The sequence below is a fragment of the Nicotiana sylvestris genome, chromosome 2, assembly GCF_000393655.2.
Source record: "Nicotiana sylvestris chromosome 2, ASM39365v2, whole genome shotgun sequence".
Classification (NCBI taxonomy): Eukaryota; Viridiplantae; Streptophyta; class Magnoliopsida; order Solanales; family Solanaceae; genus Nicotiana; species Nicotiana sylvestris.
In genome coordinates, this window is record NC_091058.1 from 145114903 (window position 1) to 145186991 (window position 72089).

Here is a 72089-nt window from a genome sequence, read left to right on the forward strand (position 1 = left end):
AAAGGGTAAAATAGTTATGAGTTCAATAAGAGCTTCAAGCAATAAAAAAAATCAAGCAAGGATCACATAAGTTCTCAAGTCAATTTCCATCTTATTAGGTTGGGTAATCTTTAGTTCCATATGCCACAATCCACAGTACCACCATGTTCTTCCACGGATTCTGATCTCGACCCGATAGGCTAGGTCATCTCATTTGAGACATCAACCATATCCACAATTTCAATAAATCATTTCCAGCACATTTACCACAATGTGTGCGACATGACGTCTGATCATGGCTTGATCGGCTAGGCCGTCTCACTTGAGTCATCATCCTTTTCAATCAATCATCTCACTTCATATTTCTTTTCCATCTTTAAATACATTGGCATGCGTGGCCTCATTTATAAAGTCATTCTTGGCACTTGGCCGTATTTCACAATTTCAAGGTTCCCTCTTTACACATTCAATAACATTACCATCAGCAACAATAAGGCCTATCATGTAAGGCATTTGTATACATAAGGGAAAAACTTGAAAAATCCTAAGCACATAAAGGCTTTTCATGCAAATTGGAATAACAACCTTTATTCAATTTTTGACATGGGATATTAACCTTTCTTAACACATATTCCATATTTTTAAACACATTCTCAAAAGGGCAAGATGACATGATAAGCATTTAGAACAAATATTGAACATATATCATTCAACACAACACATTAGAGATAGTCAATTCTAGTAGGATCAATTGGGGGACTTACACAGACTGCACGAACACCAACGGGGTTCGATTCTAAGAAGAAGAGGGTTTAGCCATACATACCTCCATTGAGCTCCCTTAAACTTTAAGAAGTTTCAGAATATTAGCAACTTCAATATATTTTTATAATATAGCAACTCGAGACTATTAAGGTTTCATGGCCCTTTTTCTGAAAGACTACACCAACCCACACCCCATTTTTCTACATCTTTAACTCACAACCTCCCCACATACCTTAAGAATACATGCATGCAAGGTAAGTACTCCCATCCCCATAAATTACCTTACTAATGGCCCATTCTAGTTACATTTTGAAATTAGGATTTGGGTGATAGAACCATACCTCTTGTGAAGAAGACATAGGTGACTCTCTAGATAATTTTCAAGTCTTAAGCAAGAATTGAAGAGAAATTATTGAAGAAGAACACCTTCTCCCTCTAGGACTCTCTTTCTCACTCTAAATATATTATAAAATAAGCTCAAAATGGTCTAAGGTGGGTGTTTTAACAAAATAGGGTCGGGTTTTAAAACCCCAAAAATTAAGCTCCGGAACAGGTTCTGCGGTGGCATAATAATTATGCGGCCTGTGAAATGATCGTGAAAAGTGGCCTTGGGAGCTGGATTGGTCTGCTTCACTCTGCGACCGTTCTCCTCCCCCCTCACCTGTTATGCGGTCGCACAATGCACCGCAGAACCTCCCTCCGCAAAAATCCAAGGACGATTATGTGACCAAAGTACGACCCGTAAAATAGTTATGTGGTCGCATTATTTGCCGCGAAACCGACCTCAAAATTGGCAAAAATGAATGCTTCACTCTGCGGCCATTCTGTGGCCCGCAGAGTGATTATGCGGCCGCATAATGGGCCGCAAAAATGCCTACTTCTACAAAAATATTTCCTTCAACTCCCCAGTGTACTGTTCAATCCAAAAAGTATGAACCTTGGCTTGCAAACTTGTCGGGAAGAATTTCTACTATTATTAACCTCTACGCCTACTTTGGCATCACAGAATCTAGGTTTTTGGAAATTTTTTACGGGGCCTTACAATTTCAAACCACCTTCTTAAATCTATATCTTAGAAGCTCATGATATGTACTACCAGTCCTTGGGGAGTTTTATAAAAATTTAGTTTTCTCATCTTTGACTCACATCAGTATTATTATATCGTGTTTTATTATTAATTGGCTTACCTAGCGGGCCGGGTTAGGTGTGATCACGACAGTTAGGATTTTTGGTCTTGACAAGTTATTATAATAGCTCTAGGTTTATAGGTTCTACAAGTCATGAGGAAGTGTCTAGTAGATTATTGCGGATCGGTATGATGGCGTCCATACCTATCTTTGAGAGGCTACATGGCATTTGGATAAACTTCCAATCTTCCTTTCCTTATCGTGCGTCATTGATTCATCTTGAATCATAACTCTTTGAATTTCTTCCATGCATTCGCATGTGCATATGAGCGATCGATATCAGCTGTGCATCGATGGCTTATGATTCTTTGGATGATATGTGAGATGTGATTTTTGTGTGCTGATGATTGGCCGATCTGGAGGTCTTGAGTATGGGTTTTGACTGCAGTGTGAGCATTGTGATTTCGGTTAGGTGAGCACGTGATTCTGGACTTATAAGTCGGGTAGTGTCCCTATTAATGGAATTGGCGACTCAGGTAGTGGTTGGGTGGCTATATAATGTGTATGATGTGACTGTGAATGGGTTTTAAGAGATGTCAGTTTGAGGCTAAGTAGGTGGGTTATAACCTATGATGTAACCTATAGATGTGTGATTTTATGATGTTGTGTGGATGCTTTCTTTTCTACCAGTGGGTTATTTTTATGCTATTTGAGTTTGGAGTAGTTGTAAGTTATCAGATGTTTTATTCCATGGCTTTGAGCCAAGTGGGGGAGTCTGCTATCGATGATTTGATTGCATGGTTTTGTGTTGTATTGGTTTTGGTCTGAGGCATACTTGTGGATCAGTTATGACCTGTAGATGCTAGTTTTGAGGATGACTTAAGTAAGGGGATTTCTGGACGCTTGGTGTACTACCTATGATGGATATATAGTAATCTTAGAATGATTCGGATTTATGGTACGTGGTAGATGTGATGTTCCAAGGAAAAAGGGATTCATTCGGTTCTTAGATGTGTAGATTACTTCCTTGGGTTTTGTTGTACTAATTGGGCATAGATTGTTCGGCTTGTTCGGGTGGTGCAATTGAGTTTTGAGTAGGCTAGATGACTATTGAGAAGATTTTAATGGATTAAAGATTTATATGTAGGAATTGAGAACTTTGCGGATTGGTATATGGCTAGAATCTGAGATTTATATTGGATGGTGTCGAGACTCGTGGTATTTCTATAACATTATGGATTCTACATGTAAGTATCAAGAAGGTGAAGTGAACGACTTTAGATTCACAGAAGGTCTCTTTAGAGTAAGTGTCTCGATTGTGGTACCTTTGGGGTGCTTAAGAAGGGATACAACAGCTTATGGGCCTTAGACCAGTGTGGTTTTATGCTAGGGCTAGTGTGGTGAATTTTGGGTGAGGATCGTGGTATTATGGCAAGGAGAGTTATCAACTTGAGGGTAATTCAGAAGGAACTTGGTGAAACAGTATAACTTGGCTGTAGGTCCGATTAGTATGTGTATACGGTAAAAATCAATGGTTCGATTTTACGATCATCAAGGCGCCTTGTAGAGATTGCCCCTAGAAGGCTCGGGGCTCCGACCCCGAGGGTTCCCAGTGATAGACCTCAAGGGTTCTCGGTAATTGACTTCGAGGTAGCATAAGCAATGATCGGCCTTGAGGCAGTGTAAATCAACGACCATGGTGGATCGATGTGTGGTTCCCAAGGCACATGATTAGAGCTGACAAAGTATATTAGGCTAGTCCAAACCTGTATCATGGCATTAAATGGCTGTACCATCCCCATATCTTTGTAATAAATTCATTTGTACTATTTTGGGATTACCCCTCATATATAAAGGGGATCCTTGTCATTTTGTAGGGACATCTGATACACAATATTGAACACACAAGAATATTCTCTTTGCTTTCTAACACATTCTCTCTTGACCCCTTTGATTTACATTTATTGCATGCATTCATCGTGTTCTATTTATTGTTCTTGAGTTATTGTTCATTATTGGGCATAAATAGCCGCCATCAAATTTTTCGTAAGTATTAATCCTCCATCGACTGCCCTTAGTCGGGCATCCGACTCGACCTCGAGGCCCAGAATACGCAAGCCCGAGGCCCTGATTTGCAGTCATTCCGTTTGATTATTACATTGTTTTGAAGCTATTATCTTGTTTACAAGTCATTCACTTAGCATCCATTACCTAAAAACTAGCATAAAACAGTTCACGTATTTTTAGAACCACAAAATCAAATCTAATTGTTATTACCATTTTCGCGATAAATAGTTTGGTGCCCACCATGGGGCTAAAATAATAGTGATTGTTTTATTGCTTGTTTAACACATAAAACAAGTTATCTTTCACGCCTTTTCTTGTCCAAGAATCTTTGATTTCAGGTCAGAATGTCTAACTCAGTAAATGCACGCGAAAACAACGGTCTTGAGGACCATGAAGAAAATGGTGTAGCTGTTCCAAGCCTTGGCGCACCACCGCTGAACCCTGAAGGCGTGCCGGAACCAATCCCCACGGATGTGGTCTCATCCGATGCCCAACACATCGATATAAGCTCCCACACTAACAAGAGCGTATGCCAAGGAGACCAACAAGAAGCCTAGAAAACCCCAGCTAGGGAAGAACGAGAGGTTAGCCTTCACGTTATTTTTGAAATGTTACAGGCACAACAGCTGGCAATTGCTCAGCTACAAAGCCACCAGAAAACTCGCAGCACGATAGGGACCGGAAATGGCTCCCTAAGCCAGGAAGGCACCAGAAAGGTCAAGCAACAATGGGTCGGCAGCCGATCCTTCCATCATAAAGATGCTCGAGGACCTCATAAAGAGGATCGAGTCGGGCGAGAAGAAGATAGAAGCCAACGACAAGAAGGTAGAGATGAAGAAGTTTGTATAAAGACCATTACCACAGGAAGTGGCCCCCAAACCCATTCCAAAGAAGTTCAGAATGCCCGACCTTTCAAAGTACAACGGAACCTCGGACCCCAACGAACATGTCACTGCTTACACTTTTGCAGTGAAGGGCAACGACCTAAAGGACGACGAGATCGAATCTGTCCTACTAAAAAAGTTTGGAGAGACGCTTTCGAAAGGGGCGATGATGTGGTATCCCAACCAGGCCCCAAACTCGATAGATTCATTTTCCATGCTGGCAAATTCCTTCATAAAGGCACATGCTAGTGCCATCAAGGTAGCTACAAGGAAATCCGACGTCTTCAAAATCAGGCAAAGGGAGAACGAGATTCTGAGCGAGTGTGTATCTCGCTTTGAAATGGAACGAATGGAACTACCACCAGTCTCCGACGACTGGGCAGTGCAGGCCTTCACTCAAGGTTTGAACGAGCGAAGCTCGATAGCTTCGAAGCAGCTGAAGCAGAACTTAGTCGAATATCCCGATGTAACTTGGTCAGATGTCCACAATCGATACCAATCAAAGATTAGGGTCGAAGATGACCAACTAGGAGCCCCTTCGGGCTCGGTATATCCTAGCAGGATTCCGGCAAAGGAGCCAAAGCCAAAGAAAGAAAGATACCAACCATACGCAGAAGATAGAAGATACGCCCCGAGGCCCAACATACCCCGCAATGGCCAAAGGATGGATCAAGGGCAGAATCCTCGGGGACTCGTTAACAGAGGTGGGTTCGATAGGCACATAGGTCCAACGGAGGCACCCATTTTGACGGAATACAACTTCAACGTCGATATTTTATATATTGTGTTCGCCATTAGTAAAATCAGAGACTCCAGGTGGACAAGGCTTGTACAATCAGATCCCTCGCAAAGGAAATATAACTAAGTATGTGAATTTCACAGCACACACGTCACAAGACTGAGGAGTGATGACAACTCCGAGAAGAAGTAGCCCGACTACTTAGCAAAGGTCACCTTCGATAATTCCTTAGCGATCGAGCCAAAAATCAGTTCCGGGAAAGAGAGGCGACCAAGAAGGGTGAAACAGACGAGCCACAACATGTCATCCAGGTGATCTTAGAAGGAATTGATGATCCACAAGAACCCATGCCTAGGAGAATAAATATATCTATCACTAGGGAAAAGCGAACTCGAGGTTACATACCTGAGGAGGCTCTCACCTTCAGGGATGAAGACATCGAGACCTTGTCTCAGCCTCAAAACAACGCATTGGTAATCTCTTTCCTTGTAAATACATTTCAAATTAAACGTGTACTTGTGGATCCAGGTAGCTCGACCAATATTATCAGGTCAAGGGTGGTAGAGCAGCTCGAACTGCTTGACTAAATCGTGCCCGCCTCTCGAGTCCTTAACGTGTTCAACATGGCGAGGAAAACAACGAAAGGGGACATCACCATTCCGGTCAACGTGGTTGGCACTATCCAAAATGCCAAATTCCATGTCATAGAAGGAGACATGAGGTACAACGCATTGCTCGGAAGGCCATGGATACACTACATGAGAGCAGTACCATCCACCCTTCATCAAATGATGAAATTTCGGACAAAGGACAGAATAAAAACCATATATGGGGAACAACATGCAGCCAAAGAGATGTTTGCGGCGCACGATGTGGCACCGACATCAACACCTTCGACATCGAAGGAGTCAAAGGATAAGAAAATAGTAAAATAATGTTCACGAGGCACATCCTCGACTACACCCGAATACAACGAATAAAGGACCGTACCGCATCCCCTAAGCAAACTTTGGGAGAATATCGAGGCTCAAAGCACCTTCACCACTAAGGTATGGCCATTACTCTTTTTTGCTTACATGTTACACTAACCTTCATGGAGGTGTCCGACCAGGACAGTCGAAGTGCTATCCAGCTCGAAGACCTTAAGGTTTCAAAGCATACGTTGCACTCTTTTTCTCGATCGGGGTTTATCCCGAAAAGGTTTTTACTGGTAAGGTTTTTAACGAGGCAACATCTATATGCAGCGTAAGGAAGACTCAACAAGTATTCAAGGCTTCTCTTCAATCAACCTCGAATACTAGGGGCATCCCCATGAAATATTACCTTCTCGGATAAGCCAAGATGTGCTAAATAGGGGTTCGGTAGGAAAACGATGTACCTGGCCAAACGGTCGAACGAACCGTGTCCATATAGAATAACCGAGACTTTGATTGCAAAAATGTGTATACTTGTACCAAGTAATCAAATAATACTTTCCCCTCCATCAAAGCATTTCAAAGGAGTTCCGTCTTTTTTTACAAAAACGGCTCCAGAGCCAAAAACGTCCTGAACACTCGGGGACTAGCATCAAAAACTCAAAATCGTATGACCCCCAGGTCAGGAACTTCAAACCCGCAAGCACTAAATGAGGCATCATCAAGTCTATAAATATGGCTCCAGGGCCAACAAAACTTTCAATATCCCAGGGACTGTCGAGGCCATAAGACCCCATATGGGCAACCTCGACCCCGTAAGACCTTTATAAGGCAACACCAAAACTGTAAGACCTCAAGGAAGGCATGAACCATACTTGTACCAAGCAACCAAAACTATAAGACCTCAAAGGCATGTAAAAAAATATAAGGCCTTACGAAAAGGCATTATCTCGACCTTAAAGTTAAGGCTATATATTCGAACTTGTAAGACCCGTAAAAAGGCATACCCTTGATATAAACGCCAGAACTACTTCACTCGGGATGGAGAGGCTCTAGCCAAACACAATGACTACGGTCACAAGGCTGTACCAGCCAAACTAATATGACTCGGGGACGCCCGGTACCTTACTCAACCGAGTACCAACGTAACGTATCTTTTGTATTACGTCATCATATACACGTGACATACAGGCCTAATAGGGCAACATGATCTTTTATAAACTCAAAACATAGGCCGACAAGGTCGTACAATCTTTCACGTACTAGACATATGTCTACAAGCCTCTAAGAGTACATAAATGTCATAAAGGTCGGAATAGAGTCCTGCCATACCAAACAATACACGTCTAAATCATACTAACCAAATAAGCAACTCTGAAGCAAATGGAGCACACCAACATCTTTCGCTGAGCTGATAGCCTACTTGGAGGGCTCTCGAACTGTATATCGAGACTTGCGGGCATGAAACGCAGCGTCCCTGGGCAAAAGGGACGTCAGTACGAATAATGTACTGAGTATGTAAGACACATAAATAAGTACATAACAGGCATGGAAGAAATATAGAGTTATTGACACAACCTGTATGTCTGGATAACTCTGTAAATTATAAATTACTTTTAGCGTCATGCATATGCGTATGAATATCATGTCGTGCATAGGTACATGTTTTATAACATTATTAGCCTCTAAGGGCATCCCATCATATCATATCGGCCACTGTGGGCAAAATCATCATCGTATACCAAATGATCAGGTGGTGGTGCGTATATAACGCCATAACCTTTTCCCATATCCCATATACATATATTTACATATATACGTGTATATAACGCCATCTTGTCATGAGTCGATCAACATGTATAAATGAGTGAAATGCATGAAAAATACATAATAATCTCGATATTTCTCCTGGATAAACTTTTTCAACTGCATATTATTCTGAGACCCATGAACAGAAGATAATAATAATTCTCATGGGGAATCAAGAATATAGACATCCCTACTATTTCTATGAATAGAGTAACTTGTAGAAACTGTGTATTTGCTCATTTCTTTAGTATAATTTGGACCATGCCAAAAGAAAGAAGGGATAGCCTTAATATACCTGGAGTAGGGAAAACTCCATATAATATTTTTGGAGAAGATTGCACCGTACTCCTTTAGAATCACCAAATTTTACGTTGCTACGATCCTAACAATTCTCGTTGGTTTTGTTGAAATAATTTTGTTGGAATTGTTTTTGTTGGATTTTAGATTAACTTGAAACAATCAAAGGATCATGTGTCTGCTTCCACAAGGTGATGAGTATGAAGGGAGGTACTGCGGTGAAGCTTATGACATTGACAACTTTGATGCCAAAAGTTGGAAGCTGATGGCGTTGAATGTCCAGGATTTTACTACTTTTACTAGTAGTACCACTGCCTTTGTGAAAGGGGATGGTGAAGTTGTATGTTACTCAATTCTGACGGCCACTTGCTAATTTACAATATCCATGAGGATGGTTTTAAATTTCAAGTTCATCCCCACTTTAGTTTCCTAGTATCAAGATCCCCAAGCGGCAATTCTTTGCCTAATGGACTTGATGACGGTGACCTTGACAAACTTATTTATGTGGTCATCAATGTACAACCTATTTAAAATTAGAAGTAATATTCCTTCCAAGTCATGAGTCACTTAAAACATTGCCAAGGGCTGCCACGTTTTGTTTTGGAGATCATTATAAATTTTTATCCACTTATTAGTTAATCGGGTAATGTCTCGTTACCCGATAATTAACCAACTACCCGCATAATTTAAAAATTACCCCAAATTAAATTCTATTTATTACTAAAATACTTCATATATACTTTATATGTTGTACTACCGTGATCATATGGTACCTTGCATGGTACTAGTTCATAAATATTGAGTATTTTAGCTCGGGCCGTATTTTACCCCAAAATGCCAAATTTGGACAAAATTCATTTTCTTTGACTTGCTCCCCCTTTCACCTTCATGAATTTACTAATCACTTGTGAAATAGCATAATCCTTATATCCCCAAATAATCTTTTCCTTGGACTGATGTCAATTACCTTACGATAAATTCAACGTAAAATATTGTAGGGTGCAACCCTATCATAACTTAATACTGCAGGACGTAACATCAATCGTAATATATTGCCGCAGAGGGTAACATCATCGTAATATATTACTGCAGAGCATAACATCGACATAATACTGTGGGGCGTAACATTATTCCCCCTTTGGAACATTCGTCCTCGAATGTTGACTGATGCACTTATCATTTTCATAACTTATATCTTCCGAATACTTTAGAACTTCCCTTTCCATCTAGGCAACTGTTATGTGAATATGTCCAAAGTCCAGGGCATTCCCCCCTTAGGCCTCTTTCTCATACCACAACTTGTAGTCGGAATCCTTCCAGTCCCGCAATTGTTGCTACCTTTCATCATGCAGCCTATACGATTTTGACCTTGTAAGTGTGCCCAATCTCTAGGCTTCATATGTAGAGCTTGATAAGATGTTACTTTGGGCATCTATGAGTATACTGAAGTTTTTCGCTCGGTATTTTATTGAATTTACGAATATTGATCTACAATATACCACTGATAACTTGAAACTTCTTACTTAATACTTTGCCCCTAGGGCTTAGTCCTAAAGATTTATCCATTCTCATCACCTTTTTACTTGCCTTTCCTCATCCTTACTCATGCTTCCTTAAAACTTTGTCGCTCTGCCATACTTTAGCTTGCGACCTATACATATTCATTTATGAACTTTCCTTCAACTTGCTTGTATCATAGATTTTCTTATGTTATTCTGGAACGCCAAACGAGGCATCACATTGTCTCCAACTTTTCTCTATTCTCCTAACTAGATCTCTCAGTACTTAGAAACCATGGGCTAGAAGACATGCCGCTGATGATGCCGCTATCATTCCCGGTTATTGGATCCCCATGTTTATAGCCTTTTATCCGAAGTATGGACTATTCATGATCTTCTGCCTTTGAGTATCTTGTACGTTGTTCACTTTTACCTTACTTACCTTAAAATCTCGCATCGTATCTTCTATCTCTTTCGTGACCTCCCTACCACCTAGGTGTAATTCACGTCCATAACTTGAAGCTCTATTATAATATTCGCCACCTCTAGTACATACACAATCCGGTAGGAGCTTTGTACTGACTTCTTATGAGGCTGGTACTTCTTCTAACCGGGTTCCTTGTAGAGCCATTATAGATTATGGTTGTTGTGTTATTTCTCTTGAACATCTGATACTAAGAGTGATTTTGTCATGTTCTCAAGCACAACTTCTATAATATTTTTCTAGGTCCAATAATTAGACTCCTGATTTATTTAGGTGGTGTATTCTTTAGTTTCCTCTTCCTTCTGATCAGCCTTTACGTACGCTTAAGCTATCTTCTGATATGTAGCTCATGGTCTTAGTTATTACCTTAGACTTTCATGGGCGTTATGGAATATCCATGATACAATCTTCTAAAAATTCAATCCTTTATCTATGTCTTGGGCTCAATTCTTTCTTTTAACTTATATCAGAGTCTTCTATAGTTGTATGATTATCAACAAATACGCTGCCTGGATAATGCTCCAAATTCTTGAGTGCATCCATAATCTACTAACTCTGGATCATTGATCGAATAATTCCTTTCTTTACATCTCAGCTTTCTTTAAATGTGTGCATTTACTTTTTCTAGTCTTTCTGCCCCTTGTTGCGTCAATGCTTAGCTTATCTTAGTGCCCACACTTGCCAGAGTTTTCATACAACTGATATAATCTCGAATATTACTTTTAATTCTTACTTCCCGTTCATTAGCCACGGTAGGTGCCACTTTCCTTTGGAATGCTTATAATGTTGTTGCAAGATTGTTGTTACATGACCATTTCCTCTTTAGGTCATTGTGCTTAGGTTGAAGCCTTCTTTCTTATTTCCTTAGCTAGTCTTTCGTTGTAGTACTTAGAGAGAACCTTTGACTCTTGTAATGCTGTGAGCTTATTACAGATCTTTTTGATGTCCTTACTTGTCTGTAATCATCTGTAGTTGCTTACCTCCATGCCCTTGTGCTTGTATGGTTGCTTCTGAACTGATATTTTGACTGCCTTCCTAGTAGCACTTTCTTTTATCCCCGTAACATTCATACGGTACCTTTAACTACCTCGACTCTTGTTTGAATATATCTCAAGTATTATAATGCTATTCTTCGAGGCTGGACTCTCCATGTTGGGTTCTACTATGCTTATCTCACACGATCTGATGACTTGTCTGTAACCTCATATATAGCCATAACTGGGATCTTCCTGACCAATTACTAACTACTCGTTGGCCCATTCTCATATCATTATTCCTTGTAATCTTTCTTAGATTGTTTCCTTTGTCTTTACTTACGTCTCGCACTGGATCCTTAATTATCAGTAACATTTTGGGCAGGAACCCTTAGTTATTTTCCTTAACGTCGCATTTGCGTAACGTTCTGGAACCGTATCATATCTGTAGCATTTAGATAAGTGAAATCTCATCCCTTTCTCATTTTTATCGCATTCTTCCTTTTATCATTCCATATTCCCCCCTTTTAGGGTATACTAAGAGCTGAAACCATGAGGATTTACCTATAGATGTTTTACCTCTTCATCTTTGGTATCGTTTCTCAACGTCAAAGATACTTACTTGCCTTGCGGCAATCCTTCTGTATCAAGGATGACAAATCCCCTTACTCGCGAGGGTAACACTTAATGTAACTGGTACATACAGTCCCTTAAGCTTAACTTTGCTAACACTGCTTGCTTTAGGGAAGAGTCTTCCTAAATGACCATTCTCTGAATTTCTCATGAACCTTCTTCAGTTTTCCATCCTATTATTACCGGAATGCGATCTGAAATTCTCATGATGCTGACTATTACCAAATGACTCAGTCCCTAATTCATATCTAGTTTTCTTATTCACCAGCCCATACTGATTTCTATTACTCGGGGGTCTATCTTTTCCTCTTGGTAATCGCGCCAGAGTTGCAAACTTATTTCTCAAAATGAGGACATGACTGTATGGCCTATACTCTTTTGTTGTCCTAAGGCCTGTCACCCCTCGTCTCTTTCTTCTCTGGACTATAGATTTTGTAATATTGTCATTTTTTCTACCGTTATCATCATGTATCATATCTTACTCATAATGCTTCATTAACTCTCTTATTATTTTTTGCTAACATTTATGTCAATCACTTTATTCTGAAAACTCGACCAAGACATTCTTTTGCCTTTAGCTTCCCTTTGCTCCATCCAGTGGCTCTTCAAATTGCTTGACATTATCGCTTAACTAGGAACGCAAGCCACACTAAGGTAATATGTATCTCTTCAAGGCTTATAGTGCATGTCTTTGCAGTACTCATATCTGGCTGCACTATTTTAAAGTGTACCATATGGGTGTCTCACAAGGAGATCTATTAGCACATTTGCAATATCCTTCAGAAATGTCAACTGACACAAACAATTCATCCATCATAACTTCTTATACTAGTTCTATTAACCCCCATAGGGCATATCTGGAATGGGTGTGACCAATTGAATATACCTTTGTTACTATTGAATATAACTCAAAAAGCTTATGTTCCCCTGCCTCAATTATAAACGTTGTTAACCTTCATTAACTGGGCGCCTCGTACCCTTCTTCATCTTGCTCCTTTTATTTGCTGAAACTTGTACTTATCTTCTTAATCTCTCATTGTCCTTTACCATAAAGATGGATAGGCATTCCAGCCTTAAGGCTTCTTATCAGGAATCTTACACTTTTCAGTACACCCATGATCTGCTAAAGACCTCACATTTACTTATCGTAAGCATCATACAAAAAGCCAATTCCTCTAACTCAGCTTTTCCACAACAATCTCTCTTTCCAACCTTTTTTTCCAGATGTAGGAATCCTCTTATTGTGAATAAAATAGATTTTCAGAATTTGAATTCTTATAAGTGAGCTCTACCACACGATCTAGAGTTAGAAGAAAGAGTGACAATCCTAAATGCCCTATAGCCTCCTGCTTATAAGTGTGGTGCACGACACACCTATAAATAAGACTCTACTAAACACGACTTGTAGACTCCCTAGGACAGAACTGCTCTGATATCACTTTTGTCACGACCCAAACTGATTGGCCGCGACGGGCACCCGGTACCTTACTCAACCGAGTACCAACGTAACATATCTTTCTTATTATGTCATCATATACACATGACATACAGGTCTAATAGGGCAACATGATCTTTTATAAACTCAAAACATAGGCCGACAAGGCCGTACAATCTTTCACGTACCATCCATATGTCTACAAGCCTATAAGAGTACATAAATGTCATAAAGGTCGGGATAGAGTCCCGCCATACCAAACAATAGACGTCTAAATCATACTAACCAAATAAGCAACTCCGAAGCAAATAGAGCGCACCAACATCTTTCGCTGAGCTGATAGCCTACTTGGAGGGCTCTCGACCTATATATCGAGACCTGTAGACATGAAACTCAGCGTCCCTAGGCAACAGGGACATCAGTACGAATAATGTACTGAGTATGTAAGGCACATAAATTACTACATAACAGGCATGGAAGAAATATATAGTAATTGACACAACCTGTATCTCTGGATAACTCTGTAAATTATAAATTACTTTTAGCATCATGCATATGCGTATGAATATCATGTCGTGCATAGGTACATGTTTCATAACATTATCAACCTCTGAGGGCATCCCATCATATCATATCGTTACTGTGGGCAAAATTATCATCGTATACCAGCTGATCAAGTAGTGGTGCGTATATAATGCCATAACCTTTCCCATATCCCATATACATATATATACACATATATAAGCGTATATAATGCCGTTTGAATACATACATATATATATGCGTATAAATGTAACGCCCCGCAGTATTACGTCGATGTTATGCTCTACAACAATATATACGATGATGTTACCCTCTGCAGCAATATATTACGATTAATGTTACGTCTTGCAGTATTAAGTTACGATAGGGTTGCACCCTAAAGTATTTTGCGTTAAATTTATCGTAAGGTAATTGACATCAGTCCAAGGAAAAAGGTTATTTGGGGATATAAGGATTATGCTATTTCACAAGTGATTAGTAAATTCATGAAGGTGAAAGGGGGAGCAAGTCAAAGAAAATGAATTTTGTCCAAGTTTGGTATTTTGAGGTAAAATACGGCCCGAGCTAAAATACTCAGTATTTATGGACTAGTACCATGAAAGGTTCCATATGATCACGGTAGTATAACATATAAAGTATATATGAAGTATTTTAGTAATAAATAGAATTTAAATTATGCGGGTAGTTGGTTAAATACCGGGTAATGGGACATTACCCGGTTAACTAATAAGTGGATAAAAATTTATAATGATCTCCAAAACAAAACGTGGCAGTCCCATTACCCGGTTAACTAATAAGTGGATAAAAATTTATAATGATCTCCAAAACATAACGTGGCAGCCCTTGGTAATGTATTAAATGACTCATGACTTGGAAGGAATATTACTTCTAATTTTAGATAGGTTATACATTGATGACCACATAGATAAGTTTGTCAAGGTCACCATCATCAAGCCCATTAAGCAAAGAATTGCCGCTTGGGGATCTTGAAACTAGGAAACTAAAGTGGGGATGAACTTGAAATTTAAAAGCATCCTCATGGATATTGTAAATTAGCAAGTGGCCGTCAGAATTGAGTAACATACAACTTCACCTTCCCCTTTCACAAAGGCAGTAGTACTACTAGTAAAAGTTGTAAACTCCTGGACATTCAACGCCATCAGCTTCCAACTTTTGGCTTCAAGGCTGTTAATGTCGTAAGCTTCACCGCAGTACCTCCCTTCATACTCGTCACCTTCGTGGAAGCATACACATGATCCTTTGATTGCTTCAAGTTAATCTAAAATCCAACAGAAACAATTCCAACGAAATTGTTGCAACAAAACCAACAAGAATTGTTAGGATCGTAGCAACGTAAAATTTTGTGATTCTAAAGGAGTACGGTGCAATCTTCTCCAAGAATATTATACGGAGTTTTTCCTACTCCAGGTATGTTAAGGCTATCCCTTCTTTCTTTTAGCATGATCCAAATTATACTAAAGAAATGAGCAAATACACAGTTTATACAAGTTACTCTATTCATAGAAATAGTAGGGGTGTCTATATTCTTGATTCCCCATGAGAATTATTATTATCTTCTTTTCATGGGTCTCGGAATAATATGCAGTTGAAAAAGTTTATCCGGAAGAAATATCGAGATTATTATGTATTATTCATGCATTTCACTCATTTGTACATGTTGATTGACCCATGTTCAGATGACGTTATATAAGCGTATATATGTATATGGGATATGGGAAAAGGTTACGACGTTATATACGGACCACCACTTGATCAGCTGTTATATGATGATGATGTTGCCCACAGTGGCTGAAATATGATTCAAACGGCGTTATATACGCATATATATGTATGTATTCAAATGGAGTTATATACGCGTATATATGTATATATATATATATATATATATATATGTATGTATGTATATGGGATATGGGAAAGGTTATGGCGTTATATACGCACCACCACCTGATCAGCTGGTATACGATGATAATTTTGCCCACAGTGGCCGATATGATATGATGGGATGCCCTAAAAGGCTGATAATGTTATGAAACATGTACCTATGCACGAGATGATATTCATACGCATATGCATGATGCTAAAAGTAATTTATAATTTACAGAGTTATCCAGACATACAGGTTGTGTCAATTACTCTATATTTCTTCCATGCCAGTTATGTACTTATTTATGTGCCTTACATACTTAGTACATTATTCGTATTGATGTCCCTTTTTCCTAGGGACACTGCGTTTCATGCCCGCAGGTCTCGATATATAGGTCGAGAGCCCTCCAAGTAGGCTATTAGCTCAGCGAAAGATGTTGGTGCGCTCCATTTGCTACAGAGTTGCTTAATTGGTTAGTATGATTTAGACTTGTATTGTTTGGTATGGCAGGACTCTATCCCAACCTTTATGACATTTATGTACTCTTAGAGGCTTGTAGACATATGTCTGGTACGTGAAAGATTGTACGGCCTTGTCGGTCTATGTTTTGAGTTTATAAAAGATCATGTTGCCCTATTAGGCCTGTATGTCACGTTTATATGATGACGTAATAAGAACGATACGTTATATTGGTACTCGGTTGAGTAAGTTACCGGGTGCCCGTCGCGGCCCATCAGTTTGGATCGTGACAATAGGCTTTGAAACACTCACCCACCGAGAAAAACCTCTTGAGGTGCTCGTTCATTGCCGCATAATGACTCACAATCGAGGTTTTTATCAAACCGTCGAAGAGTCAGGCAAACCCAATTTCAAAAAAGTCCTTAACGAGGGAAAAATAAATCATATTTGAGGTCGTATCAACCCCTTGCGTAAGAGCCACTGCAGCCAGTCCATATAAAAGGTCGCATCGACCCCTTGTGTAAGATCCATCTGCCAACCCATATAAAAGGTCGCATTGACCTAATGCGTAAGAGCCTTTGCCGCCAGCCCATATAGAGGTTGTACCGACCTAATGCGTAAGAGCCTATGGGCCAGCTTTAAATTCAAAAACTTAAGGGTCAACTAGCTCAAGTCGAAACCCGACTCGGAGACTGAACCCCAAACAATTAACTAAATATGCCTAGGAACAAAAGCATAAGAGCTTAAATGCCGGCTTACACTAAAAGGTTGTACCGACCAAACACGTAAGAGCCTATGGGCCAGCCCAATGAGCCCTAGGGCCGTACTGTAAACCTATGGGTTACTTTAACTAGGAGACCAGTTCATCAGGCCAATGACTGACAAACATCAAAGCAAAGGAAAGTGCATGAAAAATGAAACCGCAAAGTTTCCTCTTATATGTATATGTGAGAAAATACAAAGCTCCATTTGCAATGCTCTTTAAAAGCACTATATACGAAATTAGAAAAGAAAAGCCTAATCTACGTCCCCCTCGGGGACTATGGCCCGTCAGTTTCTTTCTCTCTATTTTCGGCATTGGATAGAAGGAACTTTGCGTCATATTCATCCGCCTTTGCCTGCTTTATCTCTTCCGACAGATCGAAGCTCCTTGCATGGATCTTCTCGAGGGTTTCCCTTAGAGATTTACACCTAACATACTCCTTGCTCCTACTCTCCCGATCGAGAGCCCTTCTCAGCTTAGCTCAAGCGTCGGCAACGTCTTGCAAAATGTTGGCCACTTTTTTATCAGCCTTGGTCCGGATCTCTACGGATTCAGACCGAGCATCTACAACCTCATCCTTCTTCTTTAGAAGTTCAGAATCGAGACTCGCAATCATGCTCAACCACACCGAGATGTTTGCATGAGCATTCCAGAGCTGCACTTCGAGGGCGGAAGCCTTGGCTAAAACATCCTCCTGGCCGCAATTGGGACATCCATCTGGGCCCTTAGCTCATCACACTCATGCTTGGCCTAGCCAACCTCGCCCCAAAGGCATTTCAGATCTTCCTCCTTGCTCTACAACTGAAGTATCAAAATGTTAATCTCTAAGGAAAGAAGAAGAAATATGCATTCCCTCGGAGCGAAGGTTACCTGTTTCTCAAGGTGGCTTTCATAGTTCAGGCTTCGATTTGCCTCGTACCGAAGGTGCCTTAGTTCTTTCCCCCTTTTGTCACAAAGAAGTCTGAGGAATTTCTCCCCATCCAATGCTTTCCTCAATCGAGCTTTACAGCGAAGCAACTCGGACTTGAGATTATCAAAGGCCTATAAAAAAGAAGCTCAATGAGAAAATGAAAATGACAAGATCAAAAGATTTACGAAGTCAACCCAAACTCACCACCGAACAAAGACGTCGAGCCTCCTCAAAATTTGAGTGAGCATCCACCGGCCCGGTCTTACTGGCCCCAGTTGAACTGATCTCGGTAGGGATATGGCCACTTGAGACCCTGCTTGATTGAGGCGGTCCCTGATCTCGAACATCCCTCAAAGTACCTTCGATGGGGGGCGAGGATGATGGCTGAGCACTTGTATCCCCCAAAGTACCTTCGACGGGAATGAAAATGGCGGCAAGGGAGGAACCACCTCTCCAAAGAGAGAAGCCTCGGATACCGCAAGCTCAGCGGATCCAATTCCTTTAAGCCTTTGAGCAGGGCCTGCCTCGCTACAAGTACCCTCATTCTTCGAGGGCTGCTTCCGTTTGTTATCGATCCTCAACCCCAAGACCGACAATTTTTCCTCCTCCCCGAGGGGGCATGGCCTCATCTCGAAAAAATCTCCAATTCATGCGGTGACGAAGTTAGCACGTGTAAAAGAAAGTACCTTTCAAAGAAAGCAAGCCACACGCCACGTATCGTGATGTTTCGCCTCCTATCTACCCTTGGCCAGTTTTAGCAACTTACGCTCGTCGTAAGTCGAGCAAACTGCCAGTTTTCGAGACCAATCAGCTAGGTCGAAAACCTCGTGTGGCATCCACGGGACTGCTTTAAAAGAGAAAAAGAAAGCATCTTTACAGGGTCCACCTCCACCATGGACAGAAGTAGTAAGAACACGCGTATACCACTTACGTGTAAGGTTAAATTTCTTAAGAAATGGAAGAAACTCTGCAGGGATAATATCGCCAGTCTGCACTCGGACGAAACGGCTTATCCACCCATGGTCCCCATCTTTTTCATTGCTGGAAATAAAGGGCCAGGTGGATCGACGTCACAGAGCAATTAGGCCTCGATAATGCAGAGGTCGATACAACCTAATATGATGGTTGAGGGTGAACTTGAGTCCAGCCTTATCTACAAAATATCTTATCATCAGCACTATCCTCCAGAACGATGGGTGGATCTATGCCAAAGTAACCTAGTATCTTTTACAAAATTCAAGCACAACCTCGCCGAGAGGGACCAAAGTAAAGGGGACATATATACGTTCAAAAACCCCTCGACATGATCCATAACGCTCTCCTCCGGGGAAGGTACATGTAGTACCACTTCTTCTCCCCATCCGCAGTCCTTCCTAACCATCTCAATATGTTCCTCCCCTATTGAGGAGATAAATGTCGAAGCATGCTCCCGATGGCCTTAAACGCTGGGAGGTCTCTCCAGTGTAAAGTCTCTCCTCGAGACAAAGCACCTCGAGGTCAGCTCACTAGACAGCGGTGGTGTACCACTAACAAAGCGCGAAATAGAGTCAGAACTCTCCTCTCCTTGATGAATGGATTTTGACGCAGCAGCCATGGCTACAGTAAAATAGGAAGAGGAGGATAAAGACTTGGGCGAAGCCTTTGAGTTAAAATGATAAGAGAACTAGCACAAAGAATAAGAGTTCTATAAGAGAGATAGTTACTTAGAGTAGCAGAATCCTAGTTAAGAAATAAGCAAATGCATATATAGAGGCAAGCAGTGACTGTTCACCTGTCCTGAAGACCAATTAATTTTGACCATGTTAGTGCCTCTTTTTCACGATTGTTTTGCATAAATGATGCTATCACACAAAACTTGGGAGATGTTGAGGCCCCAAGGATTTCTTCTATGATAAGCATCGACTCTAAATATCTATCGACCTAATCTCGGGATGGTGTCTGATCTCGACGGTCCCGATTGCCCCAAATATGGACTCCTAAGTGTCGACATCAAAATTCAAAGGCTAAAATCTGCGTGATCATTGAAACATAAAGAATTCAAGACTGGAAGAAGAAAATTTTCTTACATTGCCAAAAATACGTTTATAGGGGGCATCTTTAAAAAACCTTTTTACCTGGAAAATACATACACAAAAAGAAAAAAGAGAAAGAAAGATGACGTAGGTCTACTCTTCACCACCACTGCTCTCTGAACCATCTCTGAGATCGTCATCCGAAGTGGCCGAGAATGCCAACTCTTCCTCCAAATCTCGGGCCTCCTCGATCTCAGCCGAGAGATCGACACCTTTAACACTAGCTTCCTCTAGGGCCTGCCTCCTTGCTTTTGCACGAGCGTAAGCGACGGTCCGAGCCAGCTTTTGCTCGACCTTCTCTGATATCTCTTGGGCTAGTTTATTCGCAGTAGTGGTGTCTTTCAAATATGTAGCGGCATTCTCTTCGGCCTCAGACTTGGCCGCAGATAATGCAGCAGCCTCTTCTCGACCATTTTGGAGAAGACCCCGGGCCGATGTCAACTCCGAGGTCACGAACTCATTTCTCCTCCTCAGCTCGAGGATCTCCGCATTCGTAGCAGCAATTTCTTCCCGAAGTCGCCCCACAAGAGCATCCTTCTACCTGATCTGCAAAGGAAAAAATAAGTCGGTAAGCATTGAATTATGAGGATGATAAACGAGTTTATGAATACTGAGTTACCTGCTCGGCAAGGCCCACCCTTTCTTGGAGCACTCCCTCCACTTTCACCCCAAGCCCCCTTAATTCCTCCTCATTTCGGGTAGAGGAGGCCTTAGACTCCTTCAGTCCCAAGGTAAGCTTCACGAGCTCCTTTCCACGGCATGAAAGCTTGTCTTGGATCCTAGATAAGGAATGATCATACATCTTCTTAGCCTACCATAAAACAGAAGAGTCAGAAAAACGACAAAAAATACTTGAGACATGAAAACTATAAGTAAAAATGTATCACCTACTGCAGGAGCTTCTCCTCTTCATCGATAGCATTGAGGGCGTCGAGATCAATGACTTCACCAACATCATCAAGGAAGTTCTCAAGCACTCTCCTCCATCGTGAGGGTCCCCCCACATTGGTGACACTTGGATCCTGCGCATCCTTGAATTCCTCAAGTGAAAATCTAGGACCCGAATTAAAGCCACCCTGAATTCCTCAAGGGAAAATCTTGTCCCCGAAAAGCTCCGGGCCCAGGCCCTTTGGAGTCATCAGCAACGAGTTCCTCGATAGGGACTATACCACGTCCGGTTGGGAACTCGGGGACCATATCCATACCCTCCTCGAGGTTCTCCATCGCATGAGCTTGAACCGAATCGCCCGTTTGTCACGCCCCCTTTTTCCTCGTAGAATCTGGTTTATGACATTTTTGATTGGGACAACTCTTTCCTTTTGGGAAAAGGGGTTTGCAATTTTGAAGAATCGCCACCTAACGATTTAAGGTGCGTTAGGGCACCTATATGGTTCCTTTATAACTACGTTTAGTAACCAGAGATAGGGTAAGAGCTTGAAATTATTCTAAGGGGAAGGTGTTAGGCACCCTTCAGGATCCACTGGTATGGTTCCCGGCCAAACAGTTTTTGTGAATTTGTAGAATTAGCAAATAAACAAGTATGGCTCAAATAGTAGGGGATTTAACTTTAAGAACACAGATGTTTGAAAAGCAATTAATGAAAAGCAATAGTTCAAAAGGATTATGATCTAAGCATATTTGCGAATGTAAAGGGGGGTGCCCTAGGTTTGTTTATAATATGGATCACATCAATGCAATACCCAGTATGACACTCATCAAAGAGGGGCTACACTTGGTATTAACGCAATGGTCATCATATCCATATCTACCCTTTCCCGCCCCATGAAGGTAATTAAAGCGAGGGTTGGTCTCGACCCCTATTGCATGATGTTACCCGTCCCTTCCTATCAGTCCCGGAGGAATTTAGGACTCCTATCCTGTAGGGGGGGTTCTAGGCAAATCCTCATGTTTGAAGGCAAAATACTAAGCGACAAATAAGAACATATAGGACTGCATTTAGGGGAAAAATACAGAAAACAGACAGAAGGCTCAGATATACCTCCACAAGTAATGCACATAGACATCACGACTCATACACAAATAAGGTCCACATTTGAACTCAGAATTCTAAAGCATGGTATCTAAGTGATAACAGCATAACCAAATTTATTACATGACTCAGAAAAGAAGTCCGAATCAAGCTTGCCTACTGATTTTAACATGCTGGCAGTTAAACACTAATCACAAAGACTGTTCTAATTTTATTTAAGTTTTCTACCTAAGGCTTGCCTAAGCATAACATAATATGTAGCAGTTACCAGGATTGTTGAAAATAGTTAAAAAGTTATTTTACCTAAAAGCATGATGTTCTAAATGTTGCAAAGACATGCAGGGATTGTGACTAGTTTCACTCAAACAGGATAATCAAACATGGGACTGTTTTATGCTTTTTTCATGCATCAGTAGTTTAGCTAGGTGTAACTGAGCGAGATCCTAAAACAGGGTATCTAACGTGCACATATGAAAAATGCAAAATGATTGCAGAATATGCAAAATTCCTAAAGTATGGTTTCTAAATACCCAAAGAGTTACATCATGATTTTAAGATGTGCAGGAGCAACATTTTATATTAATGTCGTTATTTAGCCTAAAGCAAGATTTCTAAATGGTAAAGTGATATCAAATGAGATGCTAAAATAGTAAACCTAAGAACATGGTATCAAATGCATGACATGCTTTGAATGAGTTGATAATGCACATATAGGAAATGCAAATCTAAGACATGGTTTCTACCCAATGATTTGATAACATGTATAACCCCCTCCCCATTTTCACTAGCCAGCCACAATACTTGTTTACAACAGGTTATTACAGACCAACATTGAAATGAATTACATAAGTAGAAATGAAAAATAAGAAATTACACTATAGAGAGCCTGATTAGGACTTCCTCCCTGAGTTATGTAATAAATCACCTCAAGTGCCAAGATTGTTTCATAACCCTTCTCATATCCGGGTGTGTCAGAGTTCCCTAAGGACCTCAAGGGATCCCGGTCAATGCTCACACCCAGATTTCATAGCCAAGACAGAGTAAGTGCAGCGTGGAAAGGCCAGCTTTCATGTGTCCAAGTTCAGAGGGAGCTCAAGGGTCCCAAGGCAAGGTTCACACAAAAGGGGAAGAACTTAATGGTGTAAGAGTAGAGTGAGAGTGCTTATCATAGTTTTGAAAAGGTTTAATTGGAAAACAATTTTGAAATAGCATGTTTGAAATAAGTTTGCAAAACAACAGAAGTGTTGCTTAGGGAAAAACAGTTTTGAAAGGAGAAAGGAATAGGAGCAACAACAACTTGGAACAAACCAGCACACACAGAACAAGTTCAAAGAATAGTATCATTTCAACATTCACAAGCAGGGAAGTAAAGGGTAGGGCACACAGAGAACCCAAATCATAAACACATAAACATGGATAAGAAGGGAAGCATATAGACCAGCAGGTACAAAGAACATGTAGCAACTGATTGGCCTCCAGAACCAAAAAACTACTACTTCAAAGTGTTAACAAGGGAATAATGCCCGAAATTAGAATAGTAATAAGATATAGGGACAGGGTATGGGAGTACTCCAACAAAGGACGGAATTAAAACCATTTACGGGGAACAACACGCGGCGAGGGAAATATTCGCATTACACGATGTGGTACCAGCGTTCGTGCCTCCGTCCTCGAATAAACCAAAGGGCGAATCGGGCCTCACCCTCGGTCGAACTTGACAAAACAAAGTGAAGAACCATACTGTGTCTTCACCTTAGGCAATTGAAATAGATCGGCCCTTACGATTGTAATGAATCAATCCTGAGGCATCGCCAACATATCTCACTTCAAGGTACGACCATCTCCCTTTTTGTTTCAAATTTAGGACTAACCCTTATGCAGGCACTCGATCGAAGCAGTCAGAACGCTAACACTGCTTGAAGACCTTGAGGCTCTAAAAATGCACCCATTACACTCTTTTCCTTCGACCGAGCTTTTGTCCAAAAAGAAGGGTTTTACCAGCAAGGTTTTTAACGAGGCAACATGTGCGAGCTACCTAAGGAAAACTTCGCAAATGCTCGAAATATCTTTTGAAGACAACTTTGAACGATGAGGAGCATTCCCCCAGATAACTAGCTGCTCAAAAAGGTCTTGAAACGCCAAATAGGGTTCCTATAGGAAAGTAATGTACCGGGCCAAACGGTCGAATAAACCATGTCCATATAGCCAGGATCCCGTCGGAAATACGTGTACTATTGTACCGAGCAATCAAAGAATACCTTTTGTTAAATACACCTTTACAAAGTAAGGTAGCAGTCCATTCACCAAAAACGTCGTGAACACTCGAGGACTGACGCCAGCAATTCAACACTCAGACGGCCTCCGGGTCGAAACTCCGAAATCACAAAACCATCAGGTAAGGCAAAGCGAAAATCGCCAAGCATCACCAACATTAAGGGTACCTTGAGTACTAGGAGACTGTCGCCAGTCGCCACGCACTTGAAAACCCGTGGCCGTAAGACCCCGAGCGTGCAAACTCGATCTACCAAAGCTCTATTCAACACAACAACACATATTTACGTCAAGCAATCAAAGAGTATCTTTCACCAAAGGCATCTCGTACTCCATAAGAAAGTACAGGATGCTCACGGCAGGGATCCCTCCACCATGTACATCCCGAAATACTCGGAGACTTAGTGTTAATAATTTGACACTCGTAGGACCTCAGGGTCGGAACTACGGACTCATAAGGCTCCAACAAGGTAATTCCAAGCTCACATGTAACGGCCCTCAAGCCTAATAAAACTCAATGACTCGAAAATTGCCATCAATCACCGTATACTGGAAAACCTGAGGCCGTAAGACCCTGAGCGTGCAAACTCGGTCTAGCCAGATCTATTTTACATAGTAACAAAAACTGTAAGACCTCAATTGCATGACAAACTGTAAGATATGACAAACTATAAGACCTTAACAGACATGACAAACCGTAAGACCTCAACAGACATGACAAACTGTAAGACCTAAATAGGCATGACAAACCATAAGACCTCAATAGGCATGAAACGCAATCCCGATGTTTAGGCTATATGTCGCATTTGTAGGACTCCCGAAAGGGCATAACCTTGATATAGATGCCTAAACTGTTACTCAATATCAAAATTGCAGGCCACTACTCCGAATATACTTCGGAAAGAACTAGTTATAACAGGCTTCCCTCAATAGGTAAAAACTAGCTCCGACCATGTCGGCTCCAAATCGCAAGAGCGTCGATCTACTCGCCCTATGAGCTATGAAGCTTCTGAGGTGCTCGAAACATCGCCAATAACGACTTGAAATCGATGTTCTTCCCGAACCGACGACAGGTGAGGCAAAATTTTTTCAAAAAGACCTTAACGAGAGGAAAATAAAGCCTAAAACATGCTCACGGACAAAAGCGTAAGAGCCATTGTCCCCATCCAAATGAGTCTCAGGGACGCACACTAAAAGGTCTCAACGACCAAAAGCGTAAGAGCCACTGCTGCCAGCTAAAAAAAATTGAAAAATTGAGGATTAAAATGAGCTCGAGTCGTAACCCGATTCAGAGACCGAATCCAAAATAGTTAACTATACATGCCTAAGGGCACAACGTAAGAGCCATTGTCGCCAGCTTCATGAGCCTCAGTGCTGCATACCTAAAAGGTCACTTCGACCCAAGGCATATAAAAGCCATTTTCATCCGCCCATTCAGGCACAAAAACTTGAGGGTCAATTAAAGCTCGAGTCGCAACACGACTCAGAGACGGAACCCAAATTAGTTAAAATGCAAATGCCCAAGGACTAGGTGCAAAATCCATTTTTTTTCCGCCCATGCAGGCACAAAAAACTCGAGGGCCAATTGTGCCCGAGTCGCAACACGACTCGGAGACTAAACCCAAAATAGTTAAAATGCAAATGCCCAAGGGAAAGGCGCAAGAGCCGTTATTGTCCACCTGTGCAGGCATAGGAGATTGAAGGTCAGGTAAGCTCTAATCAATGCCTGACTCAGAGACTCAGCCCGAAACAGCTGGGCAAAACAGAAGAGCTATTACGCCAGCTTGCACTAAAGACCGTGTCTATCGAGCGTACAAAAGTCTCCGGGCCTGCCTGATGAGCTCCGAAGCCGTACTACGAATCTAAGGGTTCCCTCCAAACTCCGAAACAAGCCCACCTGGTCAAACACAATGCGAAAAGAGGTACAAAGGAGGTAAATCTTCAAGTTTTCTTTTTTACAAGCGCAAAAAGGTGCGCTCTCCATTTACAAACATGCTCTGCGAATATCAAATACAAAATGACAAAGTTTACGCTCTGCTACAGAAGGCTACGGCCTATCATCCATAGTTTCTCTCTCCATGACATCGGCAAGAAGTGACCGAGCATCACGATCCTCCGCCCTCGCTCGAGCCAAACTCCTCCAAGAGAATGAAGCCCCTGGCGCCAATCTCTTCGAGTACCTCTCTTCGGGATCTGAAACGAACATATTCCTCGATCCTCTTTTCACGATGGAGGGCCCGGTTCAACTTGGATTTGGCATAAATAGCGTCCTACAAATGAATCGCCATCTCCTGATCAACCTTTGTCTGACTCAATACTGCTTCAGCCCGAGCATCGATTATCTCAGCCCTGACCTTCGAGAGATCGAATGCTTCGTGATCATATCCACTTGAACTGAAGCATTGCCACGAGCCAAGCGAAGTTGGGCCTCGAAGGCAGGAACTTTAGCCAAGGCACCCTTCTCCTGTAAAACTCGAGCATGCACCTGAGCCCTTAGTTCGCCACAAGTATTCCTAACTCTGTCGGCTTCACCCCTAAGGTACTCCAGAGCCTCCATCCTTTTCTGCAACTAAGATAAGCAAAAAGATTAACTTTAAGGGTCAAAAAGGTGAAATGCATACTACGAGAGGTTACTACTCCATCAAATAGTTCTCATAATTTGAGCTCCAGTACGCCTCATTTTGCTAGTGCATGAACTCAACCTCCTTCTCTTCGCTGAGGAGCCTAAGGAATTACCCTCATCCAGAGCTTTCCGAAGCCTAGCCCCTTCAAGGGGCAGCTCAGACCTAAGCGCATCAAAGGCCTACAAAAGAAAAACTCGATTAGTAAAGGAAGACACGAAATATAGAATGACTATGCTGAAACTCACCGCAAAGTGAAGCCGACGAACTTCCTCACAGGCCGAGCACATCCCTATTGGTCCATACCCCTCGTCCTTGGAAGAACCAACCAAGGTTGAAGCACGATCACTAGGAGGAACCACCGCTCTGGGACAAAAAACATTAGGAACAGCAGGCTCGGCGATGTTCTCTCGCCAGAACACGAACCCATTTAGCCCTGCTAAAGGCTCCATCACACTGCGATTGCATATCCTATTTATCACCATCGTCCCCTGGCTCGAAAGCTGACAATTCCTCCCCCTCTCCAGGTAGCACAACCTCGCCCCTAGGGGACCGTTTGATACCTACAACGCCCGTATAACCACTATAGATGAAGGAAGGAAGACATAGCTACTAATTCGGCTTTGGCCATAGGCAAAACTGGAAAAACACGGGGCACACCGCCTATGAGTATTACTCGATTTTCAAACAAATAATAGGGGTTCGTAAGGTATAATACTAGTGGTCAGCACCTGGGCAAAGCAACTTGTCCATGCCCGGTCTCTACCGTCCTCGACAACAGCGATTGAGGGCGTGATCGACCAGCACCATGAAGTCAGCAGACTCCGATGATCCTGAAAACTAGGGGGAGATCCCCCCTGTCAGATAAATCCTGACATTTCTGCCATCACAATCGCAAAGTTGAAAGACTAAAACGCAGAAAGATGCCGAGGGTAGCATCGGCTGAAACCCCTAGGAACACGGGAAGCCTCCGAAGAATGTATCCGAAGTTGATTAAGTCTACCTGGGCAACCTAACATTAGCCTACATATACGTCATGAAGCTAATTATCTGTCCCATCCATTTCCTTTATCACACAATGTATCTTGTACTAAGTTTGGACTCCCCCTCTTATAAAAGGGGAGTCGTTTAACACTCTGTAAGCAAGAGCTTCAACTATTCCACACAAGATGAATAATATCTCTCTCTCTTTTCTCTCTAACTTATCTACCCGAGGCTACTCTTAGCATCTATTGCTTTCATACTTGTTCTTCATTTATTGCTTGGTATTGGCCATAAAGAGCCTTCTTTAATTATATTTTAACTGTTATCCCTTCCCTGGTTACCCCCGATAGCACGAGCTCAAGCCGGATATCCACCCCGAGGCCCTTCATCGATCAGTCCGAAGCCCGAGTATCAAGCCTCTCAGTTTGATTACTGCCCCGTTCTAACTTGCATCTCATCGTTAAACTTCATACTTATAGCATCAACTGCTCTAACAACTAGCATAAAAATAGATCACGTATTTTTAGAGTCCTATTTACAAATTTAATTGTAGTTACCATTTTCACGGTAAACAAATGGCATGAGTAGCTACGTATGATGTATTATGACTTGTGTGAATCATCGGTTTTGATTTTTAGGTTATTCAGAATCAGTTTGGAAGACTGAATTTCATGATTGAAGCTTTAGGTTGGAAGAGGTGATTAAGTTTGACTTTTCTGAATTTGACCCCGGAACGAAGTTTTGATGGTTATGTCAGGTATAGATGGTGATTTTGGACTCGAGCGTATGACGGTATTTGCATTTGGATATTTCTAGAAGGATTCAGAACTAATTGGTGAAAGCTAAAAATTTGAGTTTTGGAAAGTTCATAAGTTTGACCGATAATTGACTTTGGGGATATCGCATTCGGATTGTGGTTCTGGGAATTCGAATAGCTTTGCTATGTTATTTGGTACTTGTATGTAAAATGGGAGTTCATTCCGGGTTGATTTGATATGTTTTGGCGCGAGTTTTGGAAGTTGAATAGTTCAAACTTCATTCAAGTTCGAATTGAGGTGTGATTCGTCGTTTCGATGTTGTTATATATGATTTGAGGCCCCGTGAAATTTTTACTCAAAAACCCGAAATCGCATAGTGCCAAGTTGGGGTTATGTGTTGGAAATCTTGTTCGGACCTTTTTGGATTGATTTGTGCATTAAAAAGTTAAGGAATTATGTTTTTCAGAAAAGTGCGTTTCTACGGTCCATTATGCGGTCGCATAGTCTCCGCAGAATGAGACAATGTGTTGGTCAATTTTGAGGTCAACTATGCGGCCAATTATGTGATCGCATAATCAATATGCGGGCCGCATAGTCATCGCATAATCCCCTTGGAATTTTTGCGAGGAGCAGTTCTTCGGTGCATTATGCGACCGCAGAACAGGTATGCAAGCCGCATTCTTGTCGCATACCCGAGCACTTTGTTTAGGTTTGTGGGGCCATTTTTGCGATCACTTTTGCGGGCCACGTGTCCATTATGCGATCGCATATTGTGTTGGGGCTTCTATTTTCTAATTTTTAAAACCCGACCCCATTCCATAAAACACCCATATTAGGCAATTTTGAGCATATTTCTCTGATAGTTTAGAGTGGGGGAAAGGATCCTAGAGAGAGAAAGTGGTATTCATCAATTGTTCTTCAATTCTTTCTTAACCACCTTGAAGATTAATAAGAGAGGCACCTAGTCTCCTTCCCAAGAGGTAAGCTTCTATCACCCAAGCTCTTAATTCCAAAATGCAGCTAAAATGGGTAATTAGCAAGATGGTTCATGGACTTGAGGGTTATTTGTTTTGCATGCATGGGTGGTGAAAGATTGTAGGAAGATGATGGGCTAAAAATGATAAAAGAGGGGTTGTGGAATGATGGAATCTTTCACAAAAAGAGTCTTAAAATATAATGCACATATAGTGTTTGATAGAATGTATTAGTGAGCTAGAATCTTGACTATTCCTCTAATTCTTGATTCAACTTGTAATTCTCATAAAATAGATCGAAGTTTCTAGGATTTCCGGAGTTATTCTTGTTGTAAGAATTTAAGGAAAGCTCCATTGAGGTATGTATCGCTAAAACCCCTATTCTTAGAAAGTGAGCTCCTTTGGTGTATGTGCAAATGTGGTAAGACTGAAATTTGGTTGATGTATTGATTGTTATTTCAGATGAATTGGTTTTGCAATTATATATATATATATATACATGAAAGGTGTGCCTCAATGTGTGCAATGTACTATTGTTGATATTTAAAGATGTGAGAAAAATATGAGTCATGTGTTGAAATGTCTAGTCTTCAAGTCAAGATTAAAACTGAGATTTGTCATGCTAACTATGTGAAATCTTACCTATGCTTACAACTTGAATTGCTTTTGTATGTGCCTATGATCCTAAACCGCAAGGTTAATATTAAAAGTGGAAATGATGTGATAATCGTGGCCCTAAGTGCCTGTGAATTGATATATATGAAATAAAGATTGAAATGAGATGATTAATGAGAAAGGAACAATATCTTGGTAAGGCGACCTAGCGAATCGGGCCGTGATCGGATGCCATGCTGCACATATGGTGGTATTGTACTGGTATTGGATACCGAAAAGTGAGAATGAGATTGTGATTAAGGTAAATGTCTCAAATGAGGCAACCTAGCCGATTGGGTCGTAATCGGACTCTACTCAAGAAAATAGTGGTATTGTGAATAATGATGAATAATATTAAATGCCCCAAACTAAAGCTATGGAAGTTATGTGAAAGTTATATGATTCTTTTATTTGATGATGTGGTAGTTAGTTAAAGCTTTTGATTGTCCCTTGTGATTTCCTTGTTCTTCAATGATAGTTCTTTCTAATAAGATGGTATTTAGTTATACATACTAGGAGTATTCCATGGTACTAACGTCTCTTTTGCCGTGGGCGCTACATTTTAAATGAATGTAGGTGGTTCTATAGTTGACAGTGCCGACCGTAGGTAGCGGAGTATCCTTCTTTCAGAAGTTTTGGTGAGCCCCTTACGTTTAGGGGTTATATTGTACACCTGTTGTTATAAGATTTCCACTTTTGAGGTATAGCCGGGGCCTTATTGTCGGCATTATCATAACTATATTTTGTATCCTTAGAGGCTCCGTAGACGTTTGTGTGGGTTATGTACGGGTATTGGATAGGTCACTAGACTATGTTGTAATACTAAACTCTTGTTTTCTCTAAACTCTAATTGTATGAAATCTTGGAAACTTAACCATGGTTTAAGGTTGTGATACAAAACGAACTAACAATGTTGAATGTACGATCTTTCCTATTGTCTAAATAAATGAAAGCATGGTTTCCTTAATCATATTGAGTTGGGTATAAAGGCTTGCTCAGTTGGGTTCACTCGATTGAGCGCCAGTCACGCCTCCCATGTTTGGGACGTGACAAACTTGGTATCAGAGCCTAAGGTTTTAAAATATCCTAGGATGTCGCGGAGTCGTGTCTAGTAGAGTCCTTCTTATCGGTGTGTAGTCGACCACATCTATAAGTTGGAGGCTACTTGGGCATTTAGTAATAATACCCTTCTTTGATATCCTGGATCGTGCGACAAAACTTGTAATGAAACTATTTCCCCTCTAACTAGTGCATTATTTCAACTTTAGTACATGGCACTAAAGAAGAAAACCAGAATTGGCCAAGGAGCCAATGCCACCTCAGGAGTGGTTGATGATTCCATACTTGATACTGCGGGTGAGGGTAGTCGCCCTGCTATCACCCTTCCTGATTCTTCTACTCCAGAGCAGACTACCTTAGTTTCTACATCTACGGAGGGTGCCATTATCTCTCTCATTGATACTCATGTTCCGCCTCCAGCCCCAGCTTCCGGTCTTGGTAATTCTGATAGGGATCTTAGAGGAGCTATTCAGATGTTAACTCAGCTAGTGGCCTCTCATGCCCAGACGTCAAATGTTACACCCAGTTTGTCTGTCCAGCAAGGGGATTCCACCAGATCCAGGGTGAACATATTTCTTTAGCTAGACCCTCTAGTGTTTACGGGTGCAGATCCAGAAGAGGACCCCCAGGATTTTATTGATGAGATGCACAAGACCCACAGGGTTATATATGCAACTGAAATAGAGTGAGTAGAGTTGGCTACCTACCATCTGAAAGGTGTGGCCTATTCGTGGTTTGAGTTGTGGGAAGATTCCCGTGAGAAGGGGAGCCCTTCGGCGAGGTGGAGCGAGTTTGCCGATGCCTTTATAGATCACTTCCTGCCTGCTGAGACAAGGGCAGCTCGTGCAACAGAGTTTGAGAATCTGAAGCAAGGTAGCAGAAGTGTGTGGGAGTACCACATGGAGTTTGCACACCTGTCCAAGTATGTTATTCACATGTTGGCCACAATGGAGGCCACGGTGCACCGGTTTGTTTAGGGCCTTAATCCTTTGACTATTAATGAGGCTTATGTAGCTGCCTTGAATTCTGACATGAATTCTGGGAAGATAATGACATTTACTTAGGCCACAGAGAACCGTAAACTAAAGAATAGAATGGAGAGAGAGTGTAACAGCAAGTCCCGGTCTACAAGCAATATGGGGGAGTTACTAGGTGAGGGAAGATCAACTTTTAGGGGAGGATCATTAGGGTCATCCCAGTCCGTTGCACAATCTTCAGCCAGTGCATTGCCATCAGTATCCAGCCAGCAGCAGTAGAGGAGTCGTTTCAGGCCCTGTCAGGGAAACAGGGGATCCCACCAGCGGGATTGGTCAGGAGAGAGATCCTAGTAGAAGCAGAGGTACCCGTGCCACAGGTGCGGGAAGATACACTCAGGGATTTTCTACTTGGAGTTACCCGTATGCTATGGATGTGGGATGGCGGGTCATATTCAGAGGTATTATCGTGTATCCCTCCAGCGAGCGGGTAGGGGAACAACACATCCAGCCAGCCCAGCAGCTACTACATCTTCAGCCTCTTCTCCAGCTTGAGGTACCCCAGCACCCGCAGGGCGTGGTGCAACTAGGGGTGGGGCATAGAGTTTGGGAGGACCCAACCGGTTCTATGCTATGAATGGTCGCCAGAATGCAGAGGCTTCTCCAGATGTTGTTACAGGTATTCTGACAATCCAATCCTATGATGTGGATGCACTTATTGACCCCGGTTCCACCTTGTCCTATGTTACCCCTTTTGTTTCCATGGAATTTGGGATAGAACCGGATCAGCTTCATAAGCCATTTTTGGTTTCTACTCTAGTTGGTGTGTCTATTACAGCTACTTGAGTTTATAGAGGTTGTGTGGTTACGGTGCATGGTAGGGATACCATGGCCGATCTTATTGAATTGGGTATGGTCGATTTTGATGTAATAATGGGAATGGATTAGCTTTATTCATGTTTTGCCTTGAGTTTCCTAATGAGCCCATTGTTGAATGAAAGGGAGATAACGTAGTTCCTAACGGTCTGTTTATTTCTTACCTTAAGTCCGCAAAGATGATAAAGAAGGGGTGTATCTATCATTTATTTCGAGTTACAGACATCGATGCCGAGGCACCTAGCCTTGAGTCCGTACCAGTCGTGAATGAATTTCTGGATGTCTTTCCAGATGAGCTCCCTGGGATCCTACTAGATAGGGAGATTGATTTTGGGATCGACATGATGCCAGGAACGCATCCTATATCAATTTCACCTTACATAATGGCACCGGCAGAATTGAAAGAGGTAAAGGAAAAATTGAAGGATTTGCTTGAAAAGGGTTTCATCCGACCAAATGTGTCGCTATGGGGTGCACTGGTTTTGTTTGTAAGGAAGAAAGATGGGTCGCTACGGATGTGTATTGACTACCGGCAACTTAACAAAGTCACAATAAAAAATAAATACCCTCTACCAAGGATAGATGATTTGTTTGATCAATTGCAAGGTGCTACGTATTTCTCAAAAATTGACTTGCGGTCCGGGTATCATCAATTGAAGATAAGGGAGCAGGATTTTCCAAAAACATCTTTTCGGACTCGGTATGGCACTTTGAATTTCTGGTGATGTCTTTTGGGCTAACAAATGCCCCGACAGCTTTCATAGACCTTATGAATCGAGTCTTTAAGGCTTTTATAGACTCTTTTGTGATAGTGTTCATTGACGATATTCTTGTGTATTCCCGAAGTCGAGAGGATCATGCTGACCATCTCAGGGTAGTTCTGCAAACTCTTCAGCAGCACCAATTGTATGCGAAATTTTAAAAATGTGAATTTTGGCTTGGATCCATCACGTTCTTGGGTCATGTCGTCTCAAGGGAAGGAATTATGATTGATCCTTAAAAGATTGCACCAGTAAAGAATTGGCCTAAACCTACCACTCCAACAGAGATTCATAGTTTCTTATGGTTGGCTGGGCACTAAAGAAGATTTGTGGAGGGATTTTCTACTCTTGCCTCTCCATTGACTAAATTGACATAGAAGGTAGTTAAGTTCCAGTGGTCCGATTCTTGTGAAAGGAGCTTCCAGGAATTGAAATCAAAATTGACTATAGCATCGATATTAACCCTGCCAGAGGGTACAAAGGGATTTGTGGTGTATTGTGATGCTTCAAGGATCGGACTTGCGAGTGAGCTAATGCAACACGACAGGGTTATACCCTACGCTTCTAGGCAACTCATGAACCATGAAAAGAACTATCCAACCTACGACTTAGAGCTTGCAGCAATGGTGTTTGCACTAACGATTTGACGACATTATTTGTATGGGGTCCATGTGGATGTATTTGCGAACCACAAGAGCCTTCAATATATTTTCAAACAAAAGGAGTTGAATCTGAGACAGAGAAGATGACTAGAGTTACTCAAGAACTATGATATTGATATTCTCTATCACCTAGGAAAGGCCAATGTCGTGGCGGATGCTCTTAGCCAAAAATCTATGGGAAGTTTGGCTCATTTGAAGGCATCTCAAAGGCCGTTGGCCCGGGAGGTTCACCAGTTGCTAGTTTGGGAGTTTGCCTTGCAGATTCTAATGAAGGAGGAGTAATTGTGCAGAATAGGGTTGAATCATTGCTTGTGGTGGAGGTGAAAGAGAAGCAATTCAACGATCTATTGTTGGAACAGCTGAAGGAGGAGATTCATAAACACAAGACCACCGTTTTTTCTTTTAGCATGGAGGATGGTACCCTACGGTACCAAGGCCGCCTATGTGTTCCAAATATTGATAGTCTTCAGGAAAGGATCATGGCAGAAGCTCACACTTCTAGGTATTCCGTACACCCAGGTTCTACGAAAATGCATCATGATCTCAAGGAAGTTTATTGGTGGAGCAACATGAAAAGGGATGTGTCGGACTCTTTGGGAAAGTGTCCGAACTATCAGCAAGTGAAGGCCGAACATCAAAGGCCCGGTGGATTGTCTTAAAGCATAGAAATTCCAATGTGGAACTGGGAAATGATCAACATGGATTTTGTGGTAGGGTTACCACACACTCTGCGCAAGTTCGACTCAATTTGGGTTACCGTGAATCGACTCACGAAATCAGCACACTTCTTGCAAGTCAAATCTATCGACATAGCGGAACAGTAGGCCTAGTTGTATATAAAAGAAATAGTCAGGTTGCATGGCACTCCAGTATCAATCATTTCAGATCTAGGGGCTCAGTTCACAGCCAACTTTTGAAAGAAATTTTAACAATGTTTGGGTACGTAGGTAAATCTTAGCATGGCTTTTCACCCTCAAACCGACGGGCAAACGGAGCAGACTATCCAGACGCTTGAGGACATGTTGCGTGCTTATGCTCTTGACTTCAAAGCTAGCTGGGATGATCATTTTCCACTCATAGAATTTGCTTATAACAACAGCTTCCATGCTAGTATCCAAATGACACCATTTGAGGAATTGTATGGTAGAATATGTAGGTCTCCCATTGGGTGGTTCGAGGTTGGAGAAGCTAAATTGATAGGGTCAAACCTTGTGCATCAGTCCATAGAGAAAGTCAAAATTATTAAGGAAAGGTTGGAAACTGCTCAGAGTCACCAAAAGTCTTATTCGGACGTTCATCGTAGATATTTGGAGTTCAAAGAGGATGATTGGGTATTTTTGAAGTTTCCTCCCATGAAGGGAATCATGCGGTTTGGAAAGAAAGGAAAATTGAGTCCGAGGTATGTTGGACCGTACAGAATCATTCAGAGGATTGGTCAGGTGGCATACAAGCTCGATCTGCCACCTGAAATGTCATTAGTTCACCCAGTCTTCCATGTGTCTATGTTGAAGAAGGTAGTGGGAGATCCTTCCACTATTGTTCCAGTTGAAACTATTGAGGTTAATGAAGAACTATCATATGAGGAAATTCCAGTTGCCATTCTTGATAGGCAGGTCCGAAAGTTGAGAAACAAAGAAATTGCCTCCGTGAAAGTGTTATGGCGAAACCAGCAGGTTGAAGAAGCCACTTGGGAAGCCGAGGAAGATATGAAAAGGAAGTACCCACATTTGTTTGTATAGCCATGTAATAGATTTTATGAATTTGGTTCCTATAAACTCTGCATCCTTTCGTTTGGTCTATGTAAGGCTTTTTCTGTTTTGGTTGTATGTTGCCTATGCGACCATGGTTGGTGTCGTTAAAAGTTATGTCATGTCTATAAATTGTGTATAAGCTGATAGGATATGTTTCTGGGGCACTTTGACAGGTGGATAGGCCTAGTTACAAAGGAAACTCTGGCAAAAGTTTTGGAAATTTAGGGAGTTAGCCAAATTTGGGGTTGTTGATATGTTTAATGATGTGAAAAAGCTGAAGTTGCATAAGGATTACTAATGAGTGAACCTTGATCCTCACTCGAGAATGAATGATCTTAAGTAGGGGAGGATGTAAGGCCCCATGAAATTTTTACTCAAAAACCCGAAATCTCGTAGTAACAAAGTTGGGGTTCCGTGAAATTTTTACTCAAAAACCCGAAATCTTGTAGTGTCAAGTTGGGGTTATGTGTTAGAAATCTTGTTCGGACCTTTTTGGATTGATCTATGCATTAAAAAGTTAAGGAATTATGTTTTTCAGAAAAGCGCGTTTCTTCGATCCATTATGCGGTTGCATAATAGCTATGTGGACCGTATAGTCGCCGTAGAGTGAGGTAGTGTGCTGGCCAATTTTGAGGTCAAATATGCGGCCAATTATGCCTATAGAACAGGTACACAGACTGCATTCTTGTAGCATACCTGGTCAGTTTGCTCAAGTTTTGGGTGCCATTTTTGCGGTCCCTTTTGCGGGCCGCATGTCCATTATGTGATCGCATATGCGATCGCAGATTATGTCGGGGCTTGTATTTTCTATTTTTAAAACCCTACCTCATTCCGTTAAAACACCATATTAGGCCATTTTGAGCATATTTCTCTGATAGTTTTGTGGGGGGAAGGATCCTAGAGAGAGAAAGTGGTCTTCATAAATTGTTCTTCAATTCTTGCTTAACCACCTTCAAGATTAACAACAGAGGCACCTAGGTCTCCTTCCCAAGAGGTAAGATTCTATCACCCAAGCTCCTAATTCCAAAATGCAACTAAAATGGGTAATTATCAAGATGGTTCATGGACTTGAGGGTTGTTTGTTTTGCATACATGGGTGGTGAAAGAATGTTGGAAGATGATGGGCTAAAAATGATAAAAGATTGGTTGTGGAATGATGGAATCTTCCACAAAAAGAGTCTTAAAAAATAATGCACATATAATATTTGATAGAATGTATTAGTGAGATAGAATCTTGACTATCCCTCTAATTCTTGATTCAACTTGTAATTCTCATAAAATAGATCGAAGTTGCTAGGAGTTCCGGAGTTATTCTTGTTGTAAGAATTTATAGAAAGCTCCATTGAGGTATGTATGGCTAAAAACCCCTCTTCTTAGAAATTGAGCTCTGTTGGTGTCTGTGAAAATGTGGTAAGACTAAAATTTGGTTGATGTATTATTTGTTATTTCACACGAATTGGTTTTGAAATTATATATATATATATATATATATATACAAGAAAGGTGTGCCTCAATGTGTGCAATGTACTTCTGTTGATATTTAAAGATGTGAGAAAAATATGAGCCATGTGTTGAAATTCCTAGTCTTCAAGTCATGATTAAAACTGAGATTTGTCATGCCAACTATGTGAAATCTTACATATGCTTACAACTTGAATTGCTTTTGTATGTGCCTATGATCCTAAACAGCAAGGTTACCACTGAAAGTGGAAATAATGTGATAATCGTGGCCCTAAGTGCCTATGAATTGATATATATAAAATAAATATTGAAATGAGATGCTTAATGAGAAAAGAACAACGTATTGGTAAAGCAGCCTAGTCGATCGGGCCGTGATCGGATGACATGCCACACACATAGTGGTATTGTGCTGGTATTGGATTCTGAAAAGTGAGAATGATATTGTGATTGAGGTACATTTCTCAAAACGAGGCAACCTAGCAGATCGGGTCGTGATCGGGCTCCGGTCAAGAAAACGGTGGTATTGTGAATGATGATGAACAGTATTAAATGCCCCAAACTAAAGCTATGGAAGTTATGTGAAAGTTATATGATTCTTTTATTTGATGATGTGGTGTTTGGTTAATGTTTTTGATTGTCCCTTGTGATTTACTTGTTCTTATATGATAGTTCTTTCTAATAAGATGGTATTTAGTTATACATACTAGTACTATTCCATGGTACTAACGTCCTTTTTGCCAGGGGCGCTATATTTTTAATTGAATGTAGGTGGTTTTATAGCGGATAGTGTCGATAACAGGTAGCGGAGTATCCTCCTCTCAAAAGTCTTGGTGAGCCCCTTTCCTTCAGGGGTTACACGATACACCTGTTATTATAATATTTCCACTTTTGAGGTATAGCCAGGGCCTTGTTGCCGGCATTATCATAACTATCTTTTATATCCTTAGAGGCTCCGTAGACGTTTGTATGTGTTATGTACGGGTGTTGGATGTGTCCCTTGACTATGTTGTAATACTAAACTCTTGTTTTCTCTAAACTGTAACTGTATGAAATATTGAAACTTAACCATGGTTTTAGGTTGTGATATAAAACAAACTAACAATATTGAATACACGATCTTTTCTATTGTCTAAATAAATAAAAGCAAGGTTTTCTTAATCATATTGAGTTGGGTAGAAAGGCTTGCTCAATTGGGTTCACTCGATTGAGTGTCGGTCGCGCCTCCTGAGGTTAGGGCGTGACAGTTAAAGTGATGCGCATGCTAGGTGACGGGCGTGTAGGCCTGCACCGTAGAAATTGTGATTTAGTCGATTCCATTGAATTGTCTAGATATCTTATCTGAACATTTTACTGTACATTATGTGTTAGAGCACGTGTGCTATAGTTTAAGCTAGAACTCATGTTTAAGTTATATGCTGGCACAATTGGGACCTACAATGGTAGTTCCTTGCTGTTTAATTGCAGATGTGTACTCAGTTGTATTTATCATTACATATCATATCTCAGTCTCTGTTGTTGAATATTATTACATCTCATATCATTGACTTGGGCTGCTTAGTATACGTTTTGGGAGCCCGAGAGACTAGAGAGATTGATGATTGAGTGAGGTCGTGCAGCACGTGAGTTTTCATGCGGATCCCGATATTGATACTATAGCGCGTGAGTTGTCCGTGCAGCACGTGAGTTGTCCATACAGATCTAGATATTGATTCTATAGCACGTGAGTTGTCCATGCGGATTATATCTCTTGGGCTAATAGAGCCCATCCAGAGTCTGTATACCCTAGTGAGCGTAGTTGCTAGCATTTATTAAGTTTGGGCTGGATTTGCCATGTACAGTACTGAGTGACTGAGTGTGTCGGTCGATTGAGCGTGATGACTAGAAAGTGTGAGATAGTGAGATTGAGTACTCTGAGAGTGTGAGTACATGAGTTCATCACTGAGATACATTGCACTTGACATGCGTACTTGAGATACATGCATAGAGATGCATTTCCTTCTTCTACCTGATTTTAGTCACATTCATGATTTCACCTGTATATTGACATGTAGCCATAGAGATGTATTTTCCTCATGCTATCTGAAAAATGAAACATCTTATTTAATGTTAAAAGGCTTTTGGGAAAAATCACGATTTTCAGACTTGCCCATATATTTGTTTTTTGGTTTCGATGAAAGATTTGAGATCTACTGTATACTTGAAAATCATGTCTATCTTTTCGTAACTGTGAACGAGCTGAGTTATTTCTTGTACCATCTTTATTATATTATTATGAAGTGTTGCTGGTTATTGGAGTTGGACCGTGACCCTTGTCCCAGCTTGTCACTACTTTCAACCTAAAGTTAGATTTGTTACTTATTGAGTACATCGGGTCGGTTGTACTCAAACTACACTTTTACACCTTGCATGTAGATGTTTGTTTACCTTGAAAATGGTAATTACAATTAGATTTGATTTTGTGGTTCTAAAAATACATGATTTATTTTTATGCTAGTTGTTAGGCAGTAGATGCTAAGTGTGAGGCTAGGAAATAAGACAAGAGCTTGAGGACAATGTGTTAAGAAAACCGAGAGGCTGAGAATCGGGGCCTCGAGCTGGCCTATACAGGGCCTTGAAATCGTGCTAAGCATTGGGCTGTGACCGGCCGATGAAGGTGTAACAATACTAAGAGCTTTTATCTCAGCTCTTTATGACTAATAACTAGTAATAAATGAAGAACAATTAATAGAACACAATAAATGTAAGCAATAGATGTAAATAATATGTCACGCCCCAAACCTGGGGAGGCATGGCTGGCACCCGATGCCACACTGGGCCGAGCGAACCACTTTGAAACTCATTAATTCTTTTTATAACTATCATGGGCCAACATGGCCGCAAATCGTAATGTACAATTGTTAGTGGGTAAATGTTATATTAATGAAACATCATTCATAAAATATTAATACATATGGGTCGTCAAGGCTTCTGGCATACTGTACAACATCAACTTCTGTGTCTACAAAGCCTCTAAGATTATTTGACCTAAAATGGGACAGGGTACCAGCTGACCCATAAGTATGTAGTAAAACTTTGACACGATGACTCATAGACCCGGCTGCACTCCGAATGAGGTGGAGTCTTACCAATCCTTCGATGAATGCCAATCTCGTCTACTGTGAGGGATTGTTAAAGAATTGTCTACACCCGCGGGCATGAAACGCAGCGTCACCAACAAAAGGATGTTAGTACGAAATAACGTACTGAGTATGTAAGGCAATATACTGAAAGCTGAAACTGAACTGATAATATAATAACTGCAAGTAGCTGGAAGTCAAAAATAATCTGAAGATATACTTACCTGCTGATACTGGCTCAACTCTCTCAAAATAGTAAGTAAAATAGATGTCCGGTCCTATAAGGTTCGCTATATATATATAACTGCTCTGCCGTAGTAGGCTCGCTCATAGGCGCTCGTCCATACTAGGCTCTATATCTCGACCAACTGGGCTCGCTCATAAGCGCTCGGCCACAGTAGGCTCGGTATATATATAACTGCTCTGTCGTAGTAGGCTCGCTCATAGGCGCTCGGCCATACTAGGCTCTGTATCTCGAACAACTGGGCTCGCTCATAAGAGTTTGGCCACAATAGGCTCGGTATATATATAACTTCTCTGACGTAGTAGGCTCGCTCATAAGTGCTCGGTCATACTAGGCTCTGTATCTCGATCAACTGGGCTCGCTCATAAGCGCTCGGCCATAGTAGGCTCGACATATATATAATTGTTCTGTCATAGTAGGCTTGCTCATAAGTGCTCGGCCATACTAGGCTTTGTATCTCGACCAACTGGGCTCGCTCATAAGCGCTCAGCGACAGTAGGCTAGGTATATATAACTTACCATCTGATCAGAGGTTACCCAATAGGGGCCTACCCATCGATTATAGCTTGATGGTAATGAAAATACTTTAATACTGTATATATAAATTCTCTGTTCTCTTGACCGGAATAAGGAAATACTCAACTGAATATGCAGTCTCGATAAAACGAATATGGTAACTTACAAAACTAGGAAAATATATGTAATTTGCGAGACTAGCAAAATATACGTAAATTCCGGGATATGAATTTTTCTTTATGCCCCGTTATCAAAATTAATTGCGAGATCATGCTAAAATGAAGGAAAAACTTAGCTTTAACATATCCGGAATAGGAAAAAATCCGTATGATACTTTTGGGAAGGATTGCACCGAACTTCCCTAAAATTGCAAAACTAATAATATTTAATATTCTCCTGAGCTGTAATGATAATCACATCTTTGTGTTTATGTGCTTCCACAACCATGGGTTGTCCAGAAATTGCGTTGCACAATATGACAACCAAACTGCCAAAAATAACTCTTTCCAAATTCGTTAGACAATCTCTCCATTCTTCACTTTCTTTATGTACTTATAAACTTTTGTCTTCACAAAAATCTCTTTAGTTTCTATTCTCTAATAATCATCTATTTATAGTATTGCAGGTTATGGATCGTATCTTTTATATAAGGTGCCATGACTTATGAAATGAAAGGCTTGGATGAAGCTTTTTAGAAAAGATGTTACTGATGTTAGGAAAAAGTTTGTTGGAATGTTTTTCCTCAAATCTTAATAGTGTTATCCTCAATCTTTTAGTAGCCTACATAATTAATGCTTGGTGTCACCTTTCTTTCAAAGTGTGACACCTTGCTTTTTTATAGTTAGTCATCACAAAGAAAAGGGGTTGCTTGCCACGTTGGGGGCGGGGGTGGGAAATTAATCTTTATATATTTATTGGGTAATAGGTAATGTCCCGCTACCCGATAATTAATCAATTACCCGCAAAATTAATAATTGTCTCAAATTACTTAAAATTCTATTTATTTCTAATGCACTTTATACATCATACTATCATGGTCATGTGGTACCATATAAAATACATACACTATTATTTAATTAAAACATCCATGTAAAAATCCACATATTTTCTCAACTTATACTTTTTCTAATCTCATAAAAGGAGTACACATTTTCGTACGCTTAATCTTAAAATGTTAAAAAGATAGCCTTATTTTCTTGTGAGAAAATAATTTTTATCTTTACAATAAAGAAATTTTTTTTGTACTGTGAATTCTCAAAACGGAAAAAGGATAACTTTTCTTATGATAAAATACTATCTACTCTTATAATAAATAAAACCTCATTTATAAACTCCCACATGTCATGAATATAATTTAAAACTTATCACAACCATATAAAATTGTATCTACCAACTTTTACCGAATATAGTTTACTTCAAAGAAAATACATATCAAGCCAATATATAGTAGTTCCGAAATTCTTCAAACTTATAGGGTCTTACATCCATATCTTTAAAATAAGGAAAATCTCATAAACGTTTCTCATATTATGTGTACAATTTAAAGCATATTTGAAAGTAGTAATATTAATAACTATATAAAATCATATTTTTTAAATATTTTTTCACAATAAATGTTCTGCTCAAAATAGATAACATATCAAATATATCTAACGTTATTACGGGGTGTAATATCCTTCCCCCCTTTAGAACATTCGTCCTCGAATGTTACCTATTACAGATTTACAAAATTTTCACTAGGGTCCCCTCTGTAAATTAAAGATATGCGGCTGGTATAGCCATTTAATGCCACGGTACAGAGTAGTACTTGCTCTTATGGACTTGGTTAGTTCTAACCACTTGCCTTGGGAATCTTCCACTCATTCGTCATAGCCACCGGTTTGTACTTCCCCGAGGTCGGGCATAGGGGATCCTCGGGGTCAAGCCTCAAACTATGCCTCGAGCCTTCTGAAGTCGGGCCATGGGGTACCGTGGTGATCCCAAAATTGGACTCAATTTTAGGCGTGTACAAATAGTCCCCGCATTTTTTAGAATAGAATGATATGAAACAATTTTGTCATCGACATCCTCGAGACTCTCATGATGATGTCATGTTTATGAAGAAAGCTTTTATGATAACTGAAACATCCCATCGGTCCATCTTTTCAGAAGTGTTCAATGCACTGCCGGTTTATTTTCTCAAAGCGATAAGATCATCGCTAATACGTCTCCCAGAAGCATTGATTGCGCCTGCCGACACATTTCCCAAAGGCATTGATTAAGCTGTCGGTTACGCTACTGCCTTTCTATAAATGGGAGTTTTCTTGAATCTGATCATGTGACTTTGCCGATCGGGCCGTATATCGGAGCCGGGCATAGGTAACCCCTTGATTCTTGATTAGTTAATATGATATTCCCTGAAACCCTTTGTCGTTTCTCGGACTAAGTCAGGATTGACTTTATACAAACTTAGGCCGCCGGAACCCCCGACTTCGAATTGAGTGAGAGTGGGGCCTCAAATTTTAGAATAAAACTTAGACTTTTAGGCCCCATTGATAGTCCTCGAGGGAGAATTTGTTCGATCATCTAAGAATAATGATAGCCTTTAGACTTTCACAAACAGTCCATGTGTGAGAGTTTGCTTGAGCTCGGGCAGCCTCAAAAACTTGATTTGAACTTAGAGTGAAGATAGCCCTAAGGTATTATAGATGGCCCCTGAGCGAGTATGCACTCGAGCTTGGGTGGCCCCTGGGCTAAAGTAACCGAGGGAGCATTTAAATTGATTTGAAGGCGAAGGTAGCCTTGAGGCTCTATCAATAATTCTCGAGTGAGAACTGGCTTGGGCTCAGGTAGCCCGAGGCCCAAAGAATCGGGTGAATGAACCATACTTGCAATAGCAGAGATCCTCGAGATATTGTACCATCTCGAGGCTAGGTTTATATGAATAGCTCCTTAGAGCCCAATTTTATTTGATAGATGTCCTCGAGATCGAACACCATCTCGAGGCTAGATTGGCATTGATGGCTCCTTAGAGCTCACCGTTATTGCAACAGAGATCCTCGAGATCGGGTACAATCTCGAGGCTAGATAACATTTTATGACAACGTCATTTGTATTGCTCGATCACGAAGCGACCGGGATGGTCCCGCCGGTATACTTCCCCGAAAGCGATAATGGCCTAGTTAGAATTAATTGGCCTTCCGAGTAGGTGGACAGTCACCGCTTGCTCTATTTATGAGTTTGCTCTCTTGTTTTATCATAGCCATGGATGCTACACCCAAATCCGTTCACCAAGAAGAGGAGGATTCCGCCTCTGCTTCCCGCTCGATCGGTGGTACACCACTGGCGTCCGGCGAGCAAACCTCAAGATGCTTTGTCTCGATGAGCGACCTTTCGTTATAGAGACCTCCCAATGTTGAGAGACATTGGGATCATCCATCAAGGTTCACTTTATCAATAGGAGAGGGACACCTCGAGGCAGTGACGAGAGACTGCGGATGGGGAGAAAAGGTGGTATTGCAGATACCTTCCCCAAAAGAGAACATCACGGCTCATACAGAGGGGTTTTTGAACGTATACATGTACCCCTTCGCGTTGGACCTTCTCGAAAGAGTCGTGCTTGACTTCTATCAAAGTTATTGGGCTACCCTAGCATAAGTTTACCCATCGTTCTAGAGTATAGTATTGACGATGAGTTTCTTTGTGGACAAAGTCGGGCTTGAGTTCACCCTTAGCCATCTCATCAGATTGTACCGACCATTTCATTGCCGAGGCCTGATAGCTTTGCGATGCCGATCCACCAGGACCTTTGTTGTCGATGATGAAGAAAATGGTGACCGAAAGTGGATGAATCAATTTATCCGAGTACGAACAGACAATATTATCCTTGTGGAGTTCCTGCCATTTCCTGAGGAATGGAATTTTTCACGTAAGTGGTAAACTTGCATTTTATCATCTTGATCATAGTGGAGGCAGACTCCGTAAAGATGTTTTCCTTTTCCTATGTACAACAATCCTTTGGATGCCATACGAGGTCCCCGACCTAGCGGATTTGGCTTGGAAGTTGGCAGTTCACTCGACCTACGATGAGCGCAAGTGGCGAGACCTGTTGAAGAGCAGATTGGAGGCAAAACACCACGGTGCGTGTTGCGTAGTTTATTCACTTTGAAAGGTACTTTCTTTTATGCGTGTTGATTCCACCACAACAGGCATTGGAAAATTTCCTGAGGTGAGATCATGCTCCCTCAGAGAAGAGCAAGGGTTGTCGGCTTCGGGACTGAGGAATAATAACAAAAGGAAGGAACCCTCGTAGGGAGAAGGTGCTCATAGCTAGAAATGTCCTGCTCGGAGGCCCAGAGAAGATGTCTCGGCTGAGCCTGCAGCACCTGAGGCTTCTGGCCTTAGAAAAATAGTTTCTCCTCGGCTGCCATATTCTTTTCCCGTCAAAGGTACTTCAAGGGACATTCGTGGGCAGGACCGCCTATAGGAAGCGGTTCTGCTGGGGCCGGTAAGACTAGGCCAACATGTGTGCGTTCGACTTTTGAGGAGGCTCAACGGCTCTGTTTTGTGGTGAGTTTTGGCCAATTTTATTGGTTTTTCAGTTTTGCACTTTCACTTCCTTATTGAGCTCCCTTTTCGTAGGCTTTTGACAAGCTTAAGTCCAAGTTGTTTCACCGTGAAGCCATGTTTCAAAAAGCCTTGGACAGGGAGAAATCCCTCAGGATTCTTTGTGACAAAAGGGGAGATGAGTTGGTATACCTACGTTATGAGGCGAATCGGAGTCTGAACTACGAAAGCCACATTGAGAAATAGGTAACCTTTTCTTTGAGGGGATACATGCTTCTTCTTTTATCCTCGGAGGTTAATATTTTTATATTTCAGTTGTAGAACAAGACAGAGGATCTGGAACACCTTTGGGGCGAGGTTGGCCAGGCCAAGTATGAGTGTAACGGGCTAAGGGCTAAGATAGATGCACATATTGCGGCCAAGAAGAATGCTTTGGCCAAGGTTTCTACCCTCGAGGTACAGCTCTGGAACGCCCGCAAAAATAGCTTGGTTTAGATGAGAAGGATTGCAAGGCTCGAGTTCGACCTATTGGAGATGAAGGGCGAGGTCGTGGATGCCCGGGCTGAAGCTAAAGAGATTCGGGCTAAGGCCGAAAAGAAAGTGGTTGTATATTTAAAAGATGCTGCTGATGATCTAGCTAAGCTGAGAGGTGCTTCCAATTGAGAGAGCAAAAGAAATGAATATATCCGGTGCAAATCTCGGAGGGAAACCCTCGAAGAGATTGACGCTAAGGGCTTCAATCTCTAGGAAGAGATAGCGCAGGCCAAGACGGATGAATATGATGCCAAATTCCTCGAATCTGATGCCGAAGATATTGGAGTATAGGCTGATGGGAACGCAGTCCTCAAGGGGAAAATAGACTATGCTTTTTTTCTTTTTGATTATTTATGTAGTGTTCTTAGAGAATGTTGTAAATGGAGCTTTTGTATTTTTACACGTATGCGTATTCAAGGAAACCATTCGGTTTCATCTTTTATGAATTTCCCTCTACTTGCGCACATCTTTTTTGAATTTATATGTTTTAAAACCCTTAGGTTTGCAAATTGGCCGCGAGGCTTGTTAGGCTGGCTCGTAGGCTCTTACGCATTTGCCCTTAGGCCTTTTTAGTTAACTGTTTCGGGTTGAGTCTCCGAGTTAGATTTCGACTCGAGCTCATTGACCCTTAAGTTTTTGAATTTTAAGCTGGCTCTTAGGCTCTTACGCGTTGGGTCGATACGACGTCTAATGTAAGCTGCCGTCTGGGCTCTTACACGTTGGGTCGGTACGATCTTTTAATATAGGCTGGCATCTGGGCTCATACATGTTTGGTTGGTAGGACCTTTAATTTTAAGCTGGCCGTAGTATCCCTTACATGTTGGATCGGTACGACCTTTAATTTTAAGCTGGTGGCAGTGACTCTTACGCATTTGGTCGGTAGGACCTTTAATTTTAAGTTGGCTTTAGTGGCTCTTACTTGTTTGGTCGGTACGACCTCTAATGTAGGCTTTGTTTTTCCCTCGCTAAAGACTTTTCGAAGTTTTGTGTTCGCCCGACTATTCGACGACTCGATAAGAACCTCGATTTTGAGTTGTTATGTAGTGATGAATGAGCACCTCGGGAGGTTTCGCTCAATGGCTGAAATTGTTTTGAAGCCTGTTGTTTGGAGCTGATATGATCAAATCTCTTTTGCTTATGCCGAGGGTAGCTTGATTAACATGTTCTTTTTGAAGTTTTTTTGAAGTAATCCAAGGCCTATGATTTTATAGCGATGGTCGGGTGTCCCCGAGTCGTGTGAGTTTGGCCGGAGCCTTGTGACTGTAGTCATTGCGTTTGGCCATAGCCTTTCAGTCCTCGAATGAAGTAGTTTCGGCATGTACATCGACGGTATGCCTTTTTAGGGGTCTTAAAAGTTCTCATATATAGGCTTAACTTTAAGATTGGGATTATGCCTTTTGTAAAGTCTTATATTTTTAAACATGCCTTGCTGAGGTCTTACAGATTTGGTTACTTGGTACAAGTATAATTCACGCATTGCTTAAAGTATTACAGGTTTGGTATTGCCTTATGAAGGTCTTACGAACTCGAGGTTGCCCGCATGGGGTCTTATAGCCTCGGGTTTTTGACGAATTGATCGGGTGATAGTCGACGATAGTCCTCGAGGCAACGAAAGTTTCTTGGATCTGGAGTCGTTCCTTGTAAACTTGGTATTGCCTCATTGAGGGCTTACGAGTTCGAAGTTTCCGACCCGGAGGTCACGTGGCTTCGGGTTTTTTATGTCAGTCCCCGATTGTTTGGGAGATCTTTTGGCTCAGGAGCCGTTTCTCATGAAAGTAGCATACTTCTTCGAAGCGCAAACCGTCTTGTTGGAGGAAAAAATATTCTTTGATTACTTTGTACAAGTATATATGTTTTCGTTGCCAAGGGTTTGGTTATTCTACGCGGACACAGTTCATTCAACCGTTTGGCCCGATACATTGTTTTCCTATCGAGACCCTTTTTGGCACATTCTTGACTTCTCTGAGGAGGTGATCTCCTGGGGATATGTACGCCGATATTCAAGGTTTATTGAAGAGAAGCCTTGAATACTTGTTGAGTTCTCCTTAGGTAGCATATAGATATTGCCTCTTTAAAAACCTTGCCAGTAAAACCCTCCTTGGGATAAAATCCGATCGAAGGAAAAGAGTGCAACGCATGCTTGAAAACCTAAGGTCTTCGAGCTGGAAAGTGCTTCGACTGTTCTGATCGGACACCTGCACAAATTTTAGTGTAACATATCAATAAAAATGGAGACGGTTATACCTTAGTGGCGATGGCGCTTTGAGCCTCGATATGCTTCAAACGTTTGCTTCAGGGACGCAGCACGGTCCTTTGCTTGTTTTATTCGGGTGCAGCTGAGAGTGTGTCTCATGATTGCTACTTCATTGTTTGCTTATATTTTGGCTCCTTCGATGTTGAAGGCGTCGATGTCAGTACCACATCGTGCACCGCGAACATCTCCCTCGCTACATGTTGTTCCCTATAAATAGTTTTTATTTTGTCCTTTGTCAGAAACTTCATCATTTGATGAAGGGTTGATGGTACCGCTCTCATGCAGTGTATCCATGGCCTTCCGAGCAAGCGTTGTACCTCATGTCTCCTTCGATGACATGGTATTTGACATTTTGGGTCGTGCCGGCCACGTTTACCTGGAGGATGATTTTCCCTTTTGTTGTTTTGCTCGCCATGTTCAATACGCTGAGGACTCGAGAGGTAGGAACGATCCAGTCGAGCAGTCTAAGCTGATACACCACCCTCGACCTGATAATGTTGGTTGAGCTGCCTGGATCCATAAGTACACGCTTAATTTGAAATATTTTCACAAGAAAAGAAATTACCAAGGCATCGTTATGAGGTTGAGACAGGGTCTCGATGTCCTGGTTGCTGAATGAGAGAGCATCTTCTTGTATGTAACCTCGAGTTCGCTTCTCCCGAGTGATGGATATTTTTGTTCTTTTGACAATGGGTTCCTACGGGATGTCGATTCCTCCAAAGATCATGTGGATGATATGTTGCAGCTCATCTGTTTCATTCTTCCTATTCGCCTCTCTTTCCTGGAACTGATTTTAGGCTCGGTCGCTAAGGAACTCTAGGAGGTGCCCTTTATTGAGTAGTCGGGTTACTTCTTCTCGGAGTTGTCTGCAATCTTCGGTCCTATGACCGTGTGTGCCCTAAAATTTGCACACTAAGTTGGTTTCCTCTACGACGTATCTGATGTACAGGTCTTGGCCACCTGGTATCTCTGATTTTACCGATGGCAGGCACGATGTCCGAAACGTCAATGTTGAAGTTGTATTCCGACAGGCAGAGTGCCTCCATCGATCCTGTATGTATGTCAAATCCGGCTCAACTCACGAGTTCCTAAGGATTCTTACCTCGATCTGTCCTTCAATCATTTTGGGGTATGTTACGCCTTGGGGCGTTTCTCCTATCCTTGGTGTATGGTTGGTACCTTTCCTTGTTTGACTTCAGCTCTTTTGCCAGGAGTCTTCTTGGATATACCAAACCCGAAGAGGCTCCTAGTTGGTCATCCTCGACCCTAATCTTCGATTGATATCGGTTGTGGACATCCGACAAAGTCACGACGGGGTATTCAACCAAATTCAGCTTCAGCTGCTTTGAAGCCATCGAGTTTCGTTCGTTCAAGCCCTGGGTGAAGGCCTGTACTACCCAGTCATCGGAGACTGGTGGTAATTCCATTCTCTCCATTTGAAGGCGAGATAGGAACTCCCGTAGCATCTCATTTTCTCTTTGTTTGATTTTGAAGACGTCGAATTTCATTGTAGCCACCTTGATGGCACCGGCATGTGCCTTTATGAAAGAATCTACCAGTATGGCAAATGAGTTTATTGAATTCGAAGCTAGGTTGTGATACAACATCATGGCCCCTTTCAAAAGTGTTTCTCCGAATGTTTTTAGCAGGACGGATCTGATCTCATCATCCCTCAGGTCATTGCTCTTCACCACACAAGTGTAAGCAGTAACGTGCTCGTTGGGGTTCAAGGTTCCGTTGTAATTCAGAAGGTTGGGTATTTTGAATTTCTTCGGGATGGGCTTTAGAGAAGCATTTAATGGGAATGGATTTTGTATGAATTTCATTGATTCAACACCATTTAGGACCGGAGGTGCGCCCGGGATCTGGTCGACCCTTGAATTATAGGTTTTCACCTTTTTGTCGTTAGCTTCTATCATCTTTTCGCCCGAATCAATCCTCTTTGTGAGGTCCTCGAGCATCTTTATAATAGTGGGGTTGGCTGCTGACCCGTTGTTACTCGATCTTTCCGGTACCTATTCAGTTCGAGGATCCATTTCCGATGTTGCTATGTTTGGAGTTTTTTGGTGGCTTTGCAGTTGAGCAATCGCCAGCTATTGTGCCTCTAACATCTAAAAATAACGTGAAGGCCAACCTCTTGCTCCCCTCATACTGGGATTTCCTGAGCTTCTTGTTGGTTTTCTTGGCGTATACTCCTGTCGGAATGTGATGTCGACGTGTTGGGCGTTGCGCGAGACCACATCGATGGGAATTAGTTCTGGGGCATCCTTATGGTTTCGTGATGGTACATCAATACCTGGAATAGCTACACCATTCTCTCCATGGTTCTCAAGACCGTTGTTTTCATGTGCGTTCACTGAGTTAGGCATTTTGACCTGAAATCAAAAATTCTTGGACAAGAAGTGTAAAAGTTAACTTGCGTGATGTAGTAAACCAGCAAGAAAACAACCACTATTATTTTTAGCCCCATGGTGGGCGCCAAACTATTTACCTTGAAAATGGTAATTACAATTAGATTTGATTTTGTGGTTTTAAAAATATGTGGTTTATTTTTATGCTAGTTGTTAGGCAGTAGATGCTAAGTGTGAGACTAGAAAAAAAGAAAAGAGCTTGAGGGCAATGTGTTAATCAAATCGAGAGGTTCAGAATCAGGGCCTCGAGCTGGCCTATACGAGGCCTTAAAGTCGCGCTAAGTGTTGGGCTGTGACCAACTGATGAAGGTGTAACAATACTAAGAGCTTTGATCTAAGCTGTTTATGACTAGTAACAAGTAATAAATGAAGAACAATTAATAGAACACAATAAATATAAGCAATAGATGTAAATAATAGAATCAAGGGAGAATGTGTTTCAGTTAGAGAGCAGAGAATATTCTTGTATATTGTATCATGTGTGCAAAAAATAACAAGGGTCCCCTTTATATAGGAAGGGGAATCCCAATATAGTACATGTGCATTTATTACAAAGATATGCGGCTAGTATAACCATTTAATGCCACGGTACGGACTAGTACTTGTTCTTGTGGACTTGGTCGGTTCTAACCACTTGCCTTGGGAATCTCCCACTCGTTCATCATTACCACCGATTTTTACTACCCCGAGGTCGGGCACAGTGGATCCTCGGGGTCGAGCCTCAAACTGTGCCTCAGGCCTTCTAAAGACGGGCCATGGGGTGCTGTGGTGATCCCAAAATCGGACTCCCTGATTTTAGCCGTGTACAATGTTGGATGCTAATGTTTCTACGTACGGAGGGATCTAGATCTAAAGATGTACCTTGTGTTGATACCTAATTTTTCCCTTATATTTTTAATATGCATATATACTTTCAGATAGCATATATAGGCATATATGAACATGCACAAGGTCTTTATAATTTTTCTATAATTTTTAAAAGTTTTTAAATTGATTTATTTCTTCCCTTTTTAATCATAAAATCCCCAATAATTATCCCTCAAATTATTTTTGTGGTAATTTAGTCATCTAAATTCTATATTTATGCCAAAATATTGTTAAAATATTTTAGTACATTTTGTAATTGCATTTTGCATTTTAAAGCTAATTTGTATATAATTGCAATATTAGCCTTATTAATGTGCAATTACGTTTTATATGCATAAAATTGATCTTCTATATTTTTAAAATGTTAAATATCTATTTTAAATCATTTTAGTACAACAAAATTATTTTTTTAGAAATCATTTATTATTTATTATAAATTATATAGGGATAAATTGGCAATTTTAAATTTAGCCAAATTGGATTTCAATTTTAGCCTCAATTAAACCCAATACCCCAGCCCAATTTTGGATTAAAACACCCGTCCCAGGCCCTAATTACCCTTACCCGACCCAAAACCTATCAAATCCTCGTCGTTGATCTAAAAGATCAACGACCCTCGTTCAGTCTTTCCTTTGTTTTAACTCTAAATGACCCCTAACCCTAATAATTTTCTACATACCGCCGCCTTAAAATCCTCTATACTCTCAACACACTCTCAATCTAACCCTAGCCCTTCAACCGCCGATCTCCCATCTCCGGTCATCCTTGGTGACCTCTCATCGTCTCCTACGCCTCCAATTGCCTCTTGCATGCCATGCCTGCCTTCTCTAAGGTCTTCAAGGGAACAGGGCCACGCCGACTTGAATCTAGGGTTCGTCACCTGTCTGTTCTGGCTAATCTAGTGTGATTTTAAGGCAAAATCATGATGTATTTGTTATGATCCTTGGGATTCTAGACAGGTTCCTTCATCTTTATGTGGGTTTCTTTTGAAATACTAATTTCTTTTTATACCTCCCAGATCTGTACAAATCTGGGACAATTTGAGTTTGTTTCTTTAATATTTTACACTGTCCTTGAGATTCTTTACAAGAGTCTTTGATTTCAAGTGTTTTTCACCTCCTTTTAAAACTAGGGTATTCAGGACTTCCTTTTAAAAACCTTGTTTAACTGATTCTTTGTGTAGAAAAACTTCTATTTCTTGCATTATTTTAACTGATTCTATGAGTTTATTACATCTTTAACTCGTCTATATTGAAAGTCCTAATTTTCTAGGTTTCTTCGTTTGGTTCTGTGCATCAGCATGACTTACCGGTTCTTGTTTGATTTTCTGTGACTATCTTGCCTCGAATATATTCCTACTGAGTTTCTTAGCCTAACTTATATCAACTCTATGTGCTTGCGTTCGTCTTGATTGTTCAAGATGATACACTCAAATTACACTTTAATTTAATAGTGTAAGGCGGTCGGTGTCAAATATAATAACCCAACAAGGTTGGGGTCGAATCCCACAAGGAATAGGTGTGAAACGGTTACTCAAATGGTGTGTTACTTGACTAAAGTCGTAATTCTCTTCGGTTAACGGTAACAAGAGTATGAAATAATTTTGGTTTGACGAAATAGCTAATAGTAATGTTGAGAATGTAAATAATTTGATTAAAGAAACCAAGGTTGTGTCCCCTTCAATGAAGTGTAATGCTATCGGTGTTAATATGATATATTTCTAATGGAAGGTTCTTTTGATATGCAAATAATTTCTAAATGACTACCCTATATTTTCCAATAGTTGGGTAGTATTTTCTCTTTATGATTTTTTCAAATATAAAAGAGTTGCAATTACGAACAATCAATATATGCCAAATTAAACCCACTTATTCCTTAGCGATTCTAATAAACAAGGTTTGAAGCCTTGAGTCTTTGATATTTACTTCTACCAAATTCTAACCCACTTGTTAATGTTTGCAACCAACAACAATAAATGAAGAATGAGAAGTAAATAAATATCAACCAACCATTATACATATATTCAATGTTAAACACACATTTAGGGTTCACAACCTTAGTATTTAAAGTTAGCTACACATACTAGAATACAAAAGGATGAGAATATTTAATGCGATAAAGCTTACAAAGTGCAAGATTCTTCCTTCAAAAGTTTCCAAATGAGAGGAATAATAAAGCCTTGTATTGTAGCTCCAAAATCAGACAAGATGCCCCCACAAAACCCCAATAAATTTATTTATAGTGGGTCAAAACTCGGGACAAAAATAAGACAAAAATACCCTTTCCAGTTAAATTTGTGACCGCATATCTGTCGCATAACAGACATGCGGTCCGCATTCTTGACATAGCCATCGCATCTTCAAACCATAGTTTCCAGGCCTTCATTGTATTCACATTCTGCGGTATGCATTGCAGATATGCGACCGTGTTTCGCTTAGCATTTTCCACCTTCAGCAACCTTCATGACGAACTCGCGGTCCATTATGTTGCTTGCAAACAGGTTATGCAATCGCAGACTGGACCGCATTTCTTGCACTGGACTTTGCCCAATAATCTGTTGTGGTTTGCGATTCCCTTGAGCGTTTTGCAGCCCGCATGTTGGATTTGTGGTCCGCATTTCCATGTGTTGCGATGCATTTTGCTCTTTTCTTGTCTTTTTGTGGCTTTTTTATTCCATTTCCATCCTCTTAAGTCCTTAAACCTCACATACTACAAAAACACTAAAATTACATAAGTATAAAAGATAATTGCATCTAAAACAAGCTAAAATCTAAGCAATTTGTATTAAATGTGCCGAAATTCTCTGGCACATCAACACCCCCAACTTAAACTCTTGCTTGTCCTCAAGCAACTATCCGACACTATCTTATTCTAAACTCAATCTAAAAGATATGAAACAGTAGTGACTGTGGATAGTGTTCGTTGTCAGTACTACAAACATGCATTTTCGATTGTTTACCCTTCTTGAACCATCAATATTTACAAAGAAACTAATCAACTTGTGAAACTTTGAGCCTCGACCAATTTGACAAAATGTTACCCTCAGCTGAGTGCACTTGCATTTGACTCAAAAACTCAACTTCTGACCAACCTCACAATTCGTGTTACCTCACTAGAAAGAAAGTATCAAACTCACAATATTTATAATGACAACAAAAAGAGACGAATTCACAAATACACTCAATCTCAAAAAGAGTTTCAAGTGATATAACATACCATACCATAGGCTTGCCCTTATTTTAATTCATCGCTTTATTCTAAGAACATTCGGTTGGAGATCCCATAAGGACTTTTTGAGATTGTAATGTAGGTTTAGGGAAGGGTCGGATAGCATTTGGGTACAAGTGACTACACCCTTCTTGAACACTACTCGCATTTTTCTTTCTTGTTGCTCTTTGCTTCTTTTCAAACCACATAGCCCTCATTAGCTTCTACTTTTCCAACATTTTAGCCACCTTGACTACTTCTTTAATTCTCTGCAAGACTCAATATGCATATATATTTACACTTCTCTTTTTTTTTCTTTTCTCTTGCAAAGTTTGCTTTTTGGAGCTTGAGTAGTTTCATACCTTGAGGTACATTTTCCTACACTCATTGCACAACCTTGCCAATTTTTTATTTGACACCACTCCCCCAACTTAGGCTTTTAGCCTCATTCTCAATGTTCAAGGAGGGACGAGTTGAAAAGAGGGAATTATTTTACAAAAAGGGAAAGGTTTGTAATGAGCTAGCCAAGGAAAAGGTTAAAGACTCTGTACAATGGGTGGCTTGAAAGGCTAACTAGTTTTCCAAAAATCACAAAGACGGCCTAAGGTCATTTCTCCAACAAAATGTAATTATTATAAGCATTGAAAAACCAACCGGGCAAGTTCTAGATGGCAGAAATAAACACAAGAATTATTTACACAAAGACTCACACACATGGCACACGAACTGTTTGGCTCACATATTTTAAGCCCTCGAGTCAACACTTGGCAACTCAAAACTTTTATCATATTTACAACTATAACTTTAGGTAGACATGGAGTCAAAGAGTGAGCCTCAAGTTCACACAGTTGATCTCTTTTTTTATTTTTTTTATAGAAGGGTATAGGCTATATATAGGCACACATGCTTGAAACTAAACAATTACACCAAACCAGTCAAAATGTTTCATTCTACTTCCTTGGTTCTACTATTACACCCTTGGAAAAGAACCCGACGAAGAAAAACCAAGGGGAATTCATTACTAATTACTAAAGACGGACATGCAACTATCGACTTGTTTTTGTTTTTTTTATTTATATACAATGATAACTTATGTACTAAAACCACAAAACACTAATATATACAGAATCACAAAACACAAATAAATACAGAAGTCTGTTTATATAGCACGAAAACATAAACATGTACAACAGTTGCCAATTTAGCAAAAATATATACAATGCTACCACCGCCAACTAAAAAGCATGCATTATCCCTAATGCATAAGAATGTAAAATATAGTTTAGGGGCTCCTTACAATGCACTAAGCGCTATGGGAGTCGAAAGCCGGCTGAGTGATGATGGGGTCACCCTCTGATGATAAAGCTGGGATCGATAAGATCTCGATCTGAGGAGTGACCTCTACTGATGGAGGGGGGATCTCTGGCTGACCCAATACTGGAGCTGGGGCCTGGGAGCTACTAGCCTCGCCCGCTGATGGCTAAGTGGTCGATGGATCTGCAGGGGCGACCATGTCTGCTAGAAAATGTGCTATCGCCACCTGAATTGTTGCTTGTTCTTCATCCTCAACTGTAGAGGCAGCAATCTGCTTGCCCTTCTCCTAAGGTCCATCATCCTCCGTGGACCATGAATCCTCCTCATCCTCTCCCTTGTCTGCCTCCTCACCCTCGGACTCTGTAGAGTGCCCGAAATCCTCCTTAGAAAGAATATCAATATGTGTAGGGGTACTGGAGGCTGGGAAGCCCCGGCAGTCTGAGGTACACTGCCTGTCATCAGTATGGAGAAGTCAAGATCTAGGCCAGGTACTGTTGTGTCTGCTCCCTGCTCACCTTCCTTGGGCAAGAAGAATGATACATCGAACTCCAGAGACTGCATCTTGTGGAGTTCAGTCTTCACAGTGGCAACTTCCTCCCGGAGCTTTGGCAAGTCACTAACTTCACCCCGCTCTATCTTCTCAACCCGCATCTCAAGTTGTGTCAAGCGATCCCCATAAGATGTTTGCTGCTGCTGGAGAGCCATCACTGAGGATTGTATAGGAGTCAGGGCTTGCTCGATGAGGGTCGGGAGATTCTTCACAAGCTGGTCAACCTTAGCATTGGCATGTTGTGCTAAGAGACCTAGCCTCGAGACAACTGGCAATGCAGAAGAAGGCTGAGCAATGGTGGACTGAGAGGTAGGCTGTGATGTGGAAGTGGATGCAACTATAGCCTGAGGAGACACATGAGTCTAGGAATCTGCGGGCTCTACATCAATAGGAGTTTGAGTCTGAACCTCTAGGGGTACGACAACATCACAAATATGCGTGCTATCAATATCCTTCAGCGCCTTCCATGTCTTGTCTGTGTGTGACATGGTAGGAACTTTCACGGCCTTACAGAGGGCTGTGATCAAGCAGGGGAATGGAAGTGAAGTGGATGTCTGCTTTTCCCGTATGCCTAGCTCTCAAAAGACAAAGTCACCCACATCAATCTTGATTCCCGCCATAATGCATGCAATGAGAAGAGCTTTCTCAATGCTTATGTTAGTCTCATTTCTGGACGATATCAGTCGAGAGGTGACGAAGCTAAGCCAAAATCTGCCCTCTCGTGTGAGATCCTCCTTGTATATTTTGTGCACAGGGTTGATCCAAGCAGGGGTCCCCTTGGCTATCACAGAAGCTATCCAACTATGCTCATTATCCCGGTTTGCCTATTTGGTCACCACCACGGCTCCTTGTCATTTCTCCCATTTGTGAGTGCAACCTTTCAAGTGCCATGTGATTTTGGAGATTATTTTCCAAAAGTTTCTCCAAGACACTTTGCTCTTCCTTTCCTCCTTCAAGTAGGCATTCTAACATGAGCTTGATATCTCCATTTTGGCCATGCTCAACTTCTTCCACTTCCATAGCCCTATAATATTCATCACAAAAAGTAGAATCATCATAGTGGGGGCTTGGGGAAGGGAAGGACAAATTAGCACAATTATCCCAATGACTATTTTGAAAACCACACTTATCACAAATACTCCACTCATGGGTTTGAGATTGTGCGCACAATCCTCCCCCGGGAGAATTTAAACAATTTTGCCACGAGTGTGGTCCTCCACAATAAGGACAAGGGTCATCAAAGTATGAACAACTACCATCCGACCAATTTTCATTATATGATGCCATTTTTCAAAAAATAAGAAAATAAACAAGAAATAAATAAGAAAAAATAGACCAAGATAAGAAATATTAATTACATAAATATTCACAAGTTTGGACCAAAGCACTTACGCTTATTTCTCAAACACCCTATATTACGCCAAATTATTCCCCGGCAATGGCGCCAATTTTTGATGACGTCCAAATCCACTACTAAAAAGTAAATGGACACGGTCGCATGCAATATAATTTACCCAACTATGAGTTGGGGTCGAATCCCACAGAGAACAATATGTAGGCAATTAGGAATGTAAGAGAATTATCACTTGTTTCGCAATGCCAAACACTTAGAATTGGTTTAGAAAATGTTTTATATCTAAATGCGAAAATGTAAAATAACCTAGAAAGCATGTAAAATGATCAATGGCTACAAGTATGGATGCATAAGGAATTACACTCAAGTAACAATCCAATGTATTTCACGATTTTACAAATATGAGCCAGTTTATGTTAATTAGTCACGGATAATAATTCTTAATTAGCTTCTTATGAAGACTAACAAGACTTCCTAATTGAATTATCCCTAAAGAAATTAAGAGCTTAAGCACACCCAGAATGACTACAAGTAGTTCAATCCTATCCCTAGGTAGAATCTATAAAATGAGGGTTAAAACCTCAAGTTCTTGTTAATTAATATTTCCCAATCCCAAATTATCTTTTCCAAAATCAATTCAGAGTTAATGGGCGAGTCCTAGGGTTAGCTAATCCCTTTGGATACATTAAAGAACAAAAATAATTAAAGTAACAATAACTCACTTCATAAAAGGATAGAAATCATTCAATATATAAGCACAACAAGGTATTTAATCCACACTTTAACTATGAATATTTCCATAAACAAGATTCAAGTGTTGGAAATGAATACTACACACTTAAATATTCAATACAAAGCAAGGAAATGAAGGAATAAACATAAATGGGTAAGAAATCCGTAACCACAAGCTTGAAATCTTCAAAACCCAAGTGTGTGTGCAAAACCCTAGATCCCAACTTTGTTCTTCTCTAGTCTATGGAATAGAAAATAAGCCAAATATCCCAAAAATATCTGCTAGGACGACTATAAAAACGGTTTAGGGTTGTAAACATGTGAAATGCCTAATTTGCCAGGTCTGATGCCCGTTGACCGCACCTGCGGAAGAATCCTCGCAGGTGCGGCTCCGCAGATGCGAAGATTCCATCGCAGAAGCGAAATGCCAACTAAATCTCTGTAACCGCAGATGCGGTTCACCAAGCACAGATGCGGCACTGCAAAAGCGGTAATCTAACCACAAATGCGGTTTCTCACAAGCTCTGGCAATTCCGTAGAAGCGACTCTTTTCTCGCAGAAGCAGGGTCGCTTCTGTGACTATCCTTCCGCAGAAGCGGGATCACAGGGAGTTTTTTGCATGGTTTGACCCTTTTTTGCTCAATTCCACTCCAATTGAGTTCAAATCACTTCATGGCATCATTTACTTGAAAATCTAACAATACACACTATAAACGACCTCATATTATAGTTAAAAGACATGAAAGCTAAAGAAAAGTGACTAGAATGAGTGGTAAAATCACCACTCATCAACACCCCCAACTTAAAGCTTTTGCTTGTCCTCAAGCAAATCAAAACCAACACTTCAATGAGGATTTACCATTTAAAGCACAAGTGGTATTGCTATTATTTACAAATCACATTCTCTAATAAAGCACCATACTTATAGATTTGGTTGGTACTAATAATTAGGCTCAAGTATGTGCATCTTTCCCGAATGACTCCCTCATTTAAAAACAACTTTAAGGATGTGCAAGGGAGTTTCAAAATAATCAAGTGACAAGAATAAGCCTCAAGAAGTGACCCAAAAGCACTAGTCCACTACATATGCACAACTTACTCAACATCACCAATCCTTCCTAATTCATGTGCCCTCACAAGAAAGAAAGTCCCAAAATCACTATATTTACAATACAACATAAGGGACAAAGTTACAAAGACCCTCGCTCTCTCAAAGAATTTCAAGTGTTACAACATCTCATACCATAAGCTTACCCTTATTTAATTCATCTCCTAATCAAGAACATTCGGTTGAAGGTCCCATAAGGACTTTTTAAGCTTGTAATGTAGGTTTAGGGAAGGGTCGGATAAGCATTTGGATACAAGTGACTTCATCCTCCTTGAACACTACTCACATTTGTCATTCTTTTTTCACTTTGTTTATTTTTAACCCACATAGCCTCATTGGCATCTAGTTCCCAATATAGAACCACCTTAAATACCTCTCTAATTTTCTTCAAGGCTCCATAATTTATATACATACAAATAATTCTCTTTTTTTTTATAAATACATTTTTTTTTTGGAGCTTGAATAATTTAATACGAACACTTTGAGGTATATGTTCCTACACTCAATGTACAACCTTACCAATTTCCACTTTGACACCACACCCCCAACTTAGGCATTTAGCCTCATTCTGAATGTTCAAGGAGGGACGGGTTCAGAAGAGGGAATTATTTTACAAAAGGGGAAAGGTTTGTAATGAGGTGGCAAAAGAAAAGGTTAAAAAGGCTCAAATAGGGTACTAGTGATATTATTTATACAATGGTAGGCTTGAAAGGCTAAAGAGGTTCTGCAAATAAAACAAAGAATGCCTAAGATCATCCCTCCAACCAAACATACCATCATTAACGTTGAAAGACCAACCGGGCAAGTTCTAAATGATAGAAGTAAACACACGATTTATTTGTGCAAACACTAACACACATGGCACATGAATTAATCAAGATGGATCAAGTTCATTTTCTAATAAGAGCATCTAGAGCAATATTATTCAAACTAGTGAGCAAAGAGTCACTAAAAGCGCCAAAAATTTATTACAAAAAATTTTCTTCACCATGCAACTACTTGTTTTAGTTCAATACCAAAATTCGGAGGGGTATTCGTAATTCACATTTCACATACAAGAGACTAATTTTTTAGTACCAAATAATCCAAAAGCCTCCTCCTAGCAAAACAAGACTAATTCCCTTAAGAAAGTTGTCACGTCATCTATCATAGGGAAAAGTCACTCGGTTCACTTCGAAAATGTTCCTTGGGAAAGAACCGTAGCATGAAGAAAACCCAAGAAAATACTACTGAGGAAATAAAAATACACAAACGAAACTACTAAAGAGGATACTAAAATAAAAGCGACTACTAAAGAAAATAAATATTAAAAGACAGATAAAAATAGACTAATTACACCAAGCTCAGCAAGAGCACCTGCTACACAAAATAGCCTGGCAAGGGCACACAAAATCCACAATAGCACAATAACAACACAATAAGTCCGGCAAGGGCACGCAGTATCCATAACAACAAAATAAGCCCAGCAAGGGCACACAATAAAATAACATGAATACAGTATACTCTTACAGCCACCCCAACAAAAAACATTGTAGTGTCCTCACTGCACAATATCAAAAATAAAGCATAAATAGTTTGAGGGTCTCCCTGAGGTCTGCATCAGACTAGCAGACTGTGGGAGGACGATTGATTAATGTTGTGCTGAACTCGTGGCCTCATCATCATCAGTCTCCTCCTCATCATCATCACCACCATCACCATTAGCTTCTGACATGCAGGAATACTCCTCGCTATCATCTTTCTCCGCCTCTAGTATCTTCTTGCCTGGGTTTCCCCATTTGAAGATGGTCTTTATTCCTCTCCACATTTTTATTATGAATTTTCTCTTCTTCTTGTTCTTCTTCTTCTCCTTCTCGAAGTCTGACCGGAGATCTACATGCACCTTGGCCAAAGTGTCGTAGGCTGTCTCAAGCCTGGTCACTGATGTTGTCATCTTCTCATGAGAATCTTTCTGACTCTTCTGCACATCTAACTAACTCTTCATTTCATCCCTGGATAAGTACGAGGGCCCAGGATGGGAGGATGAAGGCCCACTCGAAAGCTGTGACACTAACTCCCCGATGGATGCAAGCTCGGAGTTTAGCACCCCAAATGGTCCCTCAGGTGCAGCTGCCTGTGAAGATGACTCTAAACCAGCAGCCATGGTGGTGACCTTCCTTTTCTTGTTTTTGACTGCACTACCCTCTCCTGTCACTCTTAGTGGATGAAAAGGTTTATCAGCTGGTAGCCATCAGTCGGTGCTACACACCTCAACCATTGCTCTCATGCATAGTTGTGTGATAAATGAAGCGAACATCATCCCTACATCTTTGTCCCGCAAATACTCCCTCAGATCCCATAAGATATAGTAACCGACATTCATAGGAATGTAATCCAGGAGGCATGCAATAATCAATGCCCTGGTGTAGGAGACATCTGAGACATTTCCACAAGGAGACACCCTGTTGCATAGGATGTACAGCCACATTTTCGCTTCAGCTGTGAAGTCAATTGACCTCAAACCTTTTCTCCTGTTTCCCCATTTGGATCTCATGCTTGGAGGGTAGAGTTTGGAGACAAGCCATTCCCCATTGTCACATTGATCTCTATTGCACCGGCTCCATTAGATAATTGTGAATCCCCAGAGTGTCATTTATATGTTCTATCCCAAACCTTAACAATTTTTCTCTAATGATGAGTTGTGGGTTGGAAAGGTCTGTGCGCTTAAGGTTAGCATAGAATTCGCAAATCCACTCCTCATTAGCTTTGCATGGAGTGTGAATGAAGCATGACCATCCGGAGGTATGAAGACGGGCATAGAAATCTGGGAGCTTCTCGGCCAATTTTTCTTCGTTGATCCCCTTTTCTAGAACTATCCTTTTGTTGACGAGGTTGTCATAATAAGTACGATGATAGTCAGCCGACATGAAGCAAGATTCATCAAACGGTTCCTCAACCTCCTCAATTTCTTGTTGTTGTGGGGCATTTTTGCTCATGTTCGGGTCCATTTTAGCTCAAAGTACCTCCATAAAATCAAATCAAAGTCAGTCGGGCAATAGAATCATGTTAAGCAATTTAAAGCACTTCAATTAGGCCAAAGAATCAGGTTGAATGGGCCCGGGAAAGGCCTATTGCAAAGCTACTAGAATTGTGCAATCTGCCAGTTTTTGCATCTACGGAACACTAACCGCAGGAGTGGTTACGCTTTAGCAAAACTTTCACCGCATCTGCGGTTTTGCTCAAGTTTCCAGAAATCGCACCTACGGAACAATCGACAGAAGTGTGACACCGCATCTGCGGTTCTAGTTATTAGCACATTTGCAATATCCTTCGGAAATGTCAACTGACGCAATCATTTCATCCATCATATCTTCTTATACTACTTTTGTTAACCCCTATAGGGCATATCTAGAGGGGGTACGACCAGTTGTATATACCTCTGTTACTATTGAATATAACTCAAAAAGCTTATGTTCCTCAGCCTCAATTATAAACGTTGTTAACCTTCATTAACTGGGTACCTCGTATCCTTTTTCACCTTGCTCCTTTTACTTGGTGAAACTTGTACTTATCTTCTTAATCTCTCATTGTCCTTTACCATAAAGATAGATAGGCATTCTTGCCTTAAAACTTCTTATCATGAAGCTTATACCTTTCAGTACACCCATGATCTGCTAAAGACCTCATATTTACTTATCGTAAGCATGATACAAAGTCGAGTACCTCTAATTCAACACTTCCACAGCTATATCTCTTATCGATCATCTTTCTGAACGTAGGCGTCATCTTATTATGAATAAAACTAGATGTTCGGGACTTGAATTCTTATAAGTGAGCTCTACCACACGATCTAGAGTAAGAAGAAAGAGTGAAAGTCTTAAATGCCCTGTAGCCTCCTGCTTATAAGTGTGGTGCACGACACACCCATAAACAAGACTCTACTAGACACGGCTTGTAGACTTCCTAGGATAGAACTGCTCTGATACCACTTTTGTCATGACCCAAACCGATGGGCCGCGATGGGCACCCAGTACCTTACTTGACTGAGTACCAACGTAACGTATATTTCTTATTACATTATCATATACATATGACATATGGGCCTAATAGGCCAACATGATCCTTTATAAACTCAAAACATAGGCCGACAAGGCCGTACAATCTTTTATATATACGACATATGTCTACAAGGCTCTAAGAGTACATGAATGTCATAAAGGTCGGAACAGAGTCCCGCCATACCAAACAATAGACGTCTAAATCATACTAACCAAATACGCAGCTCCGAAGCAAATGAAGCGTACCAACATCTCCCGCTGAGCTGATAGCCTACTTGGAAGGCTCTCGACCTGTCTATCAGGACCTGCGGGCATGAAACGCAGTGTCCCCAGGCAAAAGGGACGTCAGTACGAATAATGTACCGAGTATGTAAGGCACATAAATAAATACATAGGAGATATGGAAGACATATGGAGTACATGACTCAACCCGTACGTCTGAATAACTTTGTAAATCATAAATTACTTTCAGCGTCATGCATATGCATATGAATGTCATGTCGTGCATAGGTATATGTTTCGTAACATCATCAGCCTCTGAGGGCATCCCATCATATCATATCGGCCACTGTGGGAAAAATCATCATCGTATACCAGCTGATCAGGTGGTGGTACATATATAACGCCATAACCTTTCCCATATCCCATATACATATATATACATACATATATACGCGTATATAACGCCGTTTGAATACATACATATATATGTGTATATAACGCCATTTGAATACATACCCATATATGCGTATATAACGCCGTTTGAATCATATTTCAGCCACTTTGGGCAACATCATCATCATATACCAGCTGATCAGGTGGTGGTGCGTATATAACACCATAACCTTTTCTCATATCCCATATACATATATTTACATATATATATGCGTATATAATACCATCTGGTCATGGGTCAATGCACATGTATGAAATGCATGAAAAATACGTAATAATCTCAATATTCCTTCCGGATAAATTTTTCCAACTGCGTATTATTCTGAGACCCATGAACAGAAGAAAATAATAATTCTCATGGGGAATCAAGAATATAGACACCCCTACTATTTCTATGAATAGAATAATTTATAGAAACCGTGTATTTGTTCGTTTCTTCAGTATAATTTGGACCATGCCAAAATAAAGAAGGGAGAGCCTTAACATACCTGTTCCTGGAATTACTTGAACGAATCTGCTTCTACGAAATTTACACTGGATTTCTCTGAAATTACACGAACTTCACTTGGTCTTGAAATTTTGGACAAATCTCGATTTCAATTCTGTTCTTTGAAATATTTTTTTTGTTCTTAAAGACAAAGTGTCCTTTAAATGTTAGCAAGGTTTGGAAGTCCCTAACGTTGAAAAGAGATAAGACTTTTCAAGTCTTTATCTTTGTTAACTTTTGGCTTGGAATCACTTTTTAAAGTCTGTTTTTTACAAATTCTTGGTTTTCAAGTCTTATTCAACATTTTATGGATAAGACTTTATAAGTCTTACTTACGACTTACCTTGAAAACACCTGTACATGTATATTATGAATCATCCTCCCTAATTAGTGGCTTTGTGCCACGTGGGAGGGTGGTATAATTTATAATTTTTATCCACTTATTAGTTAATTGCGTAATATCCTGTTATCCGATAATTAATCAATTACCCGCATAATTAAAAACAATTTACCATAAATTACTTAAAATTTTATTTATTTTTAAAATACTTCGTATATACTTTATATATTATACTACCATAGTCATATGGTACCTTGCATGGTACTAGTCCATAAATACCGAGTATTTTAGCTTGAGCCGTATTTTATCCCAAAATACCAAATTTCAATGAAATTCATTTTCTTCGACTTGCTTCCCCTCTCACCTTCACGAATTTATTCATCACTTACAATCCTTATAATCTCCAAATAATCTTTTACTTGGACCGATGTCAATTACCTTACGACAAATTCAATGTAAAATACCGCAGGGTGCAATATCGTGGTAACTTAATACTGCGAAGTCTGACATTACCGTAATGTAATACTGCGAAGTCTGACATTACCGTAATGTAATACTGCAGGGTAGAACACTATCGTAACTCAATGCTGTTGGACGTAACATCATCGTAATATATTTCTTCATAGGGTGACATCATCGTAACATATTACTATAGAGCATAACATTGTCGTAATATAATATTGCGGGATGTAATATTGACGTAACATTGCGGGTAACACATGTCTTTGGACCGCGCCACATGAAATGCACCCGTAATCTGAAACACATTTTATTCAACGTTGTTAAGATTTGGATTTGGGTCACATAAAATGCACATCCGAGTTTAGGAAGATAATATTATTAAAATAACGCGCCTAAAGCAACTACGCGTTTTTAACTTTGCGAGGGCCATGGAAAATTTTCTAAATGGCGCGCCTTGAGTTCTAAGGAGTTATTATTAATTAACCCAGGGCCATAAACTATATTTTATTTAATATGGCATGCCTCAACTCTCTCCTAAAGAAGATATACGTACTCAACTATAACCATCGAACACGATCGAATTCCATAAATATTTACGTGTTATCTCTTTAACATATCTTTACAATTATCACCAACACTCAGTACTACCATATATGATTTAGCAATGGAATAAACTTATTCTTCAGGAGATCGACAAAATGAAGCAAGAAAAGGTGGTCATCGACTTCATTTGGGATCATATAATATGGCAGTTCATGATACCTGCCGATATCACCAGGGGCGAAGCTATGTTGGCCTAAGGGTGGTCAATTGAATACCCTCTATCGAAATATTATACTACATACAAGGTAAAATATTACTTGTGATTGATTAAAAAATAGATTTTGAACACCCTAGCACAGCCCACTAGCAAAGGGTGTTCAAAATTTGAACACCCTTATTGAATTTTCTGGCTTCACCACTAGATATCACGTGTGACAACGGAAGATAGTTCATCGGCAACAAGGTTAATAAGTTCTTCAAAGACCACACAATTAAAAAGATTCTATCGACCCCGTCATACCCGAGTGTGAATGGTCAAGCGGGGTCAACAAACAAAACTATACTACAAAACCTAAAGAAAAGATTGACCGACTCAAATTGAAAGTGGAAAGAAATTTTGCCCGAGGTCCTATGGGTATATCGAACAACTTCGAAGTCGAGCACCGGTGAAGCATCGTTCTCTCTAGTCCATGGCACAGAAGATTTGATTCTGGTAGAGGTAGGGGAATCGATCTTAAGGTTCTAATATGCTACAAAAACATCAAACAACGAGGCCATGTCCACAAGCTTAAATTTAGCAGACGAAAGTTGAAAAGATGCCCTATTCTGGTTAGCAGCCCAAAAGCAGCGAATGGGAAGATATTACAACCGAAGAGCAAACCTTCAACACTTCCAAGTTGGGGACTTGGTATTGAGGAAAGTCACACTGCATACCAAGAACTCGAATGACGGGAAACCAGGCCCGAACTGGGAAGGACTGTATAAAGTCACTAGTATACCCGGGAAAGGCTCATACTAGCTCGAGTCCAGAAATGGTGTGAAACTACCCAAGAACTGGAATGCATCACACTTAAAGCGGTACTATTGCTAAGGTATGAAAGTATAAACTTCTTCGTGGTTTATTATACTTTGAACTAACCCATGCAGCTACTCAATCGAAGTCAAATCCAAGGATTATGAAAGCACGTATTGCGCTATTTTTCCCTTGGACCGATTTTTTCTCAAAGTGGGTTTTACGAAAAAGTTTTTAACGAGGCAAAAGTAAGCATGCTACCCTAGTATTGAAGATCGGTATAAGACTGGAGACTCTAGATTGTCCGTATCAGATCGGTAGTATTCAAGCCCTCAAAATCTATTCTTGACTACTAGGGGACCATCACACCCTGAGTCGAGAACTGAAGTCCTAAGTTCGGAAATTAGAAGGGATTCCTATTTGATATTGAAAGACAAGGCTTAAATATTATAATTAATTGTAAGGTTCAAACAGTCAAATGAACTATGCCCACATACTTCATTCTCGCCATGGCGGATAGCTTTTGTACCTTCAATTACTTATATTACATTCAAAGTAATAAAAGAAATTCTCCTTCTATGTCTCATCAGTTCACATTTGCACAAGCAATATTATCGTTAAGTTACTTAAAATGAATATTGGTTCAAAACTTTCTAGGCCCATAGGCCATCGTTAAACGCGAGCATGGAACCCCAAAGGCAGTAAGAATCCTCGATACCATGCACAACCGTCTAAACACCCCTAAGCTTATGGGCCACCCCAAACTAGGGACTGCTACCCGATGAAAAGATTGGGAAATTCGGGCTACTAAATTCCAAAGGCACCGAGCCTACAAGGCAGGGCCCAAACATGAAAGGCCACGACCAACTTAAGAGACGAAACCTTTAGAGCTTCGGTCACAGCATATAAACGGATCAGATACATCTGAGTTCATGCATAAAAAGTAAGGTCCTTACACATTTTTAATCCACAAAAGATTACTTCAGACCCAATCAAGTTACTCAGTCTCGAATTACATCCATGAAAAGAGCCACATTCGGCAAAGAATAAGTGTCTGGTTAAATCGCTCAAATATTTTAGCAAAGACTTCATTTTTTATCGAGTCTTCCGAAGTCTTCGGAGTTATTATTTAATACAAGCCTTGTTTGGGCTTTGAGAGATTGAACAGTTTAAGCAATATCAAATTCTATGCTAAGGTATCGATGGCATATTATGAAGTCTAAGACATAAGTTATATATCCTAAGTCTTGAACATAAGCAAGTACAGAAAAGTAAAGGACACAATATGTAGCCGAAGAGAAATTCATATATATGTTACCAAAAGATATTTACAAAGGCACTATAAAATGGCCCCAAAGTACATATCATACAACTACAAGAAAAGACAAAAATAATCTAAGGCATTTCCTGCCTAGTTTTCGTCAGAGCCTAGCTTGCTATCTGAACCGTCGGGTTGGTACCTCGCTTTGGCCTCAGCCTCAAGCCTCTTAGCCTCTTATATCTCGGCTTCTAGGTCAAAACCCCGGGCTTGGATCTCCTCGAGAGTCTCTTTCCGAGATAGCCACTTCACATATATGGCCTTCGTTATAACACGGGCCTCAGCTACCTCTATATCATCCTTGTACTGGGCCAACATGTCTTGGACTTCCGAGACCTCGTTCAAATCCTCCTCTAATTTGGAGTTCTGTGCAGTGTATTCTTGGTCGAGAGCATCCTATTCTGTAATGGCGGAGTCAAGCTATGCCTGGATTTCCTCATTTAACCAAGACCATTTATCGATTTTTTCTCTTATCACTTGGAGTTGTACTTTGGTCAATGTTAGGTCCTCTTTGGTGGTATCTTGCTCCGGGGCTAGGAGATCCATTTTGCCCCTCAACTCCTCAACTGAAGCTTTGACCTCGTCCATTTCAGACCTAAGTTGGTAGATCATGGATATCTTCTCTTGGACCTATGAGATTGCTGCGTTAACATCTGCGTTTAACCTCTCGTTGTTGATCTCAAACACTCTTACCTTTTCAACCAGAAGGGCGTGTTCCTGTTTTGCCTTCGAGCCCTCCTTTAGGGATTTTTCCAACTCAGCTTTAAGGACAAAGTGGTCCCGAAGGACTTCATCTTTTTCTCACAGAGAGCTTAGTATATGTCTTTTTGCCGGACCTGCTCCTTGAGCTCGAACTTGAGATAACTCACCTCCATCCTGGCCTGGTGAAAGCTCTCATAGTGAAGTACCATGGCCTGAGACACAAGGAAAGAGGGATCATTAGAATATCGTTAAAGCAAAAAGAACCCTTTAAGAAAGAAAAGACTTGGCATGTCTACCTCGTTCATCTTCACTTGGTCCTCTCTGGTTACCAAAGAACGGAGATAGTTGGCCACTTCGACTGACCCGGATAGTATCCTAGTATCCGTCGGTACTGTGAACATGATTATCTTCTTCTGGTTATGATCCATACTCAGGACTGGAAACTGCTTCTCGAGCTTTGGGCTCGAACCCGACCCACCTGACTCCAGCTACGCATCCCTTTTCGGGATCTCTAGGTGGCCAAAGTTAGAGTAATCCTCCACCCTCGTAAAATGAATTGGGGGCCTCATCCACATCCCGGGATGCCTCGGTTAGTTTTTCTGTGGCAGCCCGAGCCTCATCTAAAAAGGCCTCCATATGAGATGGTGATTCTAGAACGTCAATGGCATCGATGTTTCCCAAGACAACCTCTTTCGGAACCGTAGGAGCTTCTTGAGAAGCAGTAGACACATGTTCCTTCTCAGGCTCCCGAGCTAAGGAGGATTCAGCCTTATGATTGCACCCCTCCGGGGCTGCCAGATCTTGTCGCCATCGATTGATTTGTGAACGAAGAACTCCATGTCATCATCATCCTCAGGAAATTCCCTGAGCTAGTAAAGAGCTTCCAGTTTCGGGACCCTGGCATGGGAATTTTTCTTGGTACTTTTTATAACCTTGCCTATGATCCTTTTCTTCTTATTAGCCTCGGTAGGAGCGTCTGAGGAGTCCAGGGACCTTTTCTTCTTTTTTGTCTTCTCCTCCTTTCTTTGCAGCAGCTTCGGCAGTAGGCTGCAGTGAAGCGAAGGGTTTTTCAGAAGGAGACGAGGCCATGACTTAAGTAATTTTCCAAAGTTTGGTGGTCTTAGGCAAATCTGTAGAAAAAAAATATATAGTCAAAACAATGATAAGATCAACATAACCCAAAGGGAAAATCAACCAGAAGAAGATGGATACTCACCATGAGAATGAGCCTCCCACTTGCCTTTGGAAAGCTTGTTCCATTCACGCTCGGGGTAGGTCAGTTATTTGCATACACCCTCGACCTACTCCCTAAAATGAGTGACCAAATTGGATACTCGGGCGACGGCTGCATATCAGAGGAAACAAGTAATGAGAAAGAGGAGTTAATTCAAAGGAGTACTTTGACAACTTAAGAGGAAGTGGACTTATGTTTTGAGTTCCACTTCTCGGGGAATGGCAGGAACTCGGAGGGAATGAGATCTTCAGTCTTTATCCAAACAAACTTCCCCTGCCAACCTCAATCCCAATCCTCATCTATGCACGAGAAGTGAGCCTTCTTTGCCCGTCGAACGAGCTTGATTAACCCCCCTTCAGAAGATTCGGGGGCTGTAAACTCGGAGTAGATGGTTAACCATGAATCGATACTCCTCCGTATTGTTAGCAAAGTGACGGAGAGGGGTCATGATCCTCTAAAAAGACTAGTGGATCTGCCCGAGGTAGATTTC

General features: G+C 40.9%; 1 protein-coding gene across 1 annotated transcript; it reads right to left on the reverse strand.

The window, feature by feature from the left end:
* Positions 1–20334: 20334 nt before the first annotated feature.
* LOC138885725 (uncharacterized) lies at positions 20335–27608 on the reverse strand. Its single transcript, XM_070166703.1, has 4 exons — positions 27372–27608; positions 26892–27071; positions 20861–21052; positions 20335–20778 (listed from the first exon to the last, which is right to left on the reverse strand). Exons 1-4 carry the CDS (start codon positions 27606–27608, stop codon positions 20335–20337), a joined length of 1053 nt encoding a protein of 350 aa, XP_070022804.1.
* Between the last annotated feature and the right edge of the window lie 44481 nt (positions 27609–72089).

What these genes read in the sequence shown, in the direction of transcription:
- LOC138885725 (XM_070166703.1), bottom strand. Translation starts at nt 27,608, where the DNA reads ATGGTGATAAATAGGATATGCAATCGCAGTGTGATGGAGCCTTTAGCA. An exon ending in TTCGTCGGCTTCACTTTGCG is followed by an intron (nt 27,072 to 27,371) that starts GTGAGTTTCAGC and finishes TGCTTATCTTAG; the next exon opens with TTGCAGAAAAGGATGGAGGC. An exon ending in GTGGCAATGCTTCAGTTCAA is followed by an intron (nt 21,053 to 26,891) that starts GTGGATATGATC and finishes GTTTTATGGTAG; the next exon opens with GCTAAGAAGATGTATGATCA.